We start from the raw sequence: 72089 nt of genomic DNA, 5'->3' as shown, positions 1-72089 counted from the left end.
TCTGATGGACCTTTTTTTCTATGGGATTATAAAATTAGTAATAAAACTCTGAACCGAAGCCTCAAATGAATCCCAGACCATATCAATAGAAGCTCATTGCATTGTTTTAATCTCAAAATATCCTTCAACAACATACTACAATTGTTCAATAAGGATTCTATCACTTAATGATGCATTATTGAATAGCCATCAAGCAGATCATAATTGGAGCATGACCCGCATTCAAAACGGATACATTCAGCAATATACAAACTCAGAAATCTATAATATATTCTCAATTGTAGAAAAGGTGTTATAAAGTTTTCAAAACAATTCATGACATAACACACCATCTCCTAAGGCATCCATGTCTGGAAGAGCAATAATAATCTATGTTTTCTAGTTGCTCTCACTTGATTAATAGGAGTGGTTGTTATGTCATGAATTGTTTTGTTTAATTAATGTATACATTCTTTCATTACATTGCTGCATTATATCCAAGATTTTATGTATCCTCTTTAATCAATTTTCAATTCAGCAATTAAATACAGAATATATTTTTTATATAACTAGGTTCTTCTGTGTGTTACTTTTGCTTTCAGATATCCATAAAAGTTGTTCTGTGGACTCCTGTGAGATGGTTCTTGTATGACAATCTCATTCGATTAAGGTTTCAACTAATAATATGAATGATAGTGGTTAAACAAATCCCTTGTAAACAACTTTACTTTGTATTGAACATTTCCCAAGCCTACAAGGGTCGATTGGGTTACCCTTTTTAGAATCATTACATGCTTTGAGGCATCCTCCTGGGAGCCCTGACTTTTCCTTCTCTCTGTTTCCTGGCTTTGCAATGCCCTCCCGCAAGTCTTCCAGCAATTCATCCTATCAGCTGCTCTTCTCTGTGGCAGTGTCTCATCAATGCTCCATGGCCACCACCCAGAAGTCACCCACCACCCACCCACTGTGGATTCCCCCTGTCCATTGAAAAAACCCACAATGGAGCAGACTTTATAGGAGGTCAGTGTAGTTGGCTGACACCAGGAAAGCGTGGACTACAAACTCTCATACCGCACTACTGAAACTAAATCCATTCAAGCTGACAATGCAGAATTTTAGGGCAGGGTGGAGAGAATGAGCACTATCTCACGGACATGGTGGAACATCTCAACACATACCGGACAGAGTCCAGGAACTTTTGTATCTGCAGAACAAGCTCACCCACTTGGAAGACAGAGTCCAAAGGGACAATGTCTGCCTTTTTGTATTCCCGGAACAGTTGAGGGCCTGGATGTTAGAGGCTTTCCCATGCTTACGGGACTCACGTTCTCCCCCCAGAGATACAATGAGTACATTGTGTGTGCCCACCACATCAGGAGTCATCGGGAAGGGACGTCCCCTCTTAGCCTGCTTCCTTCAACATGAACAGGCGCAACTACTTCTTGCTGCTGCCCGCTCCTATGGTCTGTATGTCTTTGAGCAGAATAAGATCTACATAGCCACAGGCTTCTAACAGTTTGGACTGTTTGATTTTGCCCATATGTGGCTCATGAAGGTCCAAAGACTTCTTCAACCTGGATGCCCTAAACTCCTTTCAGGATGGACTCTCTGACCATGATATGTACCTTGCATCACCCTGGGCATGCCCCCTCCTCCTACCTCTGACAGCTGCTGGAGCTCTGGTGGTGGCTGCAGCTTGAGCAGAGTCTTGGAGCAACCTTCCCAGGTCCCAGGATGATAAAGATATGACTCTTAAAGTGGTAGTAGCCCTTGCTCTGGACCAGGGCAACAACAAGTCCTTATCCCCACTGAAATCTACCCAAACCTAGGGATGAGACTCGCTCCTCTTTGCCACAACCACTACTCACCCTGCCCTGGCAGCTCCATGACAAGGCCTTGAAATCCTCAGGATAGATGGATGAGTATAAGGTTCTTGACTGCATATTTCTTTTCTGTTCCATTTAATTGCCGTGTCATTTAATGTTTACTTCTGAATAGCTATGATCCATTTTGTTCTTCGATGCCCTTTTTTGCATTGCTATATTCCGCTGTATGGTACAATGTTTTGCCCAATCAAACAGCATATGGCCAGTGCCAAGCTTTTGGCCCATCGCTCCTTTGAAGGCATGGTTCTCCCTTTGGTTAAGCACTATGCTCTGGTCATACACCTATCCCAGCTTGCTTATATGCTTTCCAGGACTCTGGATGCACCGCTGTGGGTGCTGACGGAGCATACACTATTGGATTGTCCACAGGGGTTGCACTCACTCTACAAGGGTGGTGCACCCACACCGGGCCCTGAAAACTTGATACTGCAGGCCATGGTAGGGTTGTGTTTGTGAGCCCACTGCCTCTTTAGGGTGGCCCCCTTCTTCATGAGCATGCACCACTATGGGGTATTGGCAGTCTGTGTATAGGTGGCGAGATGTTGGACTGGGAGGAGTGGTGCTCAGTGGGCATCAGCAACCTCAGTCAGATCATTGACAGGGGTACCCTCAAGTCCTTCATGGCTCTCCGTGAAGAATTAGGCCCCCCACCACACCAGCCTTGGAGATACCTACAGCTACAACACTGCCTAAACCTCTATTTGGGCACGTAACCCTAGGTCCCCCAATCATCATTTCTGTGGAGTAATGTCTGATTTCTATAGCCTTCTGAGCCATCATCTTTTTTCCCTACCCCTCCTTGCTAATCTCCGTTCCATATGGCAAGGCAGACTGCGGACAGACTATGAGGTGGAGGTTTGGGATGTCCTCCTGGAAATGCTTGACCATAAGACACGAGAGGCATGCTTAAAATTCTGTCTTTTTAAATTGCTGCATGACTGGCACTGGACCCCTGTGAAGCTGTGAACAGCGAGCCTGCTGCTCCTTGTGACTTGCCAGCACTGACCCCATGACTGCTGTGATCTACTACACGCCCTCTGTGACTGCCCCTCAAAATAGCCGATCTGGGAAGCTGTTGGAAATATGCTGAGCAAGACCCTGCCAGCCAACACCTCTCCCTCTTGCCCCCTGATCTTTTTACATGCCCATGCGGATCCCCTAGACCTCTCCTGAGTCAGATGTGCATTCTCTGCCACTGGCACTCCTCCTTCCCATAATGAGTGGCTCTAAGCAATGTATCAGACAGCCTCCTAGGAGTGAGTAATCTAGAACCCCCAGGACAGAACTGAGGCCTTTCTCCTCACCTGGACGCCCATCCTCCAGGATGCTACCATCTAGCCCTTGGCACTGTGCGAACCCACCCCTATCAGTTTGATTGGTTGTTGCGCTTCATCAGGCTCCATGTCATGGCCCCCCATCAGATGCGTTAATCTGTTGTTCATTCATATTTTTCTTCCTTGTTCAACTTCTCTGCCTCACATTCTTTTTCACATTGCTCTTCGTATTATTATTATTTTTTTTCTCTTCCCCTTTGCTCTCTCCTTCTTTATCCTCCTTCCCCCTCTCATGCCTTTCCCACCCTCAGACATGCAAATTTGAGTATAAGCTCCCACCTCATTTCTTTTTCTTTCTTAATGCCCTTTTGTTATGCCCCCATTTCCCTTTTGACCTTTGTTATACTCTTTTTTATGGTTGTACTGTATGCAATTATGGATCAGAATGTCCTTCTTATTATTATCCATACCCCTCTCTAAGGGCTCTATTTTGGGGGCTTTAGACTTAACAAGTGGCAATTGTCTTGCCTTATTCTGAATTGTATTCATTGACGAAGTATATTTTCTTCATTCTTGCCTTGTTGAGTTTCTTGTTCCCGCTCCTTTTTATTTATTTATTCATTTATTTATTTCAAGGATCATAATCTTAACTTACTACTGAGGGGTCCCAGGATAGGTACACTTACATCATCTTTCTTAGAAGTCAAACCGCAATATAGTTTAGAACCCAGAATAGACAATATACAGCTGTCTCTTGCCCAAAAACTTTATTTGCAGTTCAGGCATGGATCACTTCCCTTACGTGCCGTCATTCATAAGTGGGGGGCAGCTCCACAAAAAATTGTCCGACCTGTAATAATTTTATGGAGACTGACCCACATGTACTGTTTTTTTGTCCAGCATACAAGGAAGTAAGACATCGCTGTCTACAACAGCTATGTAGGAATCTTGGAACTTCCCATTGTTCACAGGCATTTAGGATACTAAAATATTATTGTAGAATTGAGGTTCCGTGACAATTGTAAGTGGTGTTTTCCGACTCGCACGAATATGGTCGAGTCTGGTATCTATGAACCGCAAATGACGAGTTTAGTAAGTGTGCGCAGTTTCGCTGTGCTAACTTAAACCGTTCGTTTGTTATGTGGGTTTTTCATCTGTACCCACGGGTTCCATCTTAGATACGGCATCCATTTTGTCTCTTGCCCTCAAGTAGCCAGCGAACGGACGCTGTCCGCTTCGCGACCCTGGGATTCCCAAGATATTTGCGGAAGACACATGTTCTTTGTAAGTGTCTTTATGATGAGGGGGATGATACTGTAAGGCAGATGGCGCCGCTCGAGGCTCATCTTGCCGCACGGACTTATTGTCTCAGCCGTGCATCTCATTAGGCACGTCCCTTTGATGCCTGTATCTCGTGTTTCTCGATACCTCCCCTTTTACACCCTTTCCGATCTCCCCACTGTCTCCGTCTTCCTCTGCACCTGTCTTTGTTCCTATTTTGATCTGTTTTACTGCCGATTGGAATGCACTAATGTTGGGAAGATGGGTTTTTACAGTTGGGAACCGCCAAATGTTTCCGCACTTATGTTCCGGACCTTGTGTGTATCAAAGTGACCAAAGCGACCCCTCTGGGGGGATAATTGGGGAACCGGGTTGTAAACCTTTGTGTATCATGCTGTCTTATGGGTAAGTTCTGTATAAAAGGAGCGATCCACAGAACCAATTTGAAGCAGTCTCCCCAAGTTGCACGTGTTGTACTTGTCGTGACTTCTGTGTTCCCTGCAGTAAATGAACCTTGAATCTTTGACGCCGAAGGAAGTGTCCTGTGTCTCTGTCATTCGTACGCCGGAGCAGGTTACCCACGAAGGTTTCAGGTGTTGTGCCCTGGCACCGCTGGGTCTTAAAGAACCCAGTCCTTCAGTTGGCGCCCAACGTGGGGCTGCATCAGTGGTACCGGTCCAAGCCCGACGATCGTGAGGAACTTCGTGTGAAATCTCCGAGGGAAGGTGCACTCCGCTTCATCGATCCTGTTGTCGAAATAAGTGGCCCGAAGACTTTTCCCGCGAAGATTCCCGCCTCCTGACGGCTTGGACGGACTGCTGCCCTGACTGTAGACCTGTTTTGGCGCCTGGCGTAGACCTTGGTATAGCGAGACGATTGATGGGCCTTCCTGGCGACGCCATCGATCTTTGAGTTAAGTATTTGTGGGTCGCTCCCAGAGTTCTTGGTTGTTGACACTTTAGCGAGTGTTCTTGTTGTTGACGCTGTGTGAGTGTTTTTGTCGGTGACACTTTGCTAGCGTACTTTGTTGTGTTATTTGACGACTGCAGCCGCCAAAAACCGAGGGTTTTGTTCTTTGCTGGGACTTGGTAAATCCCGTAACCCTTGAAGTTTGTGAAACTCGGCTACTGTGCGAGATGCCTGGTCGTAGTACTTTGTTTAGTTGCTTCAGACCTTGTGGTGTGGATTCCCGACTGGAGGACTCGTGTCCGATACCTCCGGTTGGAACTCCGACTTATGAACTGTACAGTAAACATGGGCTAGGCCCGATTACTTTTAATGAATACTGGATCAAATACACGAAGAAAGATGGTGACCTTCGTTGGCCACCTCATGGTAGCTTCGAGGCCCCGATCTTAGATAATCTAGAGGTTAAATTGTTCGAAAGAAAGTCAAGGCCGGCCATGTTTGATGCCTTTCGGTTGTGGCGTAAAGAAGCCCGACAGAAAGAAATCAGACAGACTAAACGAAATCAGAGAGATAATGTTGCTACTATTGTAAAGAAAGCAGAGCAATTTCAGCATGATAAGGAGGTTAAGGAAAAGGAAGTGTTTGATAGATTACAGCGTATGACTATAGATAAATGCTATCCTACTTTGCCTACGGAGTCGGAAAAGAAGGAAGAGGCAGTTGAGGATCCTTTAATGTCCTATCTTATGAAATCGCCACCTCCGTATGTGCAGGGTGTCGCAGCTCCTGTGATTCCCCCTGTACCTGTTCCTGCACCTATTCTTCCTTTGCCTGTTCCTCAACCTGTACCTGTTCTTCCGACTGTTCCTGCTCCTTTGTCTGTTGCTGTCCCTACTGCTCCTCCGCTTCCACATACTCCTGCTCCTGCTACTGCTCCTGCTCTGTTAACTCCTGCTGCTGCTTCTGTTTCTACTCCTTCACTTGTTAGTCCTGTGTCCTATACTTCTCCCTCTACTCGTTCTCGTACTTCCCCTCTTGCGGCTAGCTTCTTTCATTCGCTCGGACCTGTTCTTGGGTCTGCTGGTTCCGATGGTCCTCAGAGACGTAGTCAGCTTCCTGGTAACAGAGAACGCGCTTCGCTATATAATATGGCGATGGGTTGGATGGCAAACCCCCTTAGAAATCCACCCCGTACTGTACTCGACACGTTTTGTCAGTTCAATATACCAACCCAGAGATTTGTGTTCGAAGAAATGTGTAAGGTCCTTCGTGATCAGATATCGGCCGACGCACCTGACGAGGTGCTGACCGCTTTGTCTGATCTACAGCTTCAGTTTTCGGCTGGACTGATAGTGGATACCAACGTTCGACGAGCCGTTGAACGGTTGCTATCTTTTCGTCCCACTCCTATACCTCAAGCCTTGTTTGTTGAGGATATTGAAAGACAGCCAGATGAGTCTGGTCAATTTCCTATGCGCGAAGTTCCACCAGTATGGATGCCTGGTAACCCTGCAGCAAACCCCCCGATTTTGCCTTTCTTCCAGAGAGTATGGATACATCTCCCATGGAAACGCTCGGAAGTATTGCAGGTGAAGCAATCTTTGCCTGACCCACGCAAGAATCCTACAGGGTATTACAAACAATTATCGCAGCTCGTAGATGCTACGGTAATGAATCTTGCCGACATCGATATGTTGTTCGGCAATGTCGTACCGCAACCGGTATGGGCTAAGATTCGTCATGAAAACCACCCGAATGAATTAGGTGGTGCTTGGGCTGCCATTGTAGCGGCAGATGCCGGACAAACGGCTGCTGCTAAACCCGACCAGCTGATTGTTGACCTTCCTCAAAGAATTATAACGCTAATGAAAACTCTTATGCCAGCTATGAGGGTGAACTGGGACAAATTGTCAGCTTGTAAGCAGAAAAAGGACGAGAGTGTCTCCGACTTCTTTACGAGGTTTGAAGAGGCATTCATTGATCATAGTGGTCAGGATTTGAGCACTGAGGGTGGTCAGAGGTTGTTCGTGGATAAATTTGTTTCGAACTTATTGCCCGATTTGAGCAATAAATTAAAGAATTCAGAAAGTGCGTGGGCCGTTTCTACTTCAGCTCAGATATTGGCCACGGCACAATATTATGAGAACAGAGAGAAAGAAGAGAACGACCGTGCTGATAAAAAGACGAAAGAGCTTAAAACTAAAGTGTTGCTTCAGCAAGCGTAACCTCCACGTTCGAATCAGAATACTTCGCAACAAAATAGATCACAGCCACAATCAAACAGATCGCAATCTCGTAATGACTCCTCTTCCCAAAGATCCTCGTTAGGGTACAATCAATGTGCTTATTGTAGACAGGAGGGACACATCAAATTCAATTGTCCTGTTCTAAACGAACGTAATAGTGGTAATTCATCTAGAGGAGGTCGTGGTGGTTCACAGCAGGCACCACGTGGTAGAGGTCGTGGTGCTCAGAATGATCGTTCAGATAACTCAACAAATTCCGATAATTGTTTTGATCAACGTGGATCGTCGCAAGGACGATCTGCGCAGTACAATGTGGACGATTACTATGTCGATCAGGGAACTGACGACAGTAATTACTAGGACAGCCGAAGACAAGGAGAGGGAGTAGTATCAGTTCCGGTTGATCAGAGAGGGCCTTACGTCGCGGTTGCTACATCGGGCGTCGTCGAGCCTTTTCTGTTGGACACTGGTGCAGCGAAAAGTTCCATTAAGCATTCGAAACTCCCTGGCGCACCTTTGTCTGGCTTAACCAATGTTTCCGTTGGATTCTCTGGCGCCCCCGTTAGCAATCCAGTTTCGCGCCCTTTGCCCCTTACAATTGGGCCTTGTGAACTAGAAGCTCCATTGATTTTGACCACGGGTTGTGGTGAAAATCTTTTGGGTCTGGATTTGCTTAAACGTTTGTATGCGACTTTGTATTGTTCTCCTGCGGGTGTAAAGCTTACGTTGGGGGAGAGGGTTGTCTCTCCCATGTACTTGTCTCTCGATAAGCTTCCACCGGAATTGAGTTCTCTTCCTGCGTCTTTGTGGGCTACAGGTCCCAATGATGTGGGCCTGCTTGATATCTCACCCTATGTTGTTCAGTTGAAATCCAATGTGCGATTGCCACGTATTCCCCAGTATCGTATCTCTCTTGATGGTGAACGAGCACTGTTAGCGATCATCTATGATTTGATCGAGAAAGATGTTATTGAAGAGACTCGGGGAAACGTGTGCAACAGCCCTGTACTGCCCATTCTAAAACGTACTGATCCTTCGAAACCACCTGTTTATCGTTTTGTTATCGATTTACGGGAGGTGAATAAAATTGTGATTCCTCAGTTCCCTGTTGTGCCTGACATCACGGTGCTACTGACTCTGATTCCAGCTTCTGCATCGTGGTTTTCGGTGATTGACTTGAAGAATGCGTTCTTCAGCATCCCGATTGCAGAAGAGAGCAGAGACCTTTTCGGTTTCTCTCTTGGTGGACGCAGCTTCCGGTTTAAACGCGCTCCTCAGGGCTACTGTGAAAGTCCATCGATTTACAGTCAAGCCTTGAAGGGTCAACTGGATGCATTTAAGTTGCCGGCTGGTGCGGCCTTAATCCAATACGTCGATGACCTATTGGTGGCTGCAGATACTCAGGACATTTGCAAAATCGCTACGGTATCGCTGCTGCAACATCTCTGCGAGCTAAATCACAAGGTGTCACCTTCTAAACTCCAATATTGTTGTCAGGAAGTAACCTATCTAGGTCACTTATTGTCAAAGGAGGGAAGGCGGTTGACCCCAGAGAGAATTGCAGCAATTGCGCGAATGGCTGTGCCAACAACCCAAAGAGATGTGCGTGCCTTTTTAGGTATTACGTCGTACTGCAGGCAATGGATTCCAAATTTTTCATTGCTAGCGAAACCATTAGTGGCTCATACGTGCAAGGATGTCTCGACTCCTTTACCATGGACGGAGGAATGTCAGAAAAGTTTTTCTGAATTACGTGATTCATTGTGTTCGGCTCCTGTGTTAGGTACTCCTGACTATAGCAAGCCGTTTACATTATATGTTCACGAGAGAGAAGGTTGTGCGTTGAGTGTCTTAACGCAACCTTTTGGTGGAAAGCAACGTCCATGTGCATATTTTTCCTCGACCTTGGACCCGGTAGCTAGAGCATTGCCGAGTTGTTTAAGAGCAACAGCGGCAGCCGCGGTCTCTATCCGACAATCAGCAGGATTGGTCATGGATAATATGCTTACGGTGATGGTTCCGCATGCAGTCGATACTCTTTTGAATCGTACGAAAACTCAGCACTTGACGAGTGCGAGGTTGTCTGGGTACGAGTTGACGCTGTTGGCAAGCCACATTCAAATAAAACGTTGTAATGTTCTGAACCCGGCAACTTTGTTACCAATTAGCTCAGAGTCAGATGAAATAACAGAACATGACTGTTATTTGAGGACAGAGGAGGAAACAAAAGGTCGAGTGGACCTTAAAAACACCCCATTGGAAGATCCAGATGGTACATTGTATGTGGATGGTTCATGTTTTAAGTTGCCGAATGGCGATGTGACTACTGCTTATGCTGTTGTAACATTGAATACTGTTGTTGAGACTGCGAGATTAAATCAGAATTCTGCCCAAGCCGCAGAGCTGATCGCTCTCACTAGAGCGTGTGTGTTAGCGAAAGGGAAACGTGTGAATGTGTTTACCGACAGCCAATATGCTTTTGGCGTCGCACATAGTTTTGGACGGTTGTGGAGAGAGAGAGGTTTTCTAACATCGCATGGTACGAAGATTCAGCATGGTCACCTTGTGAATGATCTTTTGGATGCACTTACGTTGCCTAAGCAAGTGGCGATTGTTAAATGTAGTGCGCATCGTAAGGTGACGGATGATGTTGGTCGTGGTAATGCTTTTGCGGATGAGATTGCTAAGGAGACTGCCCGGAACCTTAACACTCGAATGTATGTGACGAGTTCGGTTAGGTGGCCTACAGAATCGAGTATGTGTGAGGACACTATCGAGAGTGTGAAAGCAATTCAGAATGAGGCCACCGAGACTGAAAAGACGAAGTGGAAAGAAAGTACGGGAAAGTTGGATGCGAATGGTTGTTGGATTGATTTATCGGAACATAAGAGATGGATGCTGCCTGATGCGTATGTGCTGGCTGTTGTGACAATGGCGCATGGGTTAGCGCATATTAGCGCGAAAGGTATTTGTAAGTTGCTGTCCCCTGTGTGGAAGAATGATGGTATTACGAAATGTGCTGAACGCTTGGTTAAGAATTGTATGGTATGTATGTTGTACAATCCTGGTAAGGGAACCCCAACTCCTCCTGGCAGTTTTGCTCCCCCTTCATGTCCCTTTGAGGTGATTCAATTGGACTTCATCCATATGGAGCGATGCAATAACCTGAAATACGTTTTAGTTGTGGTTTGCGCATTCTCCCGATGGATCGAGGCCTATCCTCTCAAAGACAATACTGCTTTGTCTACTGCGAAAATCCTACTGAAGGAATATTTTCCTCTGTATGGAATGCCTAGAATTGTGTGGTCAGATAACGGAAGTGAGTTTGTGGGGAGTGTGATGAAGAGTGTGTGTAAGGGCCTTGGAATTAATCAGAAATTCCATAGTGCCAATCATCCTCAGTCAGCTGGTTTGGTTGAAGGGTACAATGGCACCCTTAAACTAAAACTAGCAAAGATTCAGGCTACGACAGGTCTTTCGTGGCCTGACGCTTTACCCGTAGCATTACTGTCAACAAGGGCAACTGTACACTCCCGAGTAGGGCTCAGTCCCTATGAAATAGTGTTCGGTCGTCCTGCCAATGTTTGGGGGGTCCCTAGACCGGGTGCCTTTTGTGATCTTGAGTATCCAATGTTGATCGATTATCTTCATGACTTGACTGCTAAACTGAGGTTAATTCACCAACAGGTTCACGAAGCATTGCCGACACAGACGGAGGGTCCAGGCCACCAGCTCCAGCCCGGAGATTGGGTGGTGACGCGCAACTTTTCGCGCAAGAACAATTTGGATCCCAGGTTCACTGGACCCTACCAGGTCCTCCTTGCCACGAGAACTGCAGTTCGTCTTGAGGGGCGGAAGAATTGGGTGCATGCCACCCATACCAAGAAAGTCCCTATCCCGTTGCCAGCAGACTCGTGGGTGAGGAAAGGCATTGCATCAACTGAAACCGAAGGATTGCCGGCGTTTGTACCTTTCAGTGACGCACAACCTGTCGGAGAATCCTCAGTGCAGCATAGAGACACTGTTGAACATTTGTCAGCAAAAGACTCAAGACCAGAACATTCAGCTGATCAACAGGACATTGTCCCTTCAACGAATCCTTTGTTTGACGAACAGACACGTCCTGGGAAAACCCGATACTTTTTGCGATCTAGCACCAGAGACTAATAAAAGATCCTGTTCTGTCCCTTGACAATTGCATTATCCCGTTTTCCACGATCAGTTTGAACACTCATATCATTGTGATTATTTTTGTATATATTCATTGAGTTCCATTCCTTACATTTTTTTCCTTCCACAGCTGAGAAACAGTGTGTTCGCATATATATATTTGTGAAATAAAGACCGTAGGGCCGCGCGCGTACTTCCTTCTGGTTAGTAGGTCTTGACACTAGGTTAAAGACCGTCGGTTCCTGGGAACTCCTAGGGATTGACTACTGCTACACAGAACGAAGTGCGTCAAGAAACGTTGCGGACGGTCGTAGGGTATGGCATTTTCGAAGCTGATGGACTTGGAAGAAGCTCAAGCGCAAAGATTCAAGCTGCAGCAACTCAGTCGTACCAAATGTTTTAAATTCCAAATATTCGTATTGTTTTTGACTGTTTCTGCATTATTGGCGGGTGGGGTGTATTACACGATGTTTTACTTCTTACCTTCTGCCACACCTACTCCTACCCCTGATCCTAAACTCACCTCCACTGCATCTCCTCATTCTTTTCATATCTTACCTGAACACGAGCAGGCTAGACGTGCAGAATTCCGCAATAATTCCTTTATTCAGCTCCTTCACCAGCATCAGTTAGTGGTTAACACTACTAATTGTTGGGTGTGTGGGTTGATGCCACATACTACGGATAAGGGAATTCCATATCTGGTGTTACCGTATAGTTCCCAGGGGTCTGCTTGAGCATTTCAAACAATGTTTCGAAGCGCACTGGGTTTCCACCCCATTCGAGAACCACGTTCCCCCTACTCTGGTCCTACCTCGTATCAAAAACCTTTGTCTATAGCAATAGAGGATTTAGATAGCGATATCTATGATCCCTCGCTTATTCCTGAAGAAGAGGTACAAGCCTATAGGGTCCTAAGTAGAGGCGAATATAGTGTGTTCACTAATGAAAAACAGCTTAAAAGCTCACCTCCAATATGGGTCGTACCCCACATTGGTAATTTTTGTCTAATAGGTCGTGGCCGAAGATCGAAAGCCCGACTTGGAGAGAGTGCTTGTACTGAAAATTACATTCTGCCGATGGTCTCGTCCCCTGTGTTCCTGGCTGCCAAGGGTACCTACTTTATCTGTCATGATCGTGCGTATGCATGGTTGCCCTCTGACTTCATGGGCTCATGTTTTATCGCAAACTTGTTGCCTCCGACGTTTACTGTAGATGCAGATTATCACAAGACTAGAATTGTGAGAGGCGTAATTAGCGAAGAGGATACTGCCGGTCAAGAGGCAGGAGACTTTTTCAAGGGTTTCCTCCCGTTTTGGGGACCTATGGTTAATAGTAGGAACCTGAGACAGTTGACTCGAGTGGTAGAATCAACCGCTAATATTACTGCCAGTGCCCTTGGTAATATCACCACTGAACTTCAGGCGGATAGACTTATGACGTTACAAAACCGTATGGTTTTAGACGTGATTTTGGCAGATCGTGGTGGGGTATGTAAGGTGATCCATTCGAGCTGCTGTATTTTCATTCCTGATAATGCTCCGACTGTCTATCAAGCCATCTCGAAGTTGCATAAGATCTCCGAATCCATACACGTGGATGTAGGGGATTGGACGCTACTTGGATGGTTTTGGGGCCTGATGTCGACTTGGGGTTGGAAGATTCTGATGATCATCGGAGTCGTTGTGGCGTTCCTGTTCACGTGTTGCCTTTGTGTGCAGTGTGGTCCTGCCTTATGTGGCCTCTGTGCTACGACGTGTATGAGACAGCCACCTGTTACCAAGGGGACTCGGTTGGACAGAGCTATGCTACAGCAACATCTCGATGGTCTGATGAATATCGAATATGATTCCGACTAGTGCTTGCCTACATGAGGGCAAAAGGAGCGTTTAAGGTTCCGTGACAATTGTAAGTGGTGTTTTCCGACTCGCACGAATATGGTCGAGTCTGGTATCTATGAACCGCAAATGACGAGTTTAGTAAGTGTGCGCAGTTTCGCTGTGCTAACTTAAACCAGTCGTTTGTTATGTGGGTTTTTCATCTGTACCCACGGGTTCCATCTTAGATACGGCATCCATTTTGTCTCTTGCCCTCAAGTAGCCAGCGAACGGACGCTGTCCGCTTCGCGACCCTGGGATTCCCAAGATATTTGCGGAAGACACATGTTCTTTGTAAGTGTCTTTATGATGAGGGGGATGATACTGTAAGGCAGATGGCGCCGCTCGAGGCTCATCTTGCCGCACGGACTTATTGCCTCAGCCGTGCATCTCATTAGGCACGTCCCTTTGATGCCTGTATCTCGTGTTTCTCGATACCTCCCCTTTTACACCCTTTCCGATCTCCCCACTGTCTCCGTCTTCCTCTGCACCTGTCTTTGTTCCTATTTTGATCTGTTTTACTGCCGATTGGAATGCACTAATGTTGGGAAGATGGGTTTTTACAGTTGGGAACCGCCAAATGTTTCCGCACTTATGTTCCGGACCTTGTGTGTATCAAAGTGACCAAAGCGACCCCTCTGGGGGGATAATTGTGGGAACCGGGTTGTAAACCTTTGTGTATCATGCTGTCTTATGGGTAAGTTCTGTATAAAAGGAGCGATCCACAGAACCAATTTGAAGCAGTCTCCCCAAGTTGCACGTGTTGTACTTGTCGTGACTTCTGTGTTCCCTGCAGTAAATAAACCTTGAATCTTTGACGCCGAAGGAAGTGTCCCGTGTCTCTGTCATTCGTACGCCGGAGCAGGTTACCCACGAAGGTTTCAGGTGTTGTGCCCTGGCACCGCTGGGTCTTAAAGAACCCAGTCCTTCAGTATGCCTATTGCTTTAGTGTCCTGCAATCTGTTTTCTAAGTGGTGTGTATGCCGAGCAGTTTTAAAGAAAGAGCAAGTCCATCTAACTTCCCCTATTTCCCCATTATGATCCGTACTCTTGATTTTTTAATATATGAATTTGCATAAAATGATTGAGATACTTGTCTTTGTTTAGAATATTTACTATACCTTACAAGTTTTTTAGTGATCAATTATCTTAATGTGTACGTATAATTTTAATGTTGAAAAAGTTGTATTGATTGCATTGTCTTTTTATATGTTTTACCTGTGCTTCTATGGTCATATCAGGCTGAAATAAAGTATCCCTTGATGATGAATATTTATTAATATCCTAATCTTACAAAGTGAAGCAATATGGCCTTTCTATTTGGCCTAATGTGTAAAATTCTCTTTATTTTGATTTGGTTCTGCAGAAAAGTGGATTATTATTTGAGGTAGGCAACTGCCTGTCAGGGTGAACCCTAAAGTTGCTAAATGAACCTGATCTCATCCCTAGCTATTGCACAGAGTAGACCAGCTTTTCTTAGGACAATATATAAATCACTTATGCAGTTTCAAAACAGAAATAAAGTAAAAACACCAAACAATAAAACCCAACACTGATTTAAAACAGTAGAGTACGTTTTAACAAAGACAGTAACATAAAATTTACAAAAATACAATAAAGCAAAGTGGAGAGATTCATGTTTAAATTTTAAAGTGAAAATACTGGCAATATTCACTAAACGCCATTAGACCAGGACCTAGGTGCAATTTCAGTTCAGCCACAATGGACAGCAGGTCGGATACCCCAATTGCGTTCATCCTGGTCAAAGATTTCATTTTCTGACTTAGTCTTTTTTATGGAGCTCAAAATTCTCCAGTGGAAAAAGCCTGAAGTTGTGTGTGATGAAGTGGTATCAAAATCGTAGTCCTTTGGCATGAGGTCCCCATGATGGCTTCATAGGTCTTGGAAGTCAAAACACTTTCAAAACTTTTCAGGGCTTCTGGTGCAGCTCCTCTTGGTCACTTCTAAGGTCCCCAGAACCTTAGGGGGAGAATATGGGGACAGGATCCAGTCCAGCAGAGCCCACTAGTAATGTCTGTTCCAGGTCTTGTTGGTACTGGTAAATAGCCCCTTCTGTAAAAAGGCCTTTTATAGCTTGTTGTGTCCTTGTAGCCACACCGGAGGTTAGCCAACTGAACCTTGGAGTCTACTCTTTGCCCTGGCTGCAAGAGGGAGCAGGACTTCAGGGCTCCTCCCAGGTCACAGACATCAGATCCGGTCCTCCTCTGATGGTATGCAGGTTCAGAAAGTGTCCTGAGTAGTTTTCCTTGGGATACCAATTTATGGTGAGCAGAAGACAGTGGGTGTGGGTGACTCTTGGACACCCCTCAGAGAATCGGGACAGAATTCCCTGGGGCAACCCTACCCATTTTTTCAGCAGTTCCTGTTTGCCCTACTGCAAACGGTCCCAGAGTATGCCTCACTCCTAAAATCCTAAACTCCTAAAATACAAGATAGGGAAACCCTTCCTCCCTTGTGCAGGGCTCTTGAGTTCAGCCAGAGGTGTGTTCACTCCAAACCAGTTTTGGGAGTAGCTTCTCTCCCACTGGATTTGGAGCCAACACGGCTAGTGTGAATCTTGGGGACAAAGGCGTTACCTTCTTCAGGTTGCTCCTTTCACTAAACTTTAAATGGGTAGTCCTCACCTTTGTACATTTCATGCTAATGAATATCCTGAGTCCACTCCACCTGTCTGTCCTGGGCGGTTAGGGATCAAATGCTTCATACCTAGGCAATCCATCACCAGACCTAAGCAAATTTTCTTCTATGGGGTAGCTGTTCACACTACATTAAGTTCAAGCACTTGCTGGGCAGCTGCTGGCTGGCACAGGAATGAATTAATATATTTCCTGTCGAAAGCGACAAATTAAAGTTCATAATCTTTAGTTTGAAATTTTCTAGAATTCAGCTACCACCCTGGCAGTCAAAATAGTTTTTATTATTTAGTGACTGGGTAGACTTAAAATCCATACATGTTTCACTTTTAAATGTCAGACACCCCACCTTGTGAGCTGGTTTGTTCACTCAGTACATTTTACTCCTGTTTATCAGGGGTAAAGTGTACATAGGAACAAACCAGAACAAATGGGATTCAGAAAAGGAGTAAAATATGTGCTGACCATGCAGAAAGGACTGCTTTGCTACAGATCCCTTAGACCGTTAACATGCCATGAAATTATTCATAGTCTGTATATTGAAACCAAGGGAAGTTGTTCTTGAAAACCTGTACAGAATAACAGTGCAGTTTGAAACAACGGAAAGTTGTGGAAATATAGAATAAAGAAACAAACAAATAAAAAAGCAAATTAAATAAAGTAATATAAAGAACAGAAAGCAAAATAGGGAAAGAAATATATTCCCATTCTATTTGATTTCTAAATATGGTGAAAGGCCATAAAAGCCATAAAGAAGTTAGAGGGAGAAGAGAACCGACTGAACCCCAGACATCAATCCAAACCCATCTAAACACCAATCTAAAACCCTGAAGAGATCAAACTAAGATAACAGACAGCAGAAATTTAGAAACAAAAACTTCATTATCAAAAGTAAGCGTCCAGTAATCAAAAACTGAGATGAGCCACAAAAAAATACAAGAGTTGGGGCAAGTCCTCTACTTCCACAATGGCATGCACACATATTGTCAGCAGCCCTGCTTTAACAAAATGTGGCTCTTCTTTCATCACCTTTGCACATTTGTTTAACGGCACTGCTGTGACAGCTCATGCACAGCAGCTGCAAGTGAGTGAAGTTGGACAAACATTAATACCAATGCCCACAACCCACCCCACTTACCTCTAAATATAGCAGCTGCTATTACATTCCTTCCTGAGTGATTCCACAGGAGGTTTGGGGTGGAATGTTTCTCACACCAGTGTAAGATGGCTACTGTGTGAGTGTTTTGTATGTTGCTTTCCAAATCCTGGAATGAGTGACATGATAAATAAAGAGATAGCTTCCAGTTTGGAGGGTATCAAAAGGAGAAACTAGTAGAAGGAAGGTGCATCATAACATATTTAAAGTGTTTCTCTTATCCAGTTTTTTCCCAGACATATCTTCTGGAAGCTTCTTGTCATGATTATTTTCAAGCCTTTATTGAATACCTCATCCTGCCAATCTTATCTGCCTTTGTCATCTGGATATTTTTTCTACCTTTGTGACTTTTTCTCCCAACGAGGGGCTATTTCTGGAATGTACCACTTACCCAGTGAAATTACTCTTCACTGGATGACACTGCGGCTACTGGAAGGAAGTGTGGCTCACGGGTTAGAGCGTCAGACTCTGAAGCAGAGATCAGGCCTGGGACCAGGGTTCAAGTCCAGATGCGGCAGGGTCTTTCGCTCAATGTCCGCGGACTCGATAATTCTTGCCTCGGCGCCTACTCTAATCATGGGTCCCACGCTGCAACTCTGGGCAATAGCTTGCTTAATCTCCACAACGGCCCTACAACACTGGGATGCCTGGCTTCACCTTGGGGGTGCCCTGGAGGGGCATCTCACAGGGAGATCCAGGAAGGGTTCCACAATGTTATACAGCGCCGAGACGCCCCGTTGGGGCAGCTGTGTGCTTTACAAAATACACTACATCTCTGGAAGTCTCATTGGAGGAAGGAGCAGTTGCACGTTCAGCCTCCATCCCTTGACAATACAAGTTTTGCTTTCCCTCCTTTCTAAACCTATATTATCTTGTATGTCTCTTACTGATCAGCAAGACTTCCTCGAGGCACAAAATTAAGCTTTTTTAATTCTGGATTTAGAAACAAACAGGTGATCTGAATGAGTATGCATTAGATCTTAATTGACATAAGGGCAATTTGTATATTTGAGTGTCTTACGTGCGCTGAGAATGTATTAAATAGTGCTAGCCACCATAAAAGAATGACTGTTATTCAATTAAACTGGGTCCTTTGTTTCCAAATTGGACTGGGATTATATAGGCTACAAAAAAGGAGGAATCACTAGAATAGAATTTCTGCTGAACTTACAAAATTACCTGTTTGAATCTCAATAACCAGCTGTGGAAAGCCATCATATTTAAAATTTTGATTATTGAGGGTAGCCATATTAATGAGATCCAAGAGAATATATTCTTCAACACATTTTCCCCCACAGACCACCACATATTCCTACATGAGGGAGCTTGAAGATTTTTGCCACTATTTTGAAAGATTGCATTGAAAAAAGAAAACAAAACAAGGTTTAACAATGTCAGTTAGCAATCTTTGTCAAGAGCAAGGAGGCTTGCCACTTGAAAATAGAATATAAATCATACAGAATTGAAATGTACATTGTTATTCAATACTTCACTTTAATATATGATTTTAAAAAGTGTATTTTTGAAATACCTTAATAAGATATTTCAGATTCAATAAATAGATTGGTAAGCAATAAAATAGTTTCACCTTCTCTTTTGTAAACAGATTTGACAGCAAAAATGTATTTGATCAGTTTAATACCCTTTACAATCTATAGCATGATTATCTATAAATATATTACTCCTCCCAAACTCAGAAATTGAGGTGTTTTAAAGATTAAAGCCATATTCTAATTTTCAAATTGTAGACATCCTGGCCAATAAAACACCGAATGGGGGAGGGCCATCAGATTTACAATTGGCTTTGAATATTGACTAGACTATAATCATGGCCTTCAAGACCAGTTCACTTTTTCCTGGATAGCTAATGCTTGAACTATGGGAAAGCCTAACAAAAGAGTTTTCTGTTGCAGTTCAAAACTATGCGGATTACATTTACATAAAAAACAAAAATTGAATACCAATAACTTTCCAGGAGATAGCAAACCCAGAGCCTAAGTTACCAATCTCAAATTTAGATTTGAGCTTTGGGGACTATCATTGGAATACAAATATAAAAAAATGGAGGGCCTACTCTCATAAAAAATATTTCAAAGCCATTAATATCATAGCCCATATCGGATGGGTGCAGTTTTGACTGAAAATAACTGTTAGACAAAGACTCTGACTCTGGGTGTGTTGGAGGTATAGGTGGAGTTTATTGTATTCGATAAAATTTGACTCTGTGGTTTCCTATTTATCAGGTGTGATAACTAGCACCAGTTCGAAGTCCTTGCAAAATAACATGCACAATTTGGTGCTTAGCGCACCAAAATCTGCATGATATAACAAATACAGTTTTGATTTTCCTTGCTAAAATACAGAAGTTTTGATCTGCTGAAATTAAATGAAGGGTGAGGTAGCTAATGAACCTGGTAATTACTGGGGTGGTAAATACCGCCCATTTCAGAATTGTGACCATGTGCAAACAGGTGTATGAACAGGTGTCAGAAAACATCAATCAACTTGGAATTGAATCAAGAACATTCTGCAAAAAGAAGTTTATTTCCTTCTAAGGGATGGAAAACACAAGCAAATTGTACATGCAAAATTTAGGAACATTCATAACTGACCTGGGAACACCCCTAAAACTTTAAGCAGGCCATACCAAAAACAAATCTCCTATCTTGAGAACCTGAACGGAATGCTTTATTTGTATTGTTGAAAACTGCAAAGTTCAAGGTGAAGGAGAAATCAAACCATAAGGTTTGAGAGTGGCTATTTGGTACTGTAATGTTGCAAAAAACCTCCTATATACTGCAAAACTAAAGTAGAAAGAGTCTTAAAATGGACAGTGTTTGAAGAATACAGGATTGTTAGAACACACATACAGGTCCTCATTAATGAAGTTTTGCCAAAGACCTTCATGCTGCTCTGTCCTACGGCAAAAAAGAAAAGGGCAGGAATGCACCGTATCTATCATATACGGCGTATTCTTGTCCTTTTCCTCTGCGCCAGTGCTCAAGGGGCTGCCTTGCGCCAACGCTGGCACCTTTGCACCCTGGTGCAAGGGTGTCTGCGCTATAGAGATGATTATTTTTGTGCAGTAAGGGAAACCCTCCTGCACAAAAACAAACACAAAAGGCTTTTTCCTCTGCAGCACACATAGAAAAAGGAAAAACGAGGAGAAATAAAAAAGAATTCTCCTTGTTGCGCCTCCCTAACGCCACCCTTGGGGTGGCGTTAGGTTGTGGCATATTCCCAGGTTTACGATTGCTCGTAAATCTGGGAATGTGTCAGGTTCCATGGGTGTTGCGTGGGAACACCCACAGCAACACCCATGGAATGCCCCTTTCCCACAGTTTTCTGCGTGAAAGGGGCACATATTTATAAGGCACTGAAAAGCCATATAAAGTGGCTTTATCTGGCCTTATACATATGCTGTGGCACATTGCACCACCAGAACATCAAACACATGCTGTTCCGGCAGTGCAAAAGTGCTGGTAGGGCCTTATAAATGAGGCCCTCCTTGTTTTCGGGGAATTCCATGTTCTCTAAAATAATTCTGACATATTTAAATATAAGCTAAATGAGAGAGAGCTATAAAACCTGGGCCATCGATGTCAAAAGGCAGACATGAAAATTGTACAGATGGATGGAGAGAATACAATATGGCTCCATATTGGGAAATGCTAAATTGCGGTTTGTAAAAGGTAATTTAAGCACAAGAGACAAATGCAAACATGATGTCTGTGGGAGGGCAGGGCGGATATACAGACGCGGAGGCTGAATATATTGACGAACAGGGGTTTCTTTATTATCAGTTGACACAGATTTACGTTTTACTATAGGGTCAGAAGTCTCTTCCTCTAAATGGGTCTTCTCGCTTTCCGAGGGGTTGGGTGAAGATGCCAGCGTTGGTCTTCCCTCTTCGGATGGGAGATTGTGTTGTCGTGGAGTGGATGTGTCCGTGGCGCAAGTTTCACCCGGAGGCTCGCCAAGAGGAGAGAAAATGGAGCCTGTCAGTTTTCTGGGCCAACACTATATACCCGTCACCTACACCCGGTAGTGCCAAGAGTTTTGAAAAGATTGTGACTGGGGACGAAGGTAAGGCAGAAGTATAAAGGGCGCAGAAGTATAAGGGATGCAGTGCCAAAAGAAGGAAATTCAGGGAACGAAACAAGTCTAGGGAAGTGACAGTGCGGCTAGTAACAGGGTTTAGTGAGCACTGAAAACCAGCATCTCCCGAGTTTTCTCCACCCGCCACCCTCAACAGTTCCCCCACACGTTTCCCCAGGTGCGGTGTCACTCACTGGCTCTGCCGCAACTCTCCAGAGTTGCGGCTCACTCTCCAGCCTGCTCCGGGGGATACCACCACTCCTCAGTCCAGGGCTCTTCGGTCTTCTCCGCTTCCTCATTGCTCGGGTCGCTGTCCTTACTCCCGGCGTTCTGCTCCGCCTCTCGGCTCCAAAACTCGGCGTCCTGCCCCACGCTTTGTTCCTCTTCTGTCGTCGACTCCTCCTTCAGCTCCTCCTTCCCGCTGGTCCAAGACGCTTCTTCCTGGGTTGCGTCTGCTTTTACTGGTAAATCCCTAATACTTCCGGGTTCAGCTCCTCCTTCCGTCTCCGGACTCCGCTGCGGAGAAATAGGAAAGGTGGGTGTCTTTTTTCGTTCTTCCAGCTGGGGTCTATTTTGCCTTCATGCTGTGCAGGAAGGGAATTCTTGTTGATGTAGTTCTCAGTAATGGTGTCTCCAAAGGGCCCCCTCCCACAATGTCCCACTCAGTTGAGATTTACCAGATTAATTTAATTTAAAAAACAGATTAGCTGTAAAAAAAAAAGAAAATCAACGTCCCATATATTGCTTTGAGTATAGTAGTTGGTTTTTACAGTTATAAGTGACAACTTTGGTAAATCCTTTACAAGAAAACGAAACCACTGTTTTCTGTTCATTTATTCCAAATCGTACAACTATAAATGACTTTATAACTTCAAAAGAAGTCTCCATAAAAAAACAAATAATTGCATTGGGCTTCCCTCAGAGTTCCCGAAGTTACCTGCACCAGTCCTATATCTTTACCAGTGATATTAATGACCATGTTATAATAGATATATAAAGAGAGGTGATTATACCTTTGAGCTGGGATGAAAAATAAGCACTAATCTGTAAATACATAACAAAGAACATGCCTACTAACAATGTTGAAAGCCTGCTCTGTATTTAAAAGAATAATCACTTTCTTATCTCCCTATTTGCCCCATTCCTAGTCTATGAAGAAAGACTCCACGTTTTACTTTAGCATTCCTTTGCTCAAGCTAATTTCACTTTCCATGACCCTTAACCTAGCTCTTCCCTTTCTATTTATCAAAAGCTATCTCACAGTTAGACCTGTCAGCCTTAGGGTGTTTTACACCAATCCTTTTGCCTCTTTCCCTCAATTTATTTTGCTGAAATTAATTTTATTGCCAATTGCTAAAGTGCTAGTGCTCACTCCCCAAAACAATTTAAAACTGGCTTACACCTAATTGGCATATTTAATTTACTTATAAGCCCCTTGTACAGTGGTTACCTTATACCCATGTATATTAAATCCTATGAGTGGGTCTGCACCACTTCTTGTGTCACCTACTTAAGGAGACCCTTAAAACATGCCCCAGGCCTGCCATAGAAGCCCGAATGCAGTGTTAAACTGCCAGTCCAACTTGGCAATATAACCCCCGTTGCCAAGCCTTAAACTCCCTTTTTATTGCATAAAAGTTGTCCATAAGGTAGGCACTAGGTGGCCCATAGGGCAGGGTGCATTTTAATTAAAAGGTGGGACATGTACATTTACGTTTTACATGTTCTGGTAATAAAACCTCCTATATTCATTTTTCACTATTATGAAGCCTACCTATCCCGTTTGAAAACCTTGGGTTGCCTTATTATCTTTAATAAGTGCTAACTTTTTAATAGGAATAGATAAGTATTTCGGGCCTTATTCACTAAGGTAAAAGTACACTTTTGTGTAATTTCATGATTTTTTGCAATTCTCAAATGAATTTTATGCATAATATATTTATCCCTGCGGACTCTCCATACTCGTGGTGGAGACTCCGCACATCAAAAGATCGGCAGTCGTAAAGATACTACTCATAAAATTGTTTTAGGAATTGCAAAATATGTAAGCTTACACAAAAGTATAAGTTTACATTTGTGAATCAGGCTCTACATGTTTGGTATCTATGACATTGTAATTACAAATCCTCTTTAATGGAAAAGCCAGATTTTAAATTATAATTTTGAAAATACCACTTTTAGAAAGTTGCTATTTGCCTGCCCTTTGCAATTTTGTGCCTGCAGGTTGTCATAGGTCACATGACTAAGCATGGGCGAATTTTGCGAATTCGCAATCCGCGAATTTGCGGATTTGCGAATTCGCAATCTGCAAAATTCGCGGATTTTTTTATTTTTGCGAGTTTGCGGGTGTTCGCGGGGCACTTTGCGTGTTCGCGGATGTTCGCGAGGCGCTCTGCGTTTTTGCAGGGTTTTTTTTTGCTGGTTAATCACTGCCACCCTCTTGTTTTTTATGCCCATCTGCCCTCTGTACCACTCGTTTCTGTGCCCTTCTGCCCTCTGCCCCACTCAATTTTTGTCCCTTTCTGCCGTCTGTCCCACTTTTTTGCCCTTCTGCCCTCAGCCCCACTTAGAATGGCGCCGGCAAGCTGCCAGCGCCATTCTAAAATAGCTGCAAATAGCTTCAACAGGAAGCACTAATAGATAAAGTAAAGCAGGTGCTGGAGTTGAAGGTCAAATTAAGTTACGCAATCATTAATCACTCCAAGTTTGGGGTGATTAATGATTGTGTAACTGAATTTGAGCAGCACCTGCTTTACTTTATCTATTAGAGCTTCCTGTTGAAGCTGACTTTTGTAACTATTTTAGAATGGCCCTGGCAGCTTGCTGGCGCCAATCTAAAAGAGTTACAAAAGTCAGCTTGAACTTTTGACCCAATCCGTTCCGCTCGCGGATTTTGCGGGAAATTTGCGAATCTCGCGGATTGCGAATTTACCGAAAATCCGCGAGCGGAACGGATTTTCCACCCATGCTTACAAATGACTCGGTGTAGTTGGCAGTTAGACTGGGTGAATTTCTCCCAGACAGTCACACAATGGAGCAATCAATCAATCAATCAAAGACATTTATAGAGCGCACTACTTACCCGTAGGGTCTCAAGGCGCTAAGGGGGGGGGGGGGTGCCGTTACTGCTCGAACAGCCAGGTCTTGAACTTCTTCCTGAAGGAGAGGTGGTCTTGGGTCAGGCGCAGGTCGGACGGGAGGGAGTTCCAGGTCTTGGCGGCCAGGTAGGAGAAGGACCTTCCTCCTGTTGTCGCTCTACGGATGCGTGGGACGGCGGCGAGGGCGTGGCTGGCTGATCGGAGGTGGCGTTTGGGAGCGTAGAAGTTGATTCGGTTGTTGAGGTAGCTCGGGCCTTGATCGTGAAGGGCTTTGTGTGCGTGGGTGAGGAGACGGAAGGTGATTCTTTTGTTGACGGGGAGCCAATGCAGGTCTCTCAGGTGTTCCGAGATGTGGCTGTTACGTGGGATGTCGAGGATGAGTCTGGCTGAGGCGTTCTGGATCCGCTGAAGTCTCTTCTGGAGCTTGGCGGTGGTTCCGGCGTAGAGGGCGTTGCCGTAGTCCAGTCGGCTGGTGACGAGGGCCTGGGTGACGGTCTTCCTGGTCTCCGTGGGGATCCACCAGAAGATCTTCCGTAGCATGCGCAGGATGTTGAAGCACGCCGAGGAGACGGCGTTGACTTGCTTGGTCATGGAGAGTGAGGAGTCCAGGATGAAGCCCAGGTTGCGTGCATGGTTAGTCGGTTTGGGTGCGGTGCCCAGGGCGGGGGGCCACCAGGAGTCGTCCCAGGCGGTGGGCGTGGAGCCCAGGATGAGGACCTCCGTCTTGTCTGAGTTCAGTTTCAGGCGGCTGGTCGTCATCCACTCGGCTACCTCCTTCATCCCTTCGTGCAGGTTGGCTCTGGCGCCGGCGGGGTCGTTGGTCAGGGAGAGGATCAGCTGGGTGTCGTCGGCGTAGGAGATTATGTTGAGGTTGTGTTGGCGTGCGATGGCCACGAGGGGGCTCATGTAGACGTTGAAGAGGGTAGGGCTCAACGAGGATCCTTGAGGGACGCCGCAGATGACTTCGGTGGCTTCTGACTTGTACGGTGGTAGGCGGACTCTCTGTGTTCTTCCGTCGAGGAAGGAGACGATCCATTCCAGCGCCTTCTCCTGGATTCCGACGTTGCTGAGGCGTTGCACTAGGGTGCGGTGGCAGACAGTGTCGACGGCCGCGGAGAGGTCCAGGAGGATGAGGGCCGCTGTTTCTCCGTTGTCCATCAGGGCTCGAATGTCGTCGGTGGCGGCGATGAAGGCGGTCTCGGTGCTGTGGTTGGCTCGGAAGCCAGACTGCGATGGGTCGAGGGATCCGTTCGTCTCGAGGAAGGCGGCCAGCTGTTTGTTCACGATCTTCTCGATGACTTTGGCTGGAAACGGGAGGAGCGAGATTGGGCGGTAATTCTTGAGTTCGGTGGGGTCTGCTGTAGGTTTCTTGAGAAGAGCGCTGAGTTCGGCGTGCTTCCAGCTCTCGGGGAAGGTGGCGGTGTCGAAGGAGGTGTTGATGATGTCCCGCAGGTGGGGTGCGATGACAGCATCGGCCTTGTTGAAGACGTGGTGAGGGCAGGGGTCGGTCGGAGATCCGGAGTGGACGGAGTTCATCATGCGGACGGTGTCTTCGGTGCTGATCGGAGTCCAGGCTCGGAGGGCGGCGGTGGGCGGCGTAGCTGTGGTCGTTTCGTGCGTCGGTTGGGTGCTGAAGCTGTTGTGTATGGATGGATGGAGGGAGTAGGTGTGCCTGAAAGGGCCATCTGCCTACAGGATGGGGGTGTGGAGCTGGGCACATCCCCACATGCATCTGAATAGACTGTGCTCCGCCTTCACACAAAGGGCTTGTCACCACTACATTGTCTCTGCTGCTAGTCCGGAGCCAGGGGAGCCAAGAAATTCCTGGCATTTCAAAGAATACCTCTAGAAATTTCTCTTGCTACAAAGAAGGCATTAGGTATAAAAATAGGACCCTCAGACCCACTCTTTATTTCACTTTCTGTCCGATGGAATAACTTAGATGACTGCTGATGTGGTCTGCTATGTGCTCCACAAGTCTGCTTTACTGCACATGGAAGGACTGCTTTGCTGCTTGGAGCCTGCCTTAAACTCTCAAAGTCCTTTTCTGCTCCAGGAGCCCTGCTTCATCATCTGTACCCAGGACTACCAGAGTGACTCCAAAAGCATGTTTGCTGGCTTACCTGTGCAGAGTCACAAAGAAATAACAGGTTCCCACCATCTTGAACCCGCACCTGGACCCAGCCTGAGTCCTAACCACCTTAGTGGTGCCCTTCCAGTCCTGGATCCTTGGTGGTTGTACTAAAGGTGCTCAGGTAGCCAACATTCAAAACTTGGGACTTAAAACCTTCTAGGCTGAAAACTGGTCTGAGGACCCAGGGAAGACTGGGATCAACCTGCTCATCCAGCCGCTCAAGGTGTATCGGTGGTTGGCCTGACTTTGTGACTTCTTCTGCTACATTCTTCTTTGCAGCTGCAAGTTCTGTTGAGCGGCGCTTCGCCAAAGGAGTACTCAGAATCCTGAAACTCTCTTCGTCTACAGGCTCTTTCTTCATCCCGCTAGAGATTTTTGAAGTTCCAAAAAGTGACTAAGTCCAAACATGGAAATCCTAACCACAACATTGTCCAATGGCTCCCAGACAAGGGTGCTCCATCTTTTTCCTCCACCTGCAGCCTTTCCCCGTTGAACCTCACCTTTCCAGAAAATGTTTAGAAAAATGTCTTCAAAGTCTGAAGTTAGGCACCAATTGGACCCAATCTACCGGACTCCATCACGGCCAGCCAAATTTTTTTACTTTGACCCAGTCTCAGGCTACTAGATGTCCGTGGTTGGCACTTTAATCTTTTGGGTGTTATCTTTTACTAAAAACTTTTCTGCATACATAATTTGCACATTACCTCTAAGTTAAGCCTGACTGCTTTTTATGTCAAGCTACTAAAGGCTATGCACAGGTTAATTTAGTGAATTTTGTGGTTCACTCTGATAGTGATTGAGTCTGTTGTTTGAACAGGGGTCACCCCCCTTCAACCAAAAACCCAATTTCTCACACTCACCAATGATTTATCCTGTTTTCTTATTTGTGTTACTTTTACTTTAATTTTTCATTGTTCAAGAAAGACCCTCTTGCTCATATGGAGAAAGATGAAAAAGGAGGAGATGTGGACTTCATTATAAATGTGTTACAGGGACTAAAATGCATTGGTCTGTATTTATTAGTAAGCCTGGTGTAGTGCGTAGGCTCGCATGGCAGATGTTTTATTTTAATTGTATTTTTCTGACTGAAACTGCATTTGTTCAATTAAGCCAGCAGGGAACATGTATTTGCTGGAAAGGGATCTAGCAAATGTTTATTTAAGGCAGTGTGTTGGCCTGTTCTTAATATTTATTTTGCTGTATCAGAAATAGTGTTTTAGTATTAAGGCAGCATGTCGGCATGTACTTCATTTGGCTTACCAATCCATTTGCCTACATGTTGGTGCTTTAAAGAAACCTTGTGGCCGGTACACAGTCAAAATATCGAGTAGGAAATATCGAACTACCATAATATTGAGTCTGAAATATCGAAGGTGCATAATATCGAAGGCAAGAATATCGTAGGACAGAATATCGACCCAAGGTAAGTAATATCGAAATACTTAATATCGATGTAAGTAATATCGAAGTTAGTAATATCGATAGCATATATATCGATGTTACTAATTTCGATGACACTAATATCGATATTTGTATTATTGTATAGTTTTTTATTATGTATGTGTTATATGTTTAATTTAAGTATTTAAAATAATTACTATTATATGTGTATAAATTTAATATAATAATAAATAAATTTATAAGTAAATGTTATGTTTTTGTACCGGAGCGGGTTGTGGGTTTATAGGGGAATAGGGTGGGAAGTAATGTAATTATGGTAAATTGATTAGTAATTAGTAGGATTTATTAATAAATTATAATTAATTGGTAATTATGTGAAAATAATAGGAAAATAATTTTAATTAATTTATTATTTGATATATATGTTCTGTAGCGGGTTGTGGGTTTATAGGGGAATAGGGTGGGAAGTAATTTAATTATGGTAAGTTGATTAATAATTAGTAGGATTAATTAATTAATTATAATTAATTGCTAATTAATATTGATTAATTGGGAAAAAAATTAATTGAATAATTGATATATATTTTCTGTAGCGGGATGTGGGTTTATAGGGGAATGGGGTGGGGAGTAATTTAATAATAATTAATTAATTAATATATGTTTTTAAAAATGTATATTTAATTTATTGGGAAATATTTAATATTAATTAGTTAATTAATTATTATAATTTTGTACATATTTAAAATTATTAATTAATTGGTAATTAAATAATATTAATTAGTTACATTAATTAGAGTAATTTATTTATATATTATTTTTAGTTACTGTTAATTAATTAATTGGGGGAAAATAATATTAATTATTAAATTATATTAATTACAGCTAATGTGCTAATATATTTACTTTGTTTGTTATTGTTCATTAATAATTAATTGCTAATTAAATAATATTAATTAAGTTTGGGTAAAGGAGTATTTTTAGGGTTCAGGGTCAGTTTGGGGTTTTTGGGTAAAGGGGTATTTTTAGTGTTCAGGGTCAGTTTTCAGTTTTTGGGTAAAGGGGTATTTTGAGGGTTTAGGGTCAGTTTTCAGTTTCTGGATAAAGGGTTATTTTTAGGGTTCAGGGTCAGTTTTCAGTTTTTGGGTAAAGGGGTATTTTTAGGGTTCAGGGTCAGTTTTCAGTTCTTGGGTAAAGGGGTATTTTTTGGGTTCAGGGTCAGTTTTCAGTTTTTGGGTAAAGGGGTATTTTTTGGGTTCAGGGTCAGTTTTCAGTTTTTGGGTAAAGGGGTATTTTTAGGGTTCTGGTCAGTTTTCAGTTCTTGGGTAAAGGGCTATTTTTAAGGTTCAGGGTCAGTTTTCAGTTTTTGGGTAAAGGGGTATTTTGAGGGTTTAGGGTCAGTTTTCAGTTTTTGGGTAAAGGGTTATTTTTAGGGTTCATGGTCAGTTTTCAGTTTTTGGGTAAAGAGGTATTTTTAGGGTTCAGGGTCAGTTTTCAGTTCTTGGGTAAAGGGGTATTTTTTGGGTTCAGGGTCAGTTTTCAGTTTTTGGGTAAAGGGGTTTTTTTTGGGTTCAGGGTCAGTTTTCCCTACTGTTGCACTCTCTGGAGTAGGAATAGAAATTTTTACCCTTACGCTATCCAACATTTTATTTAATTAATTGTTAAAATATCAAATGTTTATTTTATTTTTTATATTACTTACATTTTATTTATGTTACTCTTTTATGTTTGTAAATGTGTTAGTAAATTAGATTATATTTCATTAATTTATAAATTCGTAAAATAATTATTAATACTTATTGTTCAGTGCATATATATTACATATTTACTGTATATATTTAATTAATGTATTCTTAATATATATGTATTAATTATTACTTTTAATAGAAAAAATTGTGAACATTCAACTCATGGCGTATTTAGAGGCAGAAAACATCCTCCATCCCACCCAATCTGGCTTTAGACCCAAATACTCCACAGAAACTGCTGTCTTGTACTCCACGGAATTTATCCGCAAGATGGTGGACGAGGGTGAAACCGCAGCGTTGGTCATGCTAGACTTAAGCGCCGCTTTCGATACGGTGCTACATGCCACGCTGTTGTCCCGGCTTTCTGACATTGGAGTAAAAGATGATGCGCTGGAGTGGATTAAATCCTTCCTCACCAACAGAACCTTCCAGCTCCATTGCCCGCCTTTCAAATCATCCTCTCGGATTGTGAGCTATGGGGTTCCACAGGGCTCTAGTCTGAGCCCTACTTTGTTCAACATCTATATGGAACCCCTAGCTCAAATCATAGAGATTTTCGGTGTGGGCATAGTTAGCTATGCCGATGATACGCAGCTCATGTTCAAGCTTACTCCGGATACTGATAAGAATGCTTCAAATTTCTCGGAGTGCATGACTGCTGTCGCCGGATGGATGGACAGTAACTGCCTCCGGCTGAATGGTGACAAAACTGAGGTGTTAGTGATAGGAAATAAAACCTCCCTTTGGTCCCAAGCATGGTGGCCTACATCGCTTGGTGAATGCCCTCAACCGGTCGAGAAAGTCAAGAACCTCGGGATCATGATCGACTCTGACCTTTCAGGTAAATCCCAAGTTCATAAGATCATTGGCAAATGCATCGGAACACTAAGAATTCTTAGGAAAATCATCGACCTAATACCGATTACAGCCAGGAAACCCATCGTACATGCTCTTGTCACACCTCACCTGGACTACGGGAATGCCCTTCTTCTAGGCATTAACCAAAAACTCCTACACCAGCTGCAATGTGTACAGAATGCAGCCGCCCGATTGGTACTCGGCCTTTCGAAAAGAACCTCGGCCAAGACAGCACTGTCCAAACTGCACTGGCTTCCCGTAAGGGAAAGAATAAAATTCAAGAGTCTCTGCCATGTCCACAGGATAGCCCACAACAAAGGCCCCTCATATCTAAGAAGCCTCATGACCATTCATCGTCCTACTCGCCATTTGAGGTCTTCAGGAATGTCCCTCTTCAAACTACCCCGCGTTCAAAAAGCAAAAATCGGTGGCCGATCCTTTTGTTATCTAGGAGTGAAACTCTGGAACGCTCTTCCGATTCATTTAAGAATGGAACCCTCTGAAACTCTTTTCAGAGCGAACTTAAAAACTCACCTTTTTCCTCAATAACTCCGGCCCCTTGTTCCCTCCGTCATGTCCCTTGGATGAGAGTTTTCAGCATTTAGCGCGGGGATACACAGATGTGCAGCCATGCGCTTAATAAATGTTTTATTATTATTATTATTATTATTAAACATTATTAGATACTTTTAAATATTTTTATTTTATTTATTAGTCTTATAGACTTAATTTTACATTTATATATTAAAAAAAATAACGATATTTTTAACATCGATATTTTTGACATCGATATATTTTTTCGATATTTTTGTACTTACCATGTTGTAGATAGGATGTCGATATTTTTGCCCTCGATATTGTTGACTCGATATTCTTGTAGGTCGATATTTCTGTAGTCGAAATTCTGTCAGTGATTCCTTGTGGCCACAGTACAGTACTTTGACCTGTATTTCATTTTATCTATCGATGTCCTGAGTTGCTTGAATGGCTTCCATTTCAACTTTTGAATGTGGGGCTATGCCTGGATAGTTGTTTTTTTGAGGTATAGGCTGTGTGATTACTGCATGTTCTGTATATCATGTTGTTATGAAGCACATTCAATTAAGGAACCAATCTGAAGAAACATTCCTGCCTTCTAGTTGTGGGAAATTGAGAGCATTTCACGATCTTTAGGAACTCTTATCTTACTAGGGACTGGTGGTGTGCATGTGGGTCATTTTTCTTGCTTACATTTTTGGAGGTCATTGTATTTTTTTCAAAAAAGGTGGGGGGTAATAATCAATTCATTCATTTATATTCCTCTTCTCTTTTATTTTTTCTTGTGATTTTCAAGACATTGAAGGGTAAAAGAGAGATTACGGTGTGACATTTTTACATTTTAATTCTAAAATTCCTTTGAGCTTAGTCTGCTAAATGGGGGTCCTTAGTAGCTCTTTAGTGGGCCAAGAGCAGTGTTGGTGATATTAAATTTTTTCCAAAAGGGGCACACATACACAAGCAGCATCATTCTTCCTCTCAATATTCAATAAGGTAACAGAGAGCTAAGGAAAGAAATCATGCTTTTTCTAATAGGGCCCACTTCATAAAAGTACAGTTAGGCCAAAAGTGTAACTTAGACCAAAAGTCTAACTTTACTATTTTTTGGTATTCACAAAGGTAGGTTAGTATGATTAAAGTTAAACTTTTGGTCTCACTTTACATTTGTGAATACCTGAAAAGTGGTAAAGTTAGACTTTTGGTCTAAGTTTACCTTTGTGAATACCTGAAAAGTAGTAAAGTAAGACTTGTGATCTAAGATAGACTCTTGGTCTAACTTTTTCTTTGTGAATCGGGCCAATGCCAGTGCTCAATTTGACTCTATTGTCAACCCCAGCACTTGAGAAAGCCTGCTACATGGTGGCTCTGTCTGTCTAATTTAGAAATGAACAAGGAGTTATGGGTGGTCCAAGCTGCAGTGAACTTCCGACAAAAGCTCTGGCACTTAATGTTTTACAAATTAAGCACTGGCCTATGCACACTTGTACTCCCCATTCTTGCAAAGACAGATCCAGGTTCTGGTTAATTCAATTTCTGAGGTTTGAAGTTCACATCAGGATTCAATAACTTTTTATTGTAGCTCTCTGTGGTCCTCAGGGAAGGTTAATATTTTAGAATTGTCTCCATTATCTGTGATTTTGATGAGGTCATTGCCTGATTATTATGAAAAAAAGATTATAATAGGGAAGAATATCCAGAAGGATGAATTTCATGCAGTAACATCATATTTGAAATCTAATATTCAGTTGCTAGGGGACGAAGAGCAACTGAGCCCAAGTAGAGAGTGGTTTAAGCAATACTGAAAAAAATACCCCTAAATCCTCCACTTATGCATCAATTAAGAATTTATTGAAAAGAGTTGAGCAATCCGGCGTCTTTTCTGCATTAGGTTAAATGGCAGCTCATATCGAACTACTAAAGGAGAAGCTAAAATACCTCAAAATGTTATAGTTAAACCATTATTAGCAAATCAAACAGGACCAAAAGTGCTATTACATAAAATGCAGTAGTTAGGGTACACATTGGGCCTGATTCACAAAGGTAAATATACACTTTTGTGTACGATTACAATTGTTTGACATTCTCAAATATATTTTACTAGTAGTATTTTAACGAATGCCGAGTCTCCGCACATAACAAGATAGTACACCCCTATATTTTTATGAGGGAACATCATCTAATTTACAGGGAGTAAGAGTGGCAGACACAGATCCTGAATGTCGTCTTCAGCTACTCTGATGTGGTTTTGCATCTATTCATGGCTTAATTCACTATTTGGAGTTCAATATCTCCAATAACTGCAATGTCCTATTTGCTGCAATGCACCATCCCTGTGGTGTTCTATTTCAAGGAGCTATACAGACGGATATGGGTGCATCCGTTGATAAAAAATGTCTATGTGACAGCCATATATATATAAAAAGAATAACATACTACATTTGGATTGCGGAATAGGTTTCCTTACTGTGTTTCCTACTGTATATTAATTATGGAATGCTAAGCAATTGACTTATCTGAACCAACTGTAGATTATAGTATAGTGGATCTTCAGTATTTTCTAAGCTCATTTCCCTTATTCCTATATCTTTGCCTTTACTTGCCCATATATATGACTTTGCAACAGCTTGTATGAACCCTTGATATGTCTAATGCACCAGCTCTGCATTTCTACTGAAGAGAGAACTTTGAATCCATTTCTTGTTTCCATGTTGGAAATGAAAGACATCTGTAGATCATTTGTGGGAACTTCTAGTAAAGTTAATTGTTGGTTAACAGAAAGAACATTTGACAATGTGTCTGCTCTTGCCAATTGCCCTAATTCTCCAAAAGAAAGCAGGATAAGCTTCCAGTTAGTTCGTAACTGGCACTAAATGATTAATGAACTAAACCAGTGTTTTTGCTACAATTTGTTGTTAGCTGCACATGTTATGTTTCTACTTGTTTATACCACAGCCTCCATGAAAACGTCGGAATCAAGTGGACATTTCCTTGTCAGCATTCCAGAGTTTATTCTTATCTGTCTGAGAAGCGAAAAAAATATTTGAAAATGAAGTGCAATTAAATGAACAAGTCTTTACCTTTGTGGTTCTACTTTGAGTATTAACCAGACATTAATTCATAGGGTGTGCCACTGAATACCCTATGTGACCATCTATATCAAAATGTAAATGCAGATGTCTCTGTGCTCAGGAAGGTCGTTCATTCAGGGCTGTTAGGTGAAAGAAGTCCAAAGAAAAGAACCATGTAATGCAAAGGATTTTAATCTTGGGTCTAGGTACAATAAGGGGAGAAATGCTGGGAAGGTATTGGGCAGTTTCTCCAAATTGGAGAGGGATTGAGGTGACCGGTATTAGTGGTCGAGTCATCTTGCATTGTGACCTGTTTTTGGCAGACAGCCAATTCACTTCCTGAAAGTTATGTTTGATTCTTGAAGTTCTGTGAATTGTGCACAAGTTGGGAAAGTTGATAATTTTGTCATACATTGCAAATGATTAAATGTGGTGGCCTGTGATTACCTATTAGCGGTGCAATAAACATAGATCTGACCAAAACGAAGGAAAGGTGATGACAAATTCTGCTTACTTCTATTAAAAAATAATGGTGGGAAGTTATCCGGAGTTCAGCAATACTACTAGATTCTTTTCTAGAATAAGACAATGCTAGGAAGGTTTCTGTCTTAGAGGGTTTTCAGCATTAATAATAAAACATATTCAGTGTTAGAAATGGGATTCCTGGTTAGCTGAGGTATGCACCCAGGCCATGCAGGAAGCATCACTCTTGTCATGGTAAGCTAGATACACTCTAAAAGATAACCTGTGCTCAACCTCTGGTAGCTTAACACAGAGCAGTCAGGCTTATCCAAAGAGGCAATGTGTAAAGTATTTGTGCAACTCACACACAGAGTAAAAGAATGAATACTCCCACAAAAAGAATCCACACAGGTGTAGAAAAATAGATGATGTTATTCTGAACAAAACCAGACTGAAATGACAAAGTTCCAATATACAGAAGTTGAATTATTGAATTTTAAATGCATACATGCAGTAATGAGCATAGAAGCAAGTAGCACTAGATCTGGGCAAAGTCAAAGCTCAGGCCAACCGCAATGGAGTGCTGGCTAGCTACAGGACCCATGCAGGCCCCAGTGAACAAAGTACCTTTCCTGATCACAAGCAACAAGATGCTTCAATGTTGAGTCCCGCAGGCGCAGGATACGCAGATCTTCTCTGCGCAGTGAAGGCGATGTGTCAGTTCTGAAGACGGGTGCCGGAGTCGAGAGGCATTGAGTGATGCACCCGATTCTGCCACGTAATCGAGGGGATGAATCAATCTCACCAAACTGCAGCGGCTGTGATACGTAGTCTGAAGCATCAATCTCTGGAGGCAAAGTACTGGTTCCGATGTGATGCTCCAATTTTACTCTCACAACAGGGTCGATGCTCCGGTTCTGTTACACAGAGACAGGAGATGTGTCAAAATCTGTGTTGCAGGTATCTGGGATACTTTCACTGAACCAGACACAGGAGCAGGGGTAGAGACTGTGATATCCCTGAGTCTTACGCAACAGGAGACAAGCCAACAAGCCCTCGGAGATCAATTGGAGTTATTTATTTATTTATTTATTTATTTATAGAGAGTTTTATATAGCGCGAACGTGACCCACGAGGGTATCAGAGCGCTTTACAGTAGAAGAATATTAATGGATGAGCAGGCAGCAGGGCAACAAAGAGAAAAGCAGGCCTTCCAGATCAGCAGCCAGGTGACTCCTTTCATTTAAGCAGCACAGCAGTTCTTCTGGCAGAGCTTCAGTTACAAGTGTCTGTTTATGTCATGCACTCCCCTGATCCCAACTGCACAGATGACACTGCAGCCGATGCTGGACTACCTATCCCTCCTGAGGACAGAAAATGGCTTGGAATCAATCATTAGAACACACACTGTCCCCAAGGGGGAAGAGGGGTTAGGATAAAATGAGAAAAGAGAGATTTGCGGTAATGGTTCTGCTCTGCTGCTGTCTGACACTGCATATTAGCAACTGTCACTTCTGAGACTCTCTATGTTAGCGAGGTAGATGTGACTGGGACCAGAACCTCTGCTTTTGCAATGGCGCAATGCACTGTAAATAACATGAGGTGGCAGTGACCATAAGTACACAAACAAGTCTCTACACACAATGAATATGTAATAAATTTAGTGACAAAAACTTTCAGGTTTCATCAGCAGCTCGGCATGAGAGCAGAATAACCAAAATCATAGAATAGAATGAGGCACTCATAGGGATAACTTGAAATATAGCTTTGGGTACATGGTCCATATGGATTGGTGTCAGTACAACGCGTTATTTTACAACGTATTCCGTTACAACGCGATTTTTACAACGCAAAAACCATTACAATGCATGCCATTACAACGCATGGCATTACATAGCAGATACTTTTACAACGCATGCCATTACATCGTAAGTATAGGTAAGTATATCTTTTTAAAAAAAAATGTAATAAAGTTAATTAAATTAATTTAAATTAATAAAAAGTAATATAACATTTTTAAAACAGTAATTAATTTAATTATAGTAATTTAATTAATATTAAAATTGATATTAATTTAATATATTTAAAATAATATAATTAATGAAATATAAAAAATTTATAAATAGTAAATAATATAATGTAATTAATTACAATAAATATTATTATAATTTAATTAAATTATAAATAATACATAATATAATTATATTTAATATAATTAAAAGAATTTAATTAATTAAACATGTTTAAATAATATAATTTAATTATAATCGTTTATTAATACAATTAAATAAATAATTGTAAATATAGCTATTAATGTAATTAAATAAAAGTAATTTAATTAATTTAATTTATATAAAGTCGTAATACCCCTGTACCCCAAAAAACAAACCCAGCCCTAAAACCTAAAAACACCCCTGTACCCCAAAACCCAAACCCTGCCCTAAAACCTAAAAACACCCCTGTACCCCAAAACCCAAACCCTGCCCTAAAACCTAAAAACACCCCTGTACCCCAAAACCCAAACCCTGCCCTAAAACCTAAAAACACCCCTGTACCCCAAAACCCAAACCCTACCCTAAAACCTAAAAACACCCCTGTACCCCAAAACCCAAACCCTGCCCTAAAACCTAAAAACACCCCTGTACCCCAAAACCCAAACCCTGCCCTAAAACCTAAAAACACCCCTGTACCCCAAAACCCAAACCCTGCCCTAAAACCTAAAAACACCCCTGTACCCCAAAACCCAAACCCTGCCCTAAAACCTAAAAACACCCCTGTACCCCAAAACCCAAACACTGCCCTAAAACCTAAAAACACCCCTGTACCCCAAAACCCAAACCCTGCCCTAAAACCTAAAAACACCCCTGTACCCCAAAACCCAAACCCTGCCCTAAAACCTAAAAATACCCAAACACCCCAAAACATATACAACAGTACCCCAAAACATATACTCCTATACTCATACTTATTTAAAAAAATACTTAAATTAATATATTTAATTTATAATATTTAAAAACGAAATAAATATTTTTTTATAATTAATAATAATTAAATCAATTATAAAATATTAAATAAAATAAAAAAAAATTAAATACTTACCAATACTTACGATGTAATGGTATGCGTTGTAATAGCATCTGCTATGTAATGCCATGCGTTGTAATGGCATGCATTGTAATGGTATTTGCGATGTAATAGCTGCGTTGTAACAGCATTACGTTGTAAAAGATGCGTTGTAGCAGTAACACACCGGTCCATATATATACCAACGACTCTAACGTGCTTTATCTAGGTTCTACATTGCAGCAGAGAAACACAGTGCTCAAGTCTTTAATCCTTGTGTGATACGATTCTAGTGACAAGGCTGTAGGAAGGGTGTGAAGTATAAACACACAAGAAGCTCTGGAGTAATTCACAGAGAGGACATGGAGGAAAAGTCTATAGTCTTTGAAGACGGGGATACTTGTCCTGTTTACTATTGTAGGAGATTTAGTGTGCATTAACCTGATAGAACTTAGCCTAGTTCTTCCACTTAAGTGAGGGGGAAGGCATCAAGGGAGCGGTTGCTACGGAACCACTATATAAGATGGACATTAAGGAGACTGGAGTGCTACTTGGTTCCAGCAGAATTCTTCAGGTGAGTGTGAAGGGTGAAGCTTTTTCTGCAGAGAGCGAGGCCAAGCCATGGTTCAGGTTTGAGTGGGGTTTACATACTCTCTCAATGGATGTAACTAGATCACTTTTGGCACGTGACACACATTCCGTTTGGAAGGTTTTCGAACCTTGGGGAAAACATGTGTTACTACACTCTCCTTGACCTTACAGAATGGGTATGTGCAACTCTTTGATTAGAACCAATTAACTGGAAACTAATGTATCATTTTCGATCAAATGTGCGTATTGCAAAACAATACCAACAACCCGATAACAGAGACAGCAAAGTTTGCCATTTGCTTGTGGGATTCTGGGGGAAGCTTGCAGGATTTTATGGAAAACCACACCCAGGCCCTAGAAACAGCGAGAGCAGATAATCCATTGGTTACCAGGATTTTGGGAACACTTGGAGGGGTTCAGCATAATGGAAATTATGGATGCTGGGGAAGCATTGGTCATGAGGGTGCTGAAGGAGCATCGGTCATGTGGGCGCTGGGGGGACAGCAGTATTGAGGGTGCTGGGGAAACATTGTCATGATATCATAGCGTGCCATGAAGCGCCATGGGGTAAAGCAACATGATCCCTACGCACTAGGCCCACTGCTCAGAGGGAAAATGAGAGGGTTGTGTCAGGTTTTAGGGGGTCAGACACCCAGTACTTGTACTCAAAAGTGCCTTTGATATGGAGGTGACTTCAAAGAAGCTCTACAAAGTGCACATGTATCTCTTTCAACCCAGTCCTGTCTGCCAGGTTGTCTGTGGGAGGTAATCATTCATTTAAGTGAGGAGAGGACACTGCCTATTCAAGTGAAGTGCTAGCCACTCCCTTCTATCCTACTCAGGCAAGGCCATCAGAATGCAGATGTTTGTTTGTAGATGGGTACTCAGACACACCTATCCTTTGTGTGTTGTGGCTTTCTAAAGGAAATGCACAGAGTGTAGCTGTGACACACCCCAGACACATACTGGAGGCAGGCAGCAAAGCACACAGAGTTATAAGCACAGAGACATGTCCACTTTCTAAAAGTGCCATTTCTAAAACAGTAATGTCAAATTCAACTTTACCGGTAAGGAGGATTTGTTATTACCGTTCCAAACATATGAAAGATGAAAAAGATACTCTTCTCTGATCAGGAAATACACCTTAAAAGTGTATTAAGGAATTCCCAATTCTAACCTATGAGAGCAGTGGGCCGCACAGTAGTGAAAAATAAAATTCACTGTTTGTCATTACCAGGAAATGCAAAATATCACAGTACATGTCCTACCTTTCCCTTACATAGCACCCTGCCATTAGGGCTACTTGGGGGCTACCTTAGGGGTGACATATATGTAATAAAAGGGGGGGGTTAAGGCTTAGCAAGTCGTTTTAAATGCCAAGTCAAAGTGGCAGTGCACTGCACACACAGGCCCTGCAGTGGTAGTCCTGAGTCAGGGTTGAAAGGTTACTTCTGTGGGGGGGGGGGGCACAATCAGTGCTGCAGTTCACTTAGTAGCATTTAACTTTCCGTCCCTGTTTATACGAGATACACTTTAAAAGTGACTGCCTAGCAAATTAAATATGCCAAACAGGTGTAAACCAATTATACCATGTTTAGAGGAGCGATCACATGCACTTTAGCCCTGGTCAGTAGTGATAAAGTGCCCAGAGTCCTAAAGCCAACATAAATTAGGTCAGAAAAAGAAGAGGAAGGCAACAAGTTTGGGAGGACCCCAGGGAGGGCAATTTTCCACCATTCAGTTACTGTCTTATAGTTGTAAAGCATTCATATGTTTTTGGATTGTAGGAGAGGTGTGAGGGAGGGTGAACTGAAGATGTGGTTCTTGTGTAATGAATGAATGTGTAAGAAATGAAATGTGAGAATTATGTCTCCACATTTCCCCTGACTCCAGATGCATGATCTTAGAAGAGAAAGGCAGTGATACTGGGTAGGGAAAAGAAGAGGAGGAAGAGGGTAGTTGAGGTAGGTAACATAGTGGTTAATGATTGAAGACATACAATATTTAAATGTCCTAGCAAGACAGGATTAAAAATCAAACAGAATTTCCTGGTGCACTGTTCACTTAGTGGAGTAGGTTGCAAAGGGTGTTGAGCACCAGCCACTCAGGATTGCAATTCTTGAGGTGTTTTTGCCACCACCAATCAGTCAGTTTCTATGGGAGTGTGCTGCACTACAGATGAGGGGCCATGTGTAGCGTTTGACTTACTTCAAGACCGTTTTTTTCACTTTCAGGGCTGTAGTAACTTCAGAAGTGTAAATTGTGAATAGCAATGTGCCTTCTCTTTTATGAGTGGATGTTTGTCCTATCCATCCCTGAACCCCTCATCAGCATTCCTAAGCCTCTCCCATTTTGTATTACATATCTAGAATGTTCCCACCACTTCCCTTGTCCCTTCCATGTTTACCACTAAGTAGTAAACTTAAATATATGGAGATCTTCCCATAGAAAAGATAGAAAAGGCAGAGATTCCAATTTTTTAGGTCTGTGAACTTTTTTAGTAAGTAGCACTACTGTAGTACTAATTATGTACTACAAAATTCAGTTTGAGTGACTGAGTCCAAAAATTATGGTTCAAAAGAGGCCCATTATTCTGGTTCTTTCTCAAGAAAATGGATTGCACAGAATTGCTTTTCTAGTCGCTGATATTTCAGGAGAATACAGACTGGTTATAGATTTGAAGGGTGTGAGTGGTTACGTGAAAAGAAATGCATTCAAAAAGGACAATCTCCAATCATAAGGAGTTTCAAGCAGTATCTACGTTTTTGTGAAGGAGAATGCCATTGGCAGTATCAGGTGGTTCCATTTGGACTGAACATGTCTCAAATCAAGTGGTGTTTACAAAGGTGTTGGCTCCTGTATGAGCCTTGTTGTATAGTCTGTTTGCATTGTTGCTGGTCTCAGTAGATCTCTACCTCTCCCACGTATGTGCAGACATCACTAATCACTAAAGGGTCTATGAAATAGGTGGGTCCTCCTCCTTTGACCCACCCCATACGTTTTGTACGAGGCGCAATATAGGGAAAACCGAAATTCCAAGCTCACAGGACAATTGGCCCATCCTCTATTTTATTTTATGAACTGATCTACATTTAGAATGCACCTTTACCCATCTGCACTAATTGTAGATGGAAAAGAATATTTTAGAATCTCACCCACAAAGCCAACGGGTATACATTTCAATACAGCAACACAAAAACTTTAATGTATTTGGGGCGAAAATCACAATTACAAATTTCCTGTGCTTCATTGAAAGATAATCGTGATGTTAAGTTCATTACTATCTCAATTTGTTTTTTTGGATATATTTTTTAGAAACACCGATTTTTTTTACAACCCTAAGAGAAATTTTCTGCATGATGTTTGTGCCTTTTGATTGAACTAGAAATAAACATTTATTGTTGACATACTTCCAATAGGCACGCAGTAAAGTAAACCTTTTTAATAATATGAGATCACCTCTATTTCATGTTGATATGCAATTAAACCTTTTAGTATTAAGAAATCATCCAAAATCACTTCATATTCCAGTTTACCTTACTAGTTGATGACAAAAAAGGGGGGAATCTTTTTTGCCTCGCTTCCAAACGCCACTTAAACTGTTAACTCGTTAATCTATCAACACTAAATTTTTAAACAGTGTGAATATAAGAAATACCAATCAACAAACAACTGGGAGGCACATTAATCAGCACTGTAGATGTGTGTTGGTATCATGTTGCATCCCATGTTGTCGTTTCCTGTTGAGACCCCCTCCCCCTCGCCTGAGGCTTTTTGTTCTCAGCTTTGCGTTTGCAAACTTGAAAAAGCTGCATGTGCTCGGTTTGTGCTTTAAAGTATCTTCACAATAAATGTCTGTCTTCCGAAATCCGAGCATAGAAAGCCAAGCTCATAACGGCCGACACAGCGGAGACATGTTTACAGCATATTGGCGTGTGTGCTGAAAGCACAGTTCTTCTATTTCCATACAAGCATCATCAAATCACAGTGCGCCCTCCTACTCCACAGCTGGCAACAATTCCCACTTTCGGAAACAGTTTGTTGATTGATGGACCTGTTAGAAGTCATGTGTCAGGTTCGTTTCCTTTTCATCACTTTCATCCTGCTGGCCAAGTGGGGTGTATTACAAACGATCCTTAATTCGGTGGGTTTCAGAAAAGGGGTGTTAAAACTAACCAGGCCTTCAGACACCCAAGGCCTTTCGAGATACCGCTCCTTTCCTCCTATCAGATTTCTAGAAACTGAATAAAAGATCACCAGCCTGTAATCATGCTAAATTCATTGTAGTAAATGAAGTAGGTAGGGCTCTCCAAATATCTACAAACACAAGTTACATTAACTAGATCTGAGCTCTAAAACTCTAGTTCGTTGGGGATTTTTTTTTGTATTTGTATACAAGCCAGACTTTAACATATGCTCAAATACCTCACCTGAGGTAAAACACCATACATTGTAAACATAGATCTAGAAGTCAAAAACATATCCTATAAAGTTTGTAAGCTTGGTTATATGCATTTAGACCCTCGTTCCTTGTGCTGTTTTACTTCTGGCTGGGGAGAAAGCCCTCGTTTTATCCGAATCAATTTCTTTGGCTACTTTTTAATTTTTCAGCCATTTGCCTCTTAGCCATTTTGTCAATTTTTTTTATCACTGAAGTGCTCAGACCAGTTAGAAATCGTAATGATGATTTTCATGCATTCGTTTAAATTTCCAATTCTATATTTTCTATCTGGCCTAATCGGGAATTCCACTCAATGGGAATGAGTGCATGACTTTTGGGAAGCATTTGCCAGATTACAAAATTGTAACATTTGTAAAGATACCTTCCATGCACAGGTACCAGTCAAACCACTTCTCCCCCTAACTTCATCACACTGTAAAGAACTGAGTTGTCTGTGTTTTTATGATGAAAGAACGCGTCCCATCATACTGGGCAAAGGATAACATGTTTTTGGTCTGACTCTGTGAGGCTAAATTGTACTTGTAATGGATATTTGGACATTGAGCGCAGATTGAAAAATAGGTTACATTCTCATTTTAATGAGGTACGATTTTTCTTGGCTTGTTAACAATGCATAGAGAACATGGTCATATAGAATGATGATCTACTGTTATAGCTGTACCTTGCTAACCTTTGCTATATTTCCTCAGAGGCAGCAAATCTAACATGTACAGCTCCTTCAACATAAAAAATACACATATCTCACTGACTAACCTGTCCTAAAAAGACATGGCTCAATAAAGCAATAGGCTTGAATTTTCTAGGAAATTGAGGCCTCGTGTACAAAACTTCCAAATTAGAATTTATCAATTGTGACAAATAACAATTGGCAGTTTGTGATTTCTTATTTGGAATGTACTAAAATAGATTTTGCTAAAAGTGGTTGCAATTTGTGTACCAACTTCCACCGAATGTATTGGTATTTTATGAACTGAACTGAACCGATGTAAGTACTAACAGGTGGGTTCACAAAATGCAGAATCGTATTGGTTTGCATTGCGATCTACCTCATCAATATTCAAAATGCAACCCACTAAGATTGTCTACAATCACAGGTATGGTGGCCTACAGAGGTCATCAGACCACCATGCCTTTGACTGCTTTTAAATAAAGCAATCCTTTTTTTTTTAATGTAGTCCATTTTCCATAAAGGAAAATAGGATTTAGTAAAAAAATGTAAAGATGCAAAACAATTTTTAAGAGTTTACAGTGGTCCAATGGAACACTGCCTACTCCTAAAAAAACATTTTTGGTCAATATTTCCAAAGCGTTTGTGAAAGATTTACCAGCTCCATTGAGTTGATGGTAAAATACTAATGATTTGCAATCAGATTTTGTTTGCAAAACATTAATACATACAATCAGAAAGCAGCATTCGAACGCCCTTATCATACCCCTTCCAAATAGCGATTCCTAATGGTTTCCTAAACCCTTTAAAGGATCCAGAAGCACTTTTCTGAATTGTTTAATGGGTTTAGTGCACTTAGAAAATGTTTTAGCATTCACAAACCATCTGATTTACCAAATCTGAGGGGTTGCAAACAATACATGAGGCCCTTGGTGAAGTCCGAATGCTTCATCGCAGATCAATGAAGCAAGCTTATTTCAAACATTTTATATGAACATATGTTCCTTTTGAAGTTGTTTCTGCACCATGCCTATGGTGTGATAGTATGGCCTTCTCTTGTAGTGTGAATAACTTCTTTCTGAAGTAATAATTCTTTTACATGCTGTAGCAGATTCGGTTTTATGATAAAGAGTTTGCTGGAATATGCAGTCTGATATACATACACAGATGTTTTCATTCATTCATTTATAAATTAATTGGTTGCTTTGTAAATACTCACTTTAAAAGTATTTTAGAGCAGATCTTCCACGAATTGACAATAGCCCAGTGAGGAATGAAACACTTCGATACTGAGCTGCATGAAGTGAGAGAGAAGGCAGCACCATACCTAGTATAGGAGCTGCTGCTCTCTTACCTAGAACTGACACCATTTGCCTGCTCTGTACCACACACACACCTTTGCTTCATAATGCCAAGTTTGCAGTGTGAGTCTCACATAGGTTTGTACATGAAGGGTGCCTTCCAGTGCAGAATACTATGTTTACACTTACTTTTTACGTTTTGCCACTTTCCTTTGAGTGCTGTACAATACAGCACACATGTGAAGTTAGAAAGGTTTGGAAATAAAAAAAAAAATTCTCCTCTTGCCTCAATTAGGAATATTATGGGGCATATTATCAAGGGGGGCGATAGGAAATTATCGCCGCTTTAACGGCCGTTTTCAGCCGCTTAGCGGCGATAATTCTATTGCCCTATTAGCAAGCTGTTGCTAATAGCAGTTAGCGACAGCTTGTAGGCGATAGCGAGCGGTTTGGGGCCCGCTTTGCATGTTAGCGATATTTATCGCTAATGACATGCAAAGTGGGCGTACCCAACCTGTTGGCGATTGAAAGCAGTCGCTAACATCGCTATCGCCTATTATCAACACAGGCGTAGCGATGGAAATATTTGCGCTAAGCGCGAATATATCTAAAAAAACTAACGCCTGCTCAGACCAGTTCTTAGCCATTATATCCAATGGGAGGTGGATATAATGGCTAAGACCCTGTTAGCGATAATGCGTAAATATCGCTGTATTGTCAGCGATATTCACGGATTTTGCTGCTATTGCCAGGAATTTTATCGCTTTTGAGATAAACGTTGCTAATAGCACGGTATATCAGCAATAAAATTCGGTGATGCGCGGAAATAAAAAAAATTGCCGCTAAGCCTACTTAGTGATAAACATCGCTATTTGTTGATAATATGCCCCTTTCTTTGTGCAAAGCCCCATCTACAAATGTTAGTAGATAGGACTTTGTATCAAAAACCATGGGTTGCTGCATGGGTATGCCCAAGCACTGCCCATTGGATGCCCTCTTGATGCAAAGTAACCCAAATCAGCACATATCTCCAAAGTTTTTAACCTTTATTTGGTTCATTATAGAACACAGTGCTGTTTTAGAGTATGTTTGATGAAGTGCTGATTGTCTAGGAAGCACAGGTGTCAAAGTAAAGTATGGTGATTAGTGTGCACATGATGTGGTATGATGTGTTAATTAGTGCCTCAAGGCTAAAATGCGCTCTGAAAGGTTAAAACTAGGAGCATGAGAAGACGCAATAGTTAATAACAATGAATATGTTGAAGATTATTTTGAACCATTGCAAACACCTTCAGGATGATGATGACTGTGAAGGTTTAAATGAAATTGAAGGGAACTTCCGGATAAAGTAGGTGGTAGGTTTTAATGTAAGCAATCACACACACCCTTAAACCATTATAGTGGAAAAAGTATTTACTTGCAAAAATGTTTTTTGATAAGACATCTGGGAAAACCCCTGTTTTCTAATGTGACAAACTTAAAAAAACTTGAAACTGCAGAGTGTGTCACCTACACAAAAATTCTGCAGTAACAGTAAACAAATAATTCTGCACAAACCCAATAAATATACCTCACATGAAGTGCAGGGTGCTTGGTTGATTTCACCAAGATATAGTACATTGTGGTAGAACTGTGTATGTGGGATGCAGTACAGTGTAATGGGTAAGTGCTGCTATAATGCTATGTTTCCTTTTAGGTTTCTGCTTTATTTGTATAGAAAAGCAATGCCAGCTGTGTCACATTGCAAGGCAAATGTGACTATGGTTGTGTAGTGATTTATTTATTTATTTTAGTACACCCCTACAAATAAATATCATAAAGCTAAGAACACTGGTGTGCAGGCAGAATAAAAAACATAAACAACAATAAATGAGCCACCACTTTCTGTTCGTTTTTCTTGACCAAAGGCGTTTTGTCTTTAGATTAGCAGAGACCCAGCATTTAAAGTAACTTCCATTGATAAGATGGTAGGGTGGCTAGTTTGTGGGTGCAGTGGTTAATAAACCTATTCAGAATCAAATAAAAATTCCTATAAAGATAAGAGACATACCCCTGCTTTTTCATTTTGAAACTTGGCATCACATACAATTGTAAAATTGCCTCCACAGCATGCTTGCAGCACAGTCTGCAGGGCTGCACTCTTCTCAGCTAGAGTGTGCAGGATAAAACTAAAAGGGATCAGAAAGTAAATTGAAGAATCAGGTTACTGGTTGAATTGTCATATGGTATATATAAGACAAATTAGCAAATCTAAGCTGAGGATCATGACCTTCCTAAATGTGATGAATAAACTACAAGTAGGAATATTTACATATGTTTGGTGCAATGCAACTGTGCTATGTTTTATCAACAGAGAAGACAAAACAAGCACCATATCTAAAAACGTTATGGCACTTTTTGCTTCTCTTCCAGTGCTGGCAAGTGCCAATGCAGGTATCCGTACATTCTGTCAAGCACATGTTTTCTACTGGAAAGGGACCATTGCAGTACAAAAACTATGCTTAAAAACCTTTCCCACTTTGTGTGTTGTACACTGCAGCACACTTACACAGTTTGAAAAGTTTTGAGAAAAGACATGGTATGCCTGCCTCGAAGAGACAATCATTTTAGGTGCAGATCCCTTTCTCTCAATGTTAGTAAATAGGGGTCTTTAAATGAGTATGCACATGTACGACCCACAGAATGCCCATTGATAGAAAGTAGAACAAAGTTTCACATGGCACATGTTAGCTAGGCCACACAGAAATGTGCCTAGCTAGCATCCATTAGAAAAATACACTTCTATACATCTTAGAACACTTGCTTCAAAGACAATTGTATTAAACCAGCCTGTACATTGGGGAATCTACTGTACATTTGAATACTGCACATTGTTAATGATGCACACTTTTATAAACCCATAAAACTATTTTATAAACCCCCACCTCTGACTACTTGATCAATGCTAAAATCAATTAATAAGAATGTAATAATTTGGAACATTATAGCATAGTCAGCATCACTGCTTCTCTCTGGTATTCTTCTATGTTATATTCTTTTCTTTGTTTCAGTTTCAATAAGATTCTTTCACTATTACACCCACAATTTTTAAATAGACACTAAGATAATTTGAACAAAAGAAACATAAAATTGCGCAAATCATTAAAATAATTACAGGAATTATGAGTGGTCTCAAAAGGTTCCCCTCCATAATATTCAATCCATTCATCAACCTTGCTGAAACCCTTCCTTATCTCACTAATCATGGAACGAGAAATCTTCCCCATGCTATGCTCTTTTAAAGCTTGAAGTTCATGAGAGACATTAGTAACACTGTGTATGTATTAATTAATAAATGTGGTCTTATCAGGTAAGAAGGTCCAGCTTTTCTTGAACTTCAGTACCTTGCAAATGCCACCTTTCTTTTCAAGAAGGATCTCTAGTACTAAACAGTTTTACATTGCCATTGTTCTCATTACATTAGTTCAGAATTAATTTGAATTAGTGCCCCTGCAGAACTCGAAGCAAACCTGTAAACCAGTGTAGATCAGCATCTAATTTTTACATCATTCATAGTCACACTTTATAGGAAGAGTTATAGCATCATATATAGAATACTAATGTCCAAATACATGTTTCACTCTCTTAAAACCAAGTGAATCTTCTATTCCACTCATGTGATAGACTCTGGGAACCACCAAGGCAAGATAACATGATCCAACTCAATTTTGTGTTAAACTGAAATAAGTAGTCTTACCACACACATTATAAATGTATCTCAGAATTGGATTGCCACCAGTCAGAAAATCACCATTTATAATACAACTTCTTTCACAGGTCACTTTCTCCCTCATATTCAATTTTCCCAGTTTGCAAAGGTTCAAGACACACCATATACATCTCACCCTTACTGTCATTTTCCCTTCTCAATCTAGGATGCAGATTCAGCAATCTAAATTCATATTCTTCTTTCATTTGTGTCCTTATCTTTCTTTCAGCTGTCCAATTTCTCACAATCTATATTCTCCTCTCATTGTATTCTTTAAAGAATTCAAGCTCTGCTTTGCCCCTGGTTCATATTTTTAATGTCAATCTCAATTTGTGAAATTGATTTCAGGAATTTACCATACTTAAGACCCTTATTAACAACTTCATCTTCATAGATTGGTAGATCTTCCAACAAGACATTGAAATCCAACAAACAGGGAGACAAAAATGCCCATACCACTGGGGGGAATCCATTATCATTCCAATCCATAAAATGGGGGATAAGTCAGACGCAAAGAGTTATTGCCCTATGAGCCTACTTGACTCCTCAGTGAAAATTTTGAGTAGAGTACTGTTGGTCAGGTTGGAAGAATGGGCCAAAGATAAAGGGATCCTGGCTAGTACCCAGTATGGCTTTCGGAAAGGGCGTGGTACACTAGACCAATGTATAAATCTGGATCTGTTAATCGGTAAATACACCCAGGCCAAACATGGCTCCCTTTATCTCTGCTACGCAGATTTAAGCAGTGCTTTCGACCTGGTGGACCATCCCACCCTATGGACAACATTATTAGAAATTGGGGCTCCAGAAGAAATAATTTTCATTTTAGCTCGACTGTATAAAAATTACAAACTTGTGTCCGCTACGGGGTGAGTGGGGAGTGTACTCCTAATTTTAATGTAAAGTGTGGAATAAGACAAGGTTGCGTCCTCGCCCCCCTGCTTTTTACTCTCTTTATTAATGCAGTGGATGCAATTTTAAAAACAGTCAGAGCGGATGCACCCCAGGTTAAAGGGTTAGATGTACCGTTACTTCTTTATGCAGATGATGCCAGGACCCCTATTGGCCTCCAGCGTCTGATGGATCAGTTTTCTGTTTTTATTAAGGATAAGAAATTATTGATTAATAAGAATAAAACCCATACGATGATTTGTGGGGTAAGTCCAAAAAAAAACCACGTATTTTTTATCAATGGAGAGAGAGTGCAACAAGTGGATAAATTCTGTTGTTTAGGCATCACCTGTTCGAGGGATAGAGGCTGGTCACAGGAATTTATAAACGTACGGGCGAAGATGGCCAAAAGCGCTTATGGCGTACTTAGATTCGCCTAAAAAATCGGTGATAGACGAATTGGTGATATGATGCAGATCAATCGGGCAAGGTGTGTCTTGATCGTATTACATGGGGCAGAGTCTGGGGATACCATAATGTAGGCTGTTTGCAAACTGAGGAAAATATTTTCCTCAAAAAGCTACTCTGCCTACCAACCTCTGCCACAACTGATTTATTCCACAGAGAAGTTGGGGCTGATTATATATCAGACCTAATATCTTTGCGGCCCTTAATGATCTGGCGTTCCATCTGGCTAAAGAAGGAAACAGCTTTTAACCAACTTGTAATCAATGACTGTCTTGATCTGGATAATTATTTAAGGATTCCTTGGCTAAAGTATATCGTAGATAGTTTTCACAAAATCTATGGTCTTAACATAGTAGCCGATCCTTGTGCTGCAGGGGATATCTCAAAGACCGAGATGAAAAGTAAATTTCTGTTGTAAAGATCACAAAGGTGTTCAATTACCAATGGTCATATGTCCACACTCAATTTCTATAATAAATATATAATTTCACCTTAGATTTAAATTATTGACTGTTCCAAGGTAGCAATTCTACTGGTAATCGTGTCAGTGCTCTCGTTGAAGCCCATGATCATGACATTGGTACAATATCTCTTTTTTCATCATTCCAACATGATGATTTCACCATGATGTTCAATGCCAATCAGAAAATAAATGTAGTCAGTGCCGGGGATTCTTTCCCCAAAGCCATGTCTATTTGTGGTCCCGTCCCCGAAGTATTACTTCGGGGAATCTTAAAATCATCTCCAGGAATATAGCTGGTCTACGTAACAAACTATCACTACCCGATTGGAATAGCCTTATAGACGACCACAAACTATGCATCTTTCAAGAAACATGGAGTTTAGAGCCGCTGTACAAATCTGGCTACTCGTGTTTCTGTATACCAGCAATTTCTGTAGGGCGTGGCCGTCCATCTGGGGGGCTTATGGTTTGGGTAAATATTGACCTTAACTGTAGAGTTATCCAACATCCTTGTTCCACCGCAGACTTGTTGAGATTAACTCTGAGGGGGCCAACAGGTGATAACACCATTGAATTATTCAACGTCTATGCAAGAGGCACGAGAGGCGGAATAAAATCCCCAACCATTTCCATCCTTTCCAACGAACTCCTTTCCTGTCTTGCTAACTCTCTTGTCATAGTTGCCGGAGATCTAAACTCCACTTTTGAACCCCTGGCCCCTGATGACACTACATGAATAGAGGTTGATGATGCTAGATGGGGCATTATTCCATCTATTGATAGTGACCATAACCCTTTATCCCTCTCCATGAGGGAATTGTGGCCCAGCAAGGAATGTTGCCCTAAAACTGGCCCCAGGATGTCCACAAAAGTAGTCTTACCATCCAACTGTAAGAGATTTGTTAAATGGCCAAAGATCGCAGTAAACTAACAGAAAATGTGAGTCTTAGGGGAGATTTTGAATGCCCAGATCAATAAATTAGAGATTGCATATCTGGACAAGGATGGGTGTCTAGCTGTTGAGTCGATCCATGTAGACACCGTCGCCCAGGTGGACTCTCTTTTCATAGAGACTCTTCCCCCTAATAGGCGTCAAATGGCTCCTAAACCACCAGAATCATGGTACAACAAGGCATGTAGACAGAAAAAGACTCTACTGATATCTGCTATCAAAGTCATAACACAGCAGAGGTACGTCAGGCCAGATCAGAGTACAGGCGGGTTGTGGTGGAGGCTAAGCGGGCATGGGAGGAATCACATTGGACAGACTTAAAGGACGCTACTCAATCTAGGAATGGTGAGCTGTTTTGGAGCCTGGTCCGGAGATCCAATGGGCAGGACCCTGGCCAGACTCCCAATCAGATTACCGATAGGGAGTGGCACGACCACTTTAGAAATCTTTATGCAAGAGACGAGAGCGACGATGGAAAAGGAGTTCCATACTGCTCCCCGTCCACATTCTCCCTGGCACCGTATGACTCTGTAGTGAAAAGCGAGGTGGAGGCTGCTATAGATAAGATTGTCCCGGCAATAGCCCCTGGCCACGATGGGTTACCTGGTGATTTATTCTGGGCTACTCATGGAAAATGGCCCACATACTTTGCTCTTCTTATTAATGCTCTTCTGGATGGGGCCCGTCCCCGACTCTTGGAAGGGGGTGGAAGTAATCCAGATTTATAAGAAGGGCCCCCGGGGGGACCCTGCCAACTATCGTCCCATCAGCCTTATTGATGCTGGTCAGAAGGTGGTTGGCAGGGTCCTAGTGGAGAGGATTCTCTCCTGGGCTGAGGAGAACAATATTTTGTCGCAATTCCAGGCAGGGTTTAGGGCATGTACAAGTACAGTTGATCAGGCCTTTAGGCTGGCCCTCTTGCACTGGAAAGTGGTGACCATTGGCAAGGGTAGTCTTTATCTCGCTTTTATCAACCTGAAGACTGCCTTTGACCTGGTCGCTAGAGACCGCCTGTGGTCGGTCCTACAGCGGATGGGGTTTCCCCAGCCTATCCTAAAACTTCTGGTTCGCATGCATGAGGATAATTACGCCCGAATCAGGTGGGGTTCACAGGAACAGAAAACAGATAAAATTCCTGTTAATAGAGGTGTCCGTCAGGGATGCGTCATGGCCCCCACCCTCTTTTCACTGTTTGTGAATGGGGTGGTCTCTTTATTACTGGAAATAAATGCCGATGCCCCTGTTCTTGCGGGCGATAAAGTGCCTGCTCTACTCTTTGCGGACAACACTCTATTAATATCTAAAACTCCTGTCGGACTACAGAAACTGATAAATAGGTTCCTTCTTTTTTGCCAGTTGAGGGGCCTAGTAATTAACACCTCTAAAACAAAGCTTCTCTACTTCAACCCTAGCAGGTCAGTCAAGTCCACTCCCACACTTAACGGGACACCACTAGAGCGTGTTAACACATTTGATTACCTAGGAATCAGAGTTTCTGACAACCTAAGTTGGCGCCCACACATCGATAAAATGGCTTTAAACCACAAGCGTGTTGTGGGCGTGATAGGAAGGGAACATCGTGCTTCAAAATCTAGGCCAATTGCCCCCGCTCTTGAAATCTATGCCACCAGGGCCGTAGGCTCGGCTCTATATGGTGCAGAGCTTTGGGGCTATGACTGTGTTAACACCATCACAAAAGCGTAGAATAGGTTTTTTTAGAGAATTAACCTCATTGCCGCAGGGAACCCCCATCAAACAACTGCTAAGCGATTTGGACACCGCTCTATCAAGGATCTCGCCAGTCTACGCCCCCTTCTCTATTGGGCACGTCTTTACCGAACACCTGAGCTATCCAAATACGCCGACGGCCTTAGAGAGGTGATGAATTTGGCGGGATTACATAAGATTAGTTGGCTAACAAACACAAAAAAGTCTCTTTTAGCATTGGGACTTAAGGGGGCATGGGAGTCAGAGACCCCGTTGACTAAAGCTGATATTAAGGGAGCATACTGGGCATGGGTCGACTGTCAGGAAACCAGAAACCCGAGATTAGGCAGACTGACCGATGAGTTCTATCAGCATAAGCAGGTGCCCGCTTGGGACCCTATCTAGATTTTATTCTGAAACCTAGGGATAGGGGCCTCTTTTTTCAGTTTAGACTAGGAACGCTCCCAGTGCGAGAATACACAAACAAATGGAAGCCCCCCTACCAAACTCTGCCAACTGCCCACAATGTGAAGGGGCAGTTGAAAGTGTCCCACATCTTTTGTTTGTATGACCAGCTTACACTAACCCCAGAACCAAGTGGTTGAAACCTATCTGTTGTCAACTCGGAACTAGGAACCACCACGAAGCGCTTAGAATTTTGCAAGCCGACACTAATACAACTTTCGCTTGTGGCATGACAAAATTTCTAAGCTGGACTTGGGCGTTAAGATCAAAAGCGTTAGGCTCTGATTGAACATTTTATTTTTTTAAACCTGATTTGCATCATAGCTGAGATAGTTTAATTAATTTTTTTAACTCCCCTTTGAGTTTTTTTTTAGCTTTGTATTTTGTACTAAAATGTTATATATTGATCAAATGTTTATGATGAAAGAATTCCCTAGGTTGTGATATGCAGTTGACTAATTGTTTAGAATATTGAATAGCTTTTATAGTGCCCTGCATAGCAAACCGCACCCTTCGAGAGTTGTTTTTTTAAAGATTTTTTCGAATATAACTTTTCATGTGTATCCTTCTTAAAATGTATTTTTATACAATTTGCAAAATGCTTTTAAGATATTTTTCTATATCGAAATAAAGCTTTGATGATGATGATAATAACTATATAATCTGTGAAGGTTTCCAGCTATACTTCAGTCAGGTGACTAGACCAACCCATAGATTTGTCCTTACTAGACTTAGGCTCGGACTGGTCCATCACCTGGTGGCTTTTCCGCATCTCAAAAAGCACCCGGTTGGTCCTTGCCCGTGTGATGGACAATCTAAACAAGGCACACTGCACCTTTTTGCTTATTTGCACCCTCTATATGAATTTCCCGATGGCCTACTTAAAACCGATGTTTAAAAAATATGGTATCTATGATGTTAACAAAGCCATGAAGCTGATTTTTAATATGAATACCCCTGAGAATTGCTTTTTTATTGCTACTTTTTTATGTAAATCTATTTATGCTAGGAAAAGCATGATGCTTTAATTACCTGTATTTTTAGTTCAACTCTGCATTTTGTTGTCTAAATATGTATGTTTTACGTGCTTTTACGGTTATTTGTATCATATGTACAGAATAAAGCCTCATGAATTTAATTGCCTTTACCACTGTTGCAGGGATTCTGCCCAAGAGCAGAACTATTGCGTAGTGACTGAGTCATCCTACCACCTTAATACCCAGTGGCCGAGGACTGACGAGTGATGCAAGTGAGACAAGTGCCTCACTTGCCCTCTTACTCACTCACAGAGAAACAAGGGATTAGACACCCCAGAACACAACACTCCTGAATCTCTTAGGACTCGTAGTTGCAAGACACACCCTTTTGCTCACTCTGTTGTTCGTGTCCATAATCAGATACGAAGGAGACATGAACACGTTTAAAATATTTATTTTAATTAACTTGCTCTAACATGCAGTATATGAGCCACAACAAGCAGGAAAATGCATAATACAAATACTCTCAGCATAGCAGCTAGGACATAAATCATGAAAGAAGATGTCATTATCTTCATAAGAGTGAACATCATACCCATCACCCATGTCCCCCATTGTCAAAAACCCTGATTTCCCGCCGGGACAGACATTAACGGTGTTTCAGAGGTGGCGAGAGGAAGGCTGCAAGCGGGTTGGGTCCCATTTTAACAAGGAGGGGCTGATACCCTTTGAACAACTTCGAAAGGATTATGATCTTTTAGCAATGGATGCATTTCCTTACAGTCAGGTTTGTCACTTGGTGACTAGGCCCGCCAAATATGCCATGATCTACAGACCCCTTAATTCGTTTGAGAAGTGGTTAGTACTCAAGGCAGATGACAGCCGGCTCATCTCCGAATTGAACTAAATGCTTATGACACATACTAGGGTGCAGGTGCACTGGGAAACTAAATTAGGTAGGCCCTTAATATCTAAGGAATGGGAGCACCTTCTATACAGGGCACATTGTACTGCACATAACACTGCTGGGGCGGAATACGCTTTTAAAGTACTAGCGTATTGGCATTACACCCCTGCACGCGTGCACTGCTGGGATAAGAACAAAACTGATCTCTGTTGGAGGGGTTGTGGATCAACTGGACCCTTGGCTTACCTACTATGGCACTGTCCAAAACTGGAACGCTATTGGACAATGGTCCTTGATGATATTGATGCTGCGTTTCAGATTGCACTTCCCCGCTCTCCGGAATACACACTACTAGGCCTCTCCCACTCTATGGCCTTCCCGTTGAGTTCACTCAGAGGTAGGCAGATTGCCCTGGTGCTGCTGGCAGCCCGGCAGGTCATCCCTGCTCTGTAGGGCAACGTCACCTGAGGTATTAGAATGGGTACACCGCCTGTGGCAACTTCTAGTTATGGAGCGCATGTCGCTCAGTGTGGAGAAGAAGGGTAAAGATTTTGCGAAATTGTAGGCCCCCTTTTTGCACCTACTCACAAAAGACCTGGGAGAGGTGACGTGCTCGAAATACTTACAGCTCCTCAAGCTTTTGTCAATAAAGCCCCTGGGTTACATTCAAAAGTCGTCAGATTAAGCATATACCCTGTAGCGGGTGATCCCCTGGAATAAGTGACTACGATGTATGATGGAGCTGGTGCGGAGAGGGGTGGGGGTGGGATAGGGGGTTGGGGGGATGTTTGTTTAGGTTGTTATCTATTTGTCTTATTTTTGTTATATTCTGGATGTCTTTAAATTGGAAGTCAACGGATATATCCTACACATTTGCTTTTTGCACGGCCAGCCTCCGGGTTGTGTACCTGAAAGCTGTGTACCTACGCTCATGTCTCTCTCTGCCCGTGTTGAGATGTAGGCAGGAAGCTGTGTTCTTAGATCCTGATTTGCTAAAGTATATATATGAGAAGACAGTGCATTAATACTTTTATCAACCACGGCTAGAACTTTTTCAAGATTATCTTGATCAATTTGTTGTAAGCATACTTCTGCTTCTATTTGACACAATTTCCAAAACTCATTATATGCTGCATATGCAAAACATTTAGTTCTAGGGGTTTTGGGACCTAAAAGAAAATCTGCCAGATTGATCTCACCGTACAAAAGAGTAAGTTGTTCTTTTACAGAGGACAGTGTGGAATGTTCTAACCATTGTTGACACAATTTATCTATTGAGTACGTAGTATCAGTGTGAGAATGTGGGAAATGAGGATCAGGTCTGTTTGACGTAAAGCCTGACGAGGTATTAGAAAAGCATAATGTAATGTAATGTATTTTACTCCTCCTGCTCAGCCAGTGCCTGTGCTCTGTGCTCAATAGAATGTTTGACTCATTATGTGCCTCGGAATGTTGAGACACAAAGAGGTGAAGTGACAGTTGGACATGGGCTGAGCAGCAGACAGGCTGCTCTTGGTGGTGCTCTCCTTCTCAATTTAACTTCCTGTTGTCTAGAACTTTACTACTTGCTACCTGCTTTAATAAATCTTACTAAATTACTACTTCCTGTGTGCATCTCCTCACTACATTTACTTGGCGATGAGCTGGCAAAGAACCAATGCGTTACATGCGGATCTCAGTAACCTGGCTACCAAAAGAGGAAGTGGAGATGGCGCAATCTACAGAGTCTACAGCGACGACAACCACAAGAAGTACACGAGGAAGTTTCCACAGAAACATGAAGAAGAAATGTGTGTGTTCCACAGAGAACTACAAAGACAACAAAAAAGAAGAAACAAATTTTTCACAGAAAAGAAGAAAACAACACAAGAAAGATGAAGCAGTTTGCCGTTTAGCCCCACCAGTGGCCTCACCATCGGCCAGCCCTAGCCCAGGCGTGCCGTGCTCATCTACTCTACATTATTTGGACACTGGACTTGCTACTACAGTCTGTAGAATGCGTTCACCAATTTTCTGTCATCAGTTTATTTCACAATTTTCTCAAAACAAGGGTAAGAGGATGTTGTGGTGAAAGTACCGTTTGCATTTTTACTTTCAACAATATGGTATTTACCAGTGGCTTACTGAAAACTGTGTGCCTGATGCTGTTGGATTGAGTTTCCTGCATTAAATTTCAAACTTCACCTCATGCATCGCGCTGGACTCTACTTACACCTATAGCTACAACTTGCCTCTATGGAGTTTTGCTGTATAAAAGGACACTCAGCCATTCAGAAGCACTATGGGGATACGTTTCCTCAAGACTGCCTATGTTGCGGCTCTTCCACTGGTGCGTGACTTTGCTGATGAGTCAGTTTCTATTCGAGCTGATTTTCTGCCTCTCTACTCTGTGTTTGTGTCGACAGGTGAGGGGACATTGCTGTTGGGCCAGTTTACAGTGGTAGTTGTGCACTGTTTTGTTGGGCCGTTAAACCGCTACCTGGTTTTACAGTTTCAGCGAACTCTTTTACCTCACACTAAGAAGCACCCAAAATATTGTTTCTTCCACAGCCTTCAATAACGGCACAACCCCTCACATAGAAAGAACTTAATTGATGTCACTTTTTAGCGCAGCAGAGCCCCGCTAGCCATCCGGTGCGGCGTGCAGTGCCCCGCCATCTTTTATTCTTCATATCTACCTGTAAGCGGCGATCCTTGGAATCTCCCATCGTCGCATTTCAGGGAAGCGCATTCCTCCTGCTGTAAGCTGGTATCTCTTGTGTGGTAATAATTTTACTTGGGGGCTTATCTCTGATTGCTCCTGGTCCGTGTTTCATGTTTCAGGAGCAAGAAAATGGCACTTTCACTTACTTGTACCACAGTTTGTGCCTTTGATATTGGAGCCCCCTTAGGCTTTCCCAGTACTCCGGGCCCGATTCACAGAAGGAACTTAAGACTCAATCCTAAACTTATTACTATTTTGGAATTCACAGAATGCATTTACTACTTTTGGCATTCACAGAATGAACTTACTACTTTTGGTATTCACAGAAGTTAGGATTGTGTCTTAAGTTTGTCTTAAGACAAACTTAAGACAGACTTAAGTTAGGATTTTGTCTTAAGTCTGTCTTAAGTCTTTGTCCATATTGCTTTTTTTTTTCTTTTTTTTGACTTGTATAGCGCGCGGCTGCCCCAGCCAAGGGGCGTCCCGGCGCTGCAAGAAGACTAAATGCAGAAAGTTAGAAGCACAGAGAGAAGAAGAGGCATTACTGAAAAAGGTGAGTTTTGATGGCCTTTCTGAAAGCCAAAAGGTCCTGCATGCCACGGATTGTTACCGGTAGACTGTTCCATAGCTTGGCAGCTAGGAGGCTAAAGGATCGACCGCCTTGAACCTGAACTAAATTAGGGGGTTTGCTGTGCATTGGAATGTGGAAAATGTGCATGTTCAGGAATATCAACTTCAACTTCGAGCAGTGGGGACTCATATTCATTTGCCACAGAGGTAGATGTTGAAGGTAAAACAGGCAACATGTCAATGGAAGACTCCAACTCCCCTTCAGGTTGTAGAGAAATGGCAGGGGAGAGAGCAGTCATTGGATACAATGAAACATCGCGTCGGGGAATACTTGTAGGCATACTATTGAGTATCGGCTATATGGTGTAACTTGACATGCTCAATGGAAATTAATGTATTCTCCTTGCGACCAGGCAATGGAGGCAAAATCCCAGTACGAGTACCATTCAATCCAAGTACTGAGACCAGTGCATGTTATGATGGACCAAACTCATTTTTGTTCTCCACTTTCTCTCAGACCAGATCTCCAAATTTAGGAAGCCAGCCAGCAACAGGAATCAGCACCACTGCTTTCCTGGAAGAGGGCAAATGGTCTTTCGCCTGTGTATCACAAATCTTTTGTAGATCCTGTAAAATAGCACAATCCGTATCCACGTCAAAGGCTGCGGCAGCGACTACAACGTCTAGACCATCAAGGTCAGGCACAAACATGTTAATGCCACAAAGCATTTCATATGGGGTCCACCCACCGAGAGATACTCTAAAGAGATTATTAAGTGCATGTTTGACTCCATAAAGATGAGCCAGCCAACCCCTGCCAGTACCTAATACTCTAGCTGTTAAAGATTGCTTTAAGTCATGGTTCATCTGCTCCACAACAGAATTGCCTTTTGGTCGATATAAGGACAAGAATTGCACCTGCCCCCCCAGAAACTTCATCGTATCACAGTAAGACTTAGGTGCAAAAGCCAGACCTTGGTCAGAATGGAAGGTGCCGAGGCAAATGTTCCGACAAAGACAGGCAAATATTTTATAACAGTTCGAGCATCAGCACTGCATTGCAGCCAAACCCAAAGGAATCTAGTGCAAGAATCCACTGCAACCAAAATATATTTAAAATCAGTGTCTGATGTTAAAGGACCGCAGTGATCAAGATAAATACAGCCAAATGGCTGATTTGAAATGAAAAGTTGAGTATGTGGTGGGCGTGAAACAGTAAAAGGTTTCATTTGTTGACAAATGTCACAAGAAATAACATATTTACGTGTTTGCTGATATAAACCACACCAGCAAAAACGTTGCTGAAAATGTTAAAATGTTACTGTAACTCCGGCAATGGCAGAAGCTATGCCTTCATGAGCGGCAATGATCAAAGAAAGTCTGCAGTCCTCGCTGGGAATCAGCTGATGCCCAACGGATGGTATAGCTGCAAATGGAATTTGATTGGACGTCGTCGTCAAGTGATGTGTGTAACATTGTTATGTATCATTTTAGGACCCTATTGTAAGTTTCCCGATTCATGCCCTTATATCGGTATAAATTACCATATCCTTATATAGGCATAGAAATCAGAACCATATTTAGGCATAGCTCATGCAGTCCAAATACGGCAGGGCTACTTCCACTAGTTCCGAAAATCCACAACGATTTCTTGGGAAAACCCACCTTCAGCAGTCAGGGACTTCCCCTTGCTTGAATATTGATTTATCCAAGAACTCATGGAGTTTTCAAAGAACTGAGACTCTTTGGTGATGTTATTATGTCCACCTTTACGTCAAACTCGGCACCTTCAAAGTATAAATATGCCCACGCTCTCCCAAACAAAAACACAGTGGTTTGGAGCAGTTCGACTATCTACTTGCCCGGCGCACCCTGCTACAGCAAGTGCCGAAGGAAGCCGACCCTCCAGCAGATGCACTGAGAGAGACGCTGTCTTTTCTTCTGCCGAGAAATCCAGCTCCAGTGTTTACAAGCTACCCTTGCGGGTTGTTGGGAAATCGAGTCTCGAGACCGACCTTCTCCATTCTAAACTAAGGTACGGAGCTGATTAGATCCTTAGAGAAATCTTGAGCAGATTCTTGGCAAAAGAATACTACATTTATGCTACACCTCACTTACTTTCTCCCTCGTACTAAGCTTAGGTTAGGTACACCGGGGTAGGCATATTTTAAAAGCACCAGTTGAGTACTTTTTAGCCTCTGTTATTTATGTATGTATTTATCTATGGTTTAGGAACCATACAATGCTCCTACAGTATTATTTTCTTCTACTGTTTATACTGTACACATTATATTTTACAAACAGTTTTACTATTGTAGCAGTTCATTTCTTATGCTTGAGAAAGAAGACTGTTCAATAAAACCCTTTATTGAAAATGCTTGTCTTTCTGCTTTCTCTGCACCTCTAGTGAAACAAAGCATTCACGATTGACTGAGTGAAAATCTATCTATTGCTTCTACGACTCTGAAGATACGTTTTATCTTGGGGAAACAAAGTTGTCATGGTTATGCGGTTGTCAGAGACTAATCCCTTCTTATGAATTCAAGAAAGTTTCTTGTGACCTCTGAGCTAGCTGGCACACACAATTAAGTCTAGTATATTCGATAGAGACCTAGTCGACCTCAGTCCTACATCTAATCTATGGGATATATTATTTCAATGTGCACAGCCTATTGGGAATATAGGAACTGCACTACAAGGTGACGGGAAACCTTGGGGATACTACGCTCCCTCCTTCGTCGCGGAAATGGCCGCCAAGATGTCATCATCAATTTCAGTCATAGACCTAGTAAGTGATGCAACAGAGCAAGTGAAAACTGTAAATTTGGCTGCCTCATCAGCCAGAGAATTCCCGACAGCAGGTGCTCCCACACGCTGATTGTAGGACTTGACCCTTTTTGGCTAAAGTCCCTAAACTTTTTGCTTTCCCCCTAGACCTTTTTTCTGACATGGTGTTGCCAACTTAGATGCTTTGGACACTTTGCCACTGCTAACCAGCTTGCTATCTAACTCCTGAGGCGGAAAGCCGGGAGTAACGCTTGTCATTTTAAAATATTGCTACCTTTATTTCTTTTATTTGCTACCGTTTTTAAAGACTGTATTTTGTACCTTGGCTCCTACCTTTCGGCTGCACTGTCTTTGTCTGCTTATCCTGAACAGCCGATTAGGTGCTGTCTTCGGGACTGACAGGGGGTCCTCCATCTTGGGGAGAGCCCAGAGTTGGCGTTGCAGCTTCCTCACGACCGACCCTGAGCACAGCTGATTCCATCTTCTGCATAGTTCATAAGTCGTGCCTTGCCCCTCGCGCACACTACTAACAGCTTGCTATCCAACTCCTGAGGCGGAAACTGGGAGCAACACTTGTCATTTTAAAATATTGCTATCTTTATTTCTTTTATTTGGTAATGTTTTTAAGAACTGTATTTTGCACCTTGGCTCCTACCTTTCGGCCGCACTGTCTTTGTCTGCTTGTCGTGAACAGCCGATTAGGTGTTGTCTTCGGGACTGACAGGGGGTCTGCCATCTTGGGGAGAGCCCAGGGTTGGCATTGCAGCTTCCTCACGACCGACCCTGAGCACATCATAAATGTGCATCCCCTCCCGGACGCGCAGCGGACGCGCGCAGCGGGCGCACCGATGGCGCGCCAAAGGCGCACCAAAAGCAAGCCCGTCCGCGCCCGTCCGCGACGGGTCGGGATGAGGGGCCACTTTCCTAACTTCCCTCCTGATCTACCCCTCGAAAGACCTGCTAGATCTTCGTAGCACTGCTAGACCTCTTGGCTCTTCTATGGTCAGACATCTTACTCAATTAGGTATTTACCAATCCCCTCCTCCTTTGCCCAATCGGCCTCCTCCATCTAGCCAAATTAAAACCGTCATTCAACAACAATTATACATCTGCTATCTCAACACGAGATCGTTAGTAAAACATCAATTGGATATTTTTCTCTTCCTAGCCAATCAAAAACCTGACATTCTCCTTCTCTCAGAGATGTGGCTTAACGCGGACTCCTCACCTGACATTTTAGCAGCACTTCCTGAGAATTATTATATTTTACAGGTAGATCGAACCCCAGGTAAAATGGGTGGCGGAGTTGCTGCCATCATAAATAAACATTTAGTATTTTCCAAATTGACGTCACTCGACCTCCCAGCAGTCGACAATTTGGTGATTAGGTTTGACTGTGGGTCAGGAACCTTTCTATGTATACTAATGTACAGACCCCTCAAAGTATGCCCTCTTTCCCACTCTCTTTGTGCGATCAGTTGGCTATGTTGGTCACTGATTACACTAAGATTTTGATGGTTGGTGACTTCAATTACTGGTTAGATAATGGGTCTGGAGACTTGGCAGCAAGCGAATTTAGGGATCTCCTTCCAGGACTTAATTTTAGCCACCATATTGATGTTGCCACACATATTAAAGGACACACGCTGGATCAGATTTGGAGTTCCAATCTCAGCGTTTCACTTCCCACGATCTCGCCGTGTATATGGTCTGATCACTTTTTTATCCAATTCTATATCTCCATCCCTAAACCGTCTACTAATACTGAAATTAAAAAAGGCATGATTAGGAAGTGGGGCTCTTTGGACATTTCTGCTTTTCTTGATAGTCTGCAGAACTCAGTCCCCGCCAACAATGACGATCTCGACCAATCTGCAGCTAATATTTCTGATTGGCTTGTTAAAGCCAGCAACATACACACCCCCCCAAAAAATTTTGAAAACTTTGCGTCATTCTGATGCTCATAAATGGTTTTCCCCGGATCTCCGGGCTAAGAAACTTAATGTCCGTCAGAAGGAACGCGAGTAGAGAAGGAATTATGATCCTTCTGTGAAAACCCAATATTTGGCTTCTCGCTCTACTTATATGAATGCCGTCCTATTAGCTAAAGCGGAATTTTTTTCCAACATTATTGAAAACTCTCTCAATAGGTGGAAGGACATTTTCTCCATTGTTGATAAACTCAGCAATCCGGCAAGAACCCAGTCCAAACCTATAGCCACACAAGAATTTTGCAATACCCTCAATAAATATTTTCAAGATCAAATCAGGCTTATCAAGTCCAGCATCCCAGTTACCGTTCCCACTCCCCATGATGCCACCCTGATTTCCAATACTTCTTCCCTTGATTCCTTCCCTCTGCTGGATGTCCCGTCCTTGCTTGCCCTGACAGCTAGGGTCAAGTCAGGCTCCCCTCATGACTGTTATCCACCCCAGATCATAAAAAAGGTGATCACTGCCCTTCCCCTGCCCATATTGAGTCTTCTTAACAGCTCCCTAGTATCGGGCCTGGTGCCAAGCTCCTTTAAAGAGGCTGTAGTAGTACCACTACAAAAAAAGCCAGGCTGGGATCCTGTCATACTATCGAACTATAGGCCTATCTCCTTGTTACCTTATCTGGCGAAAGTCTTGGAAGCTCACGTCACCACTCATCTTTCTAACTTCATTGAGCAGTCAGATTTTCTAGACCCTGCTCAAGCGGGATTTCGTCCAGCCCACTCCACCGAAGCGGTTATTACAGCAGTCCTGGATTCTCTATGACACAATGCAGACCTAGGCATTCCCCAGGCCCTGGTTCTGCTTGATTTGTCGGCTGCGTTTGACACGGTCGACCATGACATCCTTCTCGACCGTGTCAAACTAGCCGGCATACGTGGCCTCGTCCATGACTGGGTTAGGTCTTTCCTTAGTTCCTGCTCCCAATCAGTAGGTCTTCCCCCCTTTTCCTCGTCTAAATTGCACACTACCTGCGGAGTTCCGCAGGGCTCTTCTCTATCACCGATCCTGTTTAACATTTACATGTTCCCTCTGTTGAACTTATTAAAATCCTTTAAAGTAACCACCTTCAACTATGCAGACGACCTGCAACTCACCTTTACCATCGATGATTCCCTGAATCTGCCCTTCAATTTCAATCCACTTTGCTTTTTGTAGGTCAATGGATGGATAGTAACCATCTCAAGCTGAACCCCGGAAAGACAGAACTCGTTCTTTTCAGCAAAAGTAAGCTTTTTTGGGGACCACATTATTGGCCTTCCAAACTTGGCCCCCCCTCCTAATCCATCCAAATCTGTGAAAAGCTTGGGGGTACTGATTGATGATGAGCTCTCATTGAGACCTCAAGTTAATGCTGTAGTGTCATTGTGCTTTTTCCAGCTTTCCAATTTGTGACACATCTGAATGCCTTCTTGATGGAACCAAAGTAAACAAGCGTTGAAAATGCAATAGATCTCGACCTCGTTTAAGTTAAATCCATTCTGTTTATACTGAGGTGGCTTTTTAGCTTTTCTTTTATTAGTGTTTTTCAAAGTTTCTTGTATGCATATATGTATATGTATGCATGCATTTATATTTGTATTTATATAGATATGCAGTTTATATATGTATATATATATATATTCACAGAAAAAACCATAGGTTATAGTCGATATATAGTTAGGAATTTGCATTTACAAAACCTTGAAAATTCAATGAAAAAACCATTGGTTTTAGGCCATATATAGTTAGGGATTTGCATTTACAAAACCTTATTTTACTCGCATAAAACCATTGAAATTCCATATATAGTTAGATGCGCTAACTATATATCGCGCACCCGCAATCCACTGCTGATGATGTCACATATTACATCATTCATGACATGGTCAGTGACATCACTGATGACATCACTGATGACAACTCAAATGACATCACTGATGACAACATCCAGTGACTGTATGTTTCTGTAAAGTTAAAATATGTCTTACATATTGAAGAATGAGTGGATGTATAAGTGTCTGGATGAAGGATTTAGTAGGTACATGACTGATTGTATGAGGGAGTGATTATATGTGTCTTACTGAGTGCATGGGTTAGTGATTAAACTGTATTAATTTGTGCATCATTATATCTGTTGTTCTGTAAACTGCTGCATGTGTTGATCAGTAGCTATATGAGTAACTATATGGATTATTGATTGGTTGCCCAAGTATTTGTATGGGAGACTGAGTATGTGTGTGAGTGGCTGGGAGGTGTGTGACTCTGTGCATAGATGTGTGAACAGCTGATTCACTAGATGTATGGGTTCAAAACTGCATGTGGAAACAGCTGTATGGGTGGTTGACTGTGTGCATGAGTGTATTGGTGAGTGATTGGATATCTCAATGCTACATGTCAAAGTAAGTACATATGTAAAACACAGTACATGCGAGAGTTGACATATATAAATTACTGTGTTTAAGAGCCAGTGAATGTGTGAGTGGCTGCATGGATCATTGAAAACTTGTATCAGTGATTGTATAAGAGAGTAAATATGTGTTAGAATATGTTTCAATAAGTAAGGTGTGTATAACTGTATAGTTGAGGAAATGGAGGTGTGATTGATTCTTTGCATGACTGTCTAGGTGTATGAGTAACTCCATGGATGAGTGACAATCTGTGAGTGTCTGTGTTCACTGAGTGTATCTAAGGTTATATCAGAGTCTGTAGAGGTTCATCGTATTAACACATGAATGATGTCATCTGGGATGTTGTCAGTGATGTCATTTGAGTTGTCACCAGTGATGTCATCAGTGATGTCACTGACCATGTCATGAATGATGTAATATGTGACATCATCAGCAGTGGATTGCGGGTGCGCGATATATAGTTAGCGCATCTAACTATATATGGAATTTCAATGGTTTTATGCGAGTAAAATAAGGTTTTGTAAATGCAAATCCCTAACTATATATGGCCTAAAACCAATGGTTTTTTCATTGAATTTTCAAGGTTTTGTAAATGCAAATTCCTAACTATATATCGACTATAACCTATGGTTTTTTCTGTGAATTTCAATGGTTTTTTAATAGCAAATATCAAAAGCTGTCAAATGTCAAGTACGTGATAGGTAAAAACGTTTTCGTGTTTATGCACGCTGATGTGCTTTGAACGCTGCCCCCCCCTCCCCTCTTTTCTCTTAGTAGTACTCTCTCTTTGCAGATAGTGAACGGTAGTTAACGCAGACCTTTACCCCTGTTGTAATCTGTCGTACCTGCTTGTCTCTCCATTTGATTTATTGTTATCCAAGCATTTACTGTTTTAGAATTGGTTCTCTTTGGATCATTCTCTATTTACAAACAAGCACAAAGTCGCAATACTCTGTTTAGTCTTTGCAGATAGTGAAAAATCGTGTAAAAAAATAAAAGTAATCGAGCAAAATCAGTAGACCACTAATTCGATCTCTTTTTGACCTCGGTAAAATACAAACATTAGGAACAACCCTTCATGAGAAATACGAAAATAGTGAAATGAACTGAGCTCCACACCATGAGGGCTGCAAGACAGCTCGACTCCGCCACCCACCCCGCCCAAAATAACGACAAACCCTATGTAAATATTATAAATATAGACAACACACCAGCAAAGAAACAGGGTAAAACATTTTATTAAATAACTATTTACATAACTATTTTATACTTTTTATTGCCCGATCCGGCTAGCTCAATCGATCGAGCATGAAACTCATGCACTGATAGCAAGCGTTGAGAGTTTGTAGAACGATGGCTTCAGATTTTCCACATACGGTGTAGTGGCGCGAACTGGGAGGGGGCGTTTGGATTCTACCCCTTCCCCAAATAAGATTTTCATACGTGAATGTTCGTTCATGCTTTTTGTCCCTGAGTTGCTTCCATGTCACTGCCTTACACAAATGGCATAAGTCCTGGTTGTTGAGTGCCATACTTCAGAGTTCTAAGCAGCTCTTGTAACACTGTTTAAACCTTATTTGCACCTGCTGCAGCTTCAATATTCAAAGTAAGTGGGGTCCATTTGTGGACCTGACTGCATTGGAAAACAATGTGATACGGTGCCTCCCTAAACCGCTTGACGGAGGCCCCCGAGGGGCGGTGAGATGGCGCGGACTGAGAGGGGGCGCTTGGCTCCTGCCCCCTCCCCAAGTCGTGTTGCCCTGGTGTGGCCTGAGATCGCCCCCGGCATAGGCGGTCGGCTCCCGGGGTCCGGCGGAATTTTTTCCCTTTTGATGACTCTTCCATTCTGGACCTTGTCCCACAATCCGTTTGACCTGAAGACACGCTGTCGTGGGGCGCCCCTTTACCGTTTTAGTTGCCATTCCGCCCGCTTTTGGTACTCTGTGCCTCTTCCGCCATTCAGCTGTTTACCGCCCGCTCTTGCGACTACAACGTCTCGCTCACCATGTAGTTGAGTTGCTCCCGCTTTTAAGATTTAACCGAACTTTTTGGACTGCTGAAAGCGGTTGTATTCCGACCGCTGGTTGGTGGAGACATTTTGACTATATTCTGGACCTGCATTGTCGCGTAATGCGTCATATGACGCGACGCGTTAGCGCACCCGGAAGTGCTCCGGTGCGCAAGGCGCAGCTTCCCGGAAACGATCCAGAGCGCGCCGCGCAGCGCGTAACGTAAGCATAACAGGTCATGTGACTTGTTAATAAAACTTTTCATTGGTTCATTTTACTTTTGTTTTCCTAATGATGTAAGACTAGGTCATGTGACCTAAAAATAACACTTTTCATTGGATTAAAACATTTTTTTCCCAAACGATGAAAGCCCCACCTTGTTTCTGGATGTTTCAGACTGAAGCTGGCGTCACCATGAGAGCACCACCATCTCGTAGCTCCGTCGTGGCCATTCCGCAAGCAATCATGGCAGCCGCTCCCCACCGGAAGCCTGCGGGAGTCGACGGCCCCCAAGACTTTTGTACAATCTTCAAGGATGAGGGGACGCTTTCGAGAATGGAACCCAAGCCCTGGCAGACAAGCGTCCGAGTTCCAAGGTGTCCCAGGGCCATTTTACTGGACCAGGCCCAAATCCGAAGAGCCGGCCGCCATTTTAAGAGTCCTGTGGAAGCCGCCTATCGCTGCACCGCAAGAGTGGGAGCAACTCAACTACATGGTGAGCGAGACGCTGTAGCCGTAAGAGCGGGCGCTAAACAGCTGAATGGCGGAAAAGGCACAGTGTAGCAAAAGCGGGCGGAATGGCGACTGAAACGATAAAGGGGCGCCCCACTACAGCAGACAAGCCTCCGCCATGTGCTTCAAAACTGCATATGTATCTTGTGATATCAAGGTTGGGCAACCAGTACACAACAAGCAGTTACGAGTCCCATTTACACCGGCACCATTTTGGGCGCGGCCGGGCAGGTCCAGGATCTAGTCAAACATAACAAATGAAGCTGACGTCTCTGAAGCAGTTGACGAACAGCAGGACATAGCAAATAAACATGAAGTCTCTAAAGCTGTTAACTCACTGCAGGACAAAACAAGTAAACCTGAAACCTCTGGAATAATTGTCGCTCAAAAGAACAACACACAAAACTCTGTAGAGCCTGAAGAAAAAAAAACAGAAGGGCACTGTAGTTTCAGACACACTTAACACTAATGACTAAACAAAGATATCGTCTGTTTATGAAGCAGTTATCATCTTCACAGAATTGACAAAGAAGTGTGCAGACACCAATGCTATTAAGAAACACAAGGAAATCCTAACGCATCAGCATTCTCGGAAGAGGTTGACACAGATAACATCTTAAGGAACAAAGAAAGACCTGTTCACTCTTGACACCCCAGGTGCTGTGTATGTTGCACTATAGTGCTGCATCGAGAAAACGGACAACCCTATTGATGTGTATTCTTCATTATTGATTATTGTAAAGAAATGGCGACTCCCCCCTTTAGCAGATTAGCTAAATGTTTGCGTAATTTAGGCATAAAAGTTATATTATTGTTGTTGTTGTTGTTATCGTTATAGTTCTGGTTAATTTAAAAAAATTGTTAAATATATTTACAGTTTTTGTTGCGTTCGTTATATTTAAAAGTTAATAAAGTTTTAAAATCCAACTTTGTTGGAGTGCTATATATTTTTAAAAAATCGGGTGAATGGGGCCTTGAATCGGGTTATTGTCATGTGTGGGCTTTGCAAGTGTACTGCTACAGGATCGGACATTTCAAACTCAAATGCACATTCTTTTTCTTACCTTTCCGAAGCATGGAGCGCAATAGCAGGCAGAGAAAGGGTGATGCACGTGTTGAACACTACCTGACCTGGCAAGTTGCTGGCAGTGCCCCCCCCGCCCGGTCCTGAAAGAGGGCACACACACACCGCCGCCCCGAGTACTTCACAAATCTTTAAAAGACCATGCGCTTGTTCATGAGGCTTAAATGGTTTATCACCCCTTCTAGAACCCCTCCATCGACCCTCTGACGTTTCCGTGAAGAATTAGCACGTAACACAATACCAAGCCCTGTCAGCTGAAACCCCCGAGAAATCGTGGGGCATATTATCAAGGGGGTTTATTTCCGCTTTTTTGGCTTTAAAAGCCAAAAAAAAAGAGATAAAATTATCTCTCTATTACCAAGCTGTCGCTAACACCAGTTAGTGACAGCTAAAAGGAGATAGTGACCATCTTGGGCCCCGCTTTGCATGTCAGTGATATTTATCACTAATGACATGCAAAGTGGGCGTGCCAAGATTTTAGCGACTGGAAACAGTCCCTAACCATCGCTATCTCCTATTACCAACTTTTGGAGATATTCGCGCTAAGCGGGAATATCTCCAAAAGCTAACACCTGCCCTGAGCAGTTCTTAGCCATGTTATCCAATGGGAGGTGGATAACATGGCTAAGAGCATTAGCTCGCTAATGCATGAATATCGTTGACTTTTCAGCGATATTCATGCATTGCGGCCGTTTTTTATCGCATTGGCGATAAACCTTGCTAATAGCAAGGTTTATGTGCGATAAAATTCGCCGATGTGCGGCGATAATTTTTGTCTCTAAACAAGTTAGAGACAAAAATTATCGCTAGTTGTTGGTAATATGCCCCCGGGTTTTTCCTTGCAGGAATCGGGAGGCGGAAGACTAGCACTGAAATCAGTAGTCTCACGCCTGAATCGGGAATATTGATATGTCTGGATTCTCTACAGCTGGGGCCATAAACTACATCCGCAGGGCTAGGTGATAGCCTGGGTCCGGCCTGGACAATCGGACACAGAGGAAGAGGAGTGTCAGAGGGTGCGGTAGTGAATAGGGTGAAAGGGAGGTGTCGGGCGGGCACAGGGTGTGATTCTCAGAGAAGAGCAGCGCAGATGGGGGGAAGTATATGGCCCATGCATGAGAGAGAGAGCGGGGGTGACCAGTGCGTGGGGGAGATGCTTGCGAGGGTGGGGAGCCATGCTGAGGATCGGCGGAGTGCAGAGAGTGGGTCTGATCAAAGCATCTAAAATGGCTGCCGTGCACGACAAAATTGTGGCATTGGACAAAAAAGGCAAGATGGCGCAGACAATGTTTATCAATAAGGATTCATTTATAACAAAATATTTACTCGCAGTGACAAAATGGTGGTCAACACTTCCTGATTTCCATCGAATCGAACGTTAACAAACGTCACGCAGCAAAAAAAAAAAAAAAGCTCACGCACAGAGCAGTTTTTAGCCATGTTATCCAATGGAAGGTGGATAACATGGCTAAGAGCATTTGCTGGATAATGCATGAATATCGCTGACTTTTCAGCGATATTCATGCATTGCGGCCGTTTTTTATCGCATTTGCGATAAACCTTGCTAATAGCAAGGTTTATGTGCGATAAAATTCGCCGATGTGCGGCGATAATTTTTGTCTCTAAACAAGTTAGAGACAAAAATTATCGCTAGTTGTTGGTAATATGCCCCCGGATTTTTCCTTGCAGGAATCGGGAGGCGAAAGACTAGCACTGAAATCAGTAGTCTCACGCCTGAATCCGGAGGGTTGGCATGTCTGGATTCTCTACAGCTGGGGCCATAAACTACATCCGCAGGGCTAGGTGATAGCCTGGGTCCGGCCTGGGCAATCGGACACAGAGGAAGAGGAGTGTCAGAGGGTGCGGTAGTGAATAGGGTGAAAGGGAGGTGTCGGGCGGGCACAGGGTGTGATTCTCAGAGAAGAGCAGCGCAGATGGGGGGAAGTATATGGCCCATGCATGAGAGAGAGAGCGAGGGTGACCAGTGCGTGGGGGAGATGCTTGCGAGGGTGCGGAGCCGTGCTGAGAATCGACGGCGTGCAGAGAGTGGGCCTGGTCAAGGCATCTAAAATGGCTGCCGTGCACGACAAAATTGTGGCATTGGACAAAAAAGGCAAGATGGCGCAGACAATGTTTATCAATAAGGATTCATTTATAACAAAATATTTTATCGCAGTGACAAATTGGCGGTCAACACTTCCTGATTTCCATCGAATCGAACGTTAACAGACGTCACGCAGCACAAAAAAAAAAAAAGCTCACGCACAGCCGCTGGAAGACATGTATCAACATATTCAGAAAACATAAGGGGTCAGGATACGTC

The sequence above is a fragment of the Lissotriton vulgaris genome, chromosome 8 (genome assembly GCF_964263255.1).
Source record: "Lissotriton vulgaris chromosome 8, aLisVul1.2, whole genome shotgun sequence".
NCBI lineage: Eukaryota > Metazoa > Chordata > Amphibia > Caudata > Salamandridae > Lissotriton > Lissotriton vulgaris.
This window is presented reverse-complemented; position numbering follows the sequence as displayed.